Genomic DNA, 72,089 nt, shown 5'->3' with positions numbered 1-72,089 from the left:
TCGTATAGTGTGAGCATTCGATGACAGCTCGAGTGACAATTAACTGCGTAAGCTTACTTAATCGATGAGCCGTGAAAAATATAAAATGAAGTATCTAGTTGATTGAATGGATTTTCAAAAATTTATAGATAAATTCGCTTTATTCCAGCAGCTAAAAAATCTTAATTAAGTAGAATTCTATGGTATATTTAATACTTATAGTATTTATCAATATAAAAAAATTTACCAAAGTGTACCAACAAAACCAAGCGATTCTTGTAGAGAGTTGATAATTTTGCAGGTATACTAGAGCATTTTTGCATATAAAATTTTGTAAGTAATTGATGATTTCTAAAAGCGATCCACTGCGGATGTATCAAGAACTAGGAGATAACATAAAATATTTTTAGTGTTTCCTTACTTGGGTTGAAGAAAAACCTCTAACCACAGCGCTGTGAAGACTTTTTGTTAAGTAGACAAATTTAAAGAAAATTCTCTTTTTTCGGTACTTGTAGGTACATCACTGATTCCATCAAACCTTTCTACAACACAAAAGTTTGAACAGCAGTTAATAAAGGTATTTTTTTTAAATAACGAATTGTGCAGTGGATTAACGTTAGCTGAGCTTTTTGTCTTTAAAAAAAAAGTTTGTATGGATAGTAAAAAGTGAGAAACAATTTTACTACGCGATTTTTTACAATAATGTTCACTCTACAAGGTATCATTAACAAAAGTGCCTGTTATAGTTTTAAGTTGGCAAGATAACAGATATTAATCATACGCGGTAATGCTGTCATGTACGTGATACGTATAGCAGCAACACTGAAAACTATTCGTTGCTTGTTAGTTTCTCCGTAGACTTTTTTTAATTAGCATTACATAGTTATTCTTTAGGAAAGATGTGAAGAAGCAAGATTCAGCTGGTCAGGTTATTTCGTCCCACAACATTACTGAAGAATTGAAACAGTTGTCTATTATACCCAGCACTGATTCCAGCACCTCAACTACTAATAATAAGGTATGCCCATTGGCGGTGGCATTTATGTACTTCACTTTCTCTAAGATATCTTAAATTTTCATAAAATGGCTTTTCTATAGACTGTATATCAAAAGAAAATAGATGGCACTGAGTTTGTCAGGGACACCATAAACTTTACTATCTTTTTCTATGTCCTCTTTCTTTTGTTCTTTTGATGTGTTTCATACGGTTGATGAGTTATGTCTTCCAGATGCCTTGTGATGTACCATGATATTAATGTGCATTAAACTGATTTCATTGCAAAACAACATTTTCACTAAAGCAATATGTTTTATTTTTTAGGTCAGAGGCAGACCTATACTATTTAAGGGTATCAAGAAAAATGAACAAGACGAGGATGATAACTCTTCCTTAGAAACAACCTTGATGTATAACATCCTAGATCAGTGGGATTTCGATAGGACTGAGGCAAGGTTTCTCTCAGACAACGTTTTATGTATTACTAGCAGCCCCCCGTCTCGGCTTCGCCCGAGACTTACTAAATAAAAGCCTGTAGTGTGTTGACACGTAATGTGAAACATTTTTAGTTAGAAAATTTTACACATATTCCTGATACATCTCAGAACAAAAATCTTCTTATTAAAAACATATTTTTTCGGAATCCATATAGTTTATTTGGTCAAATAATAAGGTGTACAAATTCAAAAAAATAATTATGCTGAAAAGTACTGTGCGTTCTTAATGCCATAAAATAATCGATGGCTATAAGAAGTTGTTGATTTGGTTTCTTCTGTGTAATTCACGAAAAGGGCTATTTTTTAAAGCTGTTAAGATTTAAAACCCCCAAAAAATTTACATTAAAAAAAAATTGTTTTTTCTCATATCTGACAATTTTATTACCAGAGCAACAAAGTCCTGGACCTTAAACCCAACATTTTTATTGCCACAAAAACACAAATACATTTTCTACTCATTAAAAAATCTGAATTAGGATCTTTAAAGATTTCAGAGATTGCTGTGAGGGTACAATGAAAAGCTGATCTCTCACGTAATGGACTCTTAAGTTGACGATTTTGACGCTGCTGTTTCAATCTCGATAAATTTTCTGCGTCAGTTTCTTGACGCCTCAAATTGTATTCATTAGATACATTTGAGGTTTTCTTTCCAATATACCCTTTTGCGACTATTGGTATGCTTACGACTTTTATGACCCCTAAAGGCTATTTTCAGTCAACTTTGTTAATTTTAATACATTTGTTGGCAAGGTAGTTCGACGTCCGATGGCCCTAAAAAAGACCGGTGAGCTTCTTAAGTTAACTCTTTTTTGACTGCAGTTAACAGCAATTGTGACTGCCTGGATACCTCAGGGTGATCTTCTCTGGCTTACTGTTGAAGACCCAGACTGATTGGGAGAAAAATTACAAAGTCCGAAGCTTTGGGGCTAGTTGTAGTGCTCTTTCCCAACGTCTCCCGGTATAACGTCAAAGACGTTGGTGTCTAAAGCACCTTTTTTATTTTGCAGATTTAGTTGTTTTGGTGATCTTAGATGGGGAGATTGGTTAGTGATACTTGTCCAGTGGAGGCTGTCCCGTTGGTTCAAGTTTTTTTTTCCTTCACAGCTGTTATAGGTTTGCCCAACGCAGACCTTGAAGAGGATCAGTGATTCCTGGTTGAATGCTTAGAGTCGAGAGGGTAATATAGAGTCGTCGGTCACCGGGTTTCCCAGAGGGAGGTACGCCGCTGACCAAAGAATATCTCGTCTCGGGTCGTTCCCCGGATAACCAACTGCTCAATTGCTCATCTTTAGACGGGAACATGTGGGTAAGCGCGTTGGAGACACGACGTCGCGACTACCAAGAATGTAGCCGTTGTGGCTGCCCGTGCCCATCAGAGCTGTTTTTCCTTGCTTTCATTTGTAACCACAAATTCTTTAACTACACCAGGTGGGATGGTGGGACTACCACACAACTCTGAAGAGTTGGTGCAGATTGTGCTCTGGCTAGATATATTTCCTGGTATTCTGGCAGATACGGCATCGGTTGGAATTAATTTATTTTCCTTTGATCGCACTCGTCGAGATTCTGGGTGAAGGGACACTTGGGTTCCTTCCCCCTTAGAGAAGAGTGTCGTCCGTAACCGGGATACCCAGCTGCAGGACTATCACCAGCATTGTCTGAACAGCTTGATGAGCTGCCGAAGCTCGACTATACAGCTATCGATACGCTCCGGCATATTATAACCACACTTATTTAATTATGTTGCAGGTAGCTTCGATTTTATGTCGACGCCACCTAGCGGATTTTACTGAACTAAAGTGAAAAGCTGGCGTATTTTTGCAAAACTTTGAGCTCATTTATTGCTATTGTTATTAAATTTTTTAAGATAAAAACTATACTAAAACCATCTAGGAAGTATCATGAATCAGTGTGCAAAATTTCAGCAAAATCGGTTCAGTAGTTTTCGCGGTTAGCGATTACAACGGTTTTAGCGACTTTGCTTTATATATTAGTAAGATTATTCCTCCAAAGAACGAGTCAGTATCAAGTATAGACCGTTAAAAACATTTTAAGTTTAAATCAATCCATCACATTCTTAGAAGAAATAAGTATGTAGAGAAATGAAGAATAAAGTGATGTTATTCCATTATTTAATTTTTTTTTCATTGATGATTGTAAACGAAGTATGTTGGAGTTTTCGTAATTTTAATTGTATTAATTAAAACCTGCCCAACCTGTTCCTGTGTCTCAATGGCTTTTCTTTTTTTGACAAAGTTACGAAAGATGATGAACGAAAAAAATGTGGAGAGAAAATTTGTCATCTGTCTAAGAGTTTGTTAAAGTTGATAATATGATTTACAACATTAAAAAATTAAGTTTACAAAATGCTTGTCACCTACAAATATTAACGAAAACTTTTTGACATTGTGCACTTATAATCTTATTGATAAAAAAATTTAATCTTACTTACGTTGCAAGTAGATTTTACGCAAAAGAGACCTGTTTTTCTATAACAAGATGAGCACTGATCGTATATTATGTATACTTGCAATATAGAGAGAATTTAAGTTTTATTCAAAAATCATAGCATAAGCTCCAAGGATTTCAGAGAACCTTAGATGCCTCTGATATTACACAGTTCTACATTAAAATGTATATCTATTTTTAGTGTTTAAAACACTTTTTAGCAAAAACCTCGAATAAATCTGATATTTCAGTGTGCTCTTCGGTTCTTCCTTATTTTCACATTTACTCAGCAATCCAAAATTTATCTCAATCAGAACCTCCAACTCCTTAATTTAACGATGTTTTTTTTTTCAGCGTGAAATTTCGCTTTAGTAAGTTATAAAAAAGATATATAATAATTTTTAAAAACAATACTAGCGAAGCAGGGCCTGAGGGACTTCTTATGCTTGCCGTGGTTGGATGCGTACTAGGCGCAAACTCTAATGTTTCGCCTGAAGGCGCAGTAGATTATGATCCCTGCATAAACACAAAAAACATACCAAAAAATCATCCTAAATAATGATATTTAAATTAATTGTCCCATTTTATTGATCCAATGGTTTTGCCAGTATTGTTTCCAGAAGGAGACTAAGAATGGAGTACAAATTGTTCGTAAAATTAATTAAATAATAATACTAAATTAATAACTTTTTACAGTAATATTCACACAGACTAAGCGAACAAAATTTCAGTCCTTTGTTATATGCCGAAAGATTAACTCAACAATTTTTCATATATGATTACGTAATGACTGAAATTGATTGTTTCATTTGAAAATGAGTGAAAATATTTAGTCAGTTTCTGAAAAATTTTTCTTAATTGTTGTAACAAATAAAAAAAGGAAAATTAGACGATTATAGTTTTTTGAAAGATGTAAAAAATACAGAATCATCTTTGATATTGGTGCAAGCAAACTATTTGTTTAAATTAAATAGAAAATATAAAAAATTTTTCTCAGACGATTTTTCTGATGGTGAAGAGAACCGTGCATTATTATATAAATATTAGTCAAATTCTGAGATTAGAACATTAATGCTGTGATTCATTTAATTTCCCTTCACTGAAAGAAACTAATTTACAGAAAAGTTATAATAACGAGGAAATTGTATTCTGTAAACGCATGATTGAATGTATGTAAATTCAATTGGATGACGACGAGAAAGATATTTTCAAAACTATTTGTGAAAAGAAAAAAAATTTATTTTATAGATAATTCTGGAGGATCAGGTATGACCTTCTTATAAAAAAAAATTATATATAATTTTATTTCTCAGAATGAAAAAATTTTATCAACGGTTTGAACTGGTATTGCCTCTATTTTTAGGTCTAAAAAAATGACTAGTCATACAACTACTCATTCACCATTCAATATTAGTAATGTTGGAAGTATTTTTTTAAAACCAAAATCAAAAAATAGAAAATTAAGAGAAGTTGATTTAACTGTTTGGGATGAGGCTTTTGAAACAAAATAATAATTTGAGGAGGAGATTTTCATTAAATTTTGCGGTCATAAAAAATAGTAATAAAAGTACGGTTTTTCATGTAAACTGTTAAATCATCGATTCTGTAGTCTTATTTTCGTATACTCAAATTAAGTGATTTTCAGAAGATTAAGAATTTTCAAAATTCTTATTGAAAATTAGAGAAGAAAGAATCTAGAAATTTAACGTCCTTTTAAAATGGAAAACAAAAAATGTTTTTAGAAACTTTTTTATTGGAAATAATTATTGTTTAGTAAACAGTGTAACACTGAAGTAATACTGACTTATCATAAGGAATATGCTCATTTTTTAAACAATCAAATTCTACATCAAATAAAGGGATACACAAAAACACATTTCAGCATAGATTACGTAACGTATAAAGATGTTGGAAAATGTGATGGTAACATTTATTTTAACTTTACAATTAAGGAATTGTATAGTATTCGTGAAAGCCTACCACCCTATGAGCTTCATTTAAGAATTGGAGCAATAGTTATGTTGCTCAGAAATTTAAGCATAGCTGACGGCTTATGCAATGGTGCAAGATTAAAAATTATTAAGTTATTAGAGTATAATATTGAAGCAGAAATAATAACTAGAAAAAAAATAGGTAACAGAGTTTTTAAAACTAAAACTAACATTAAATTCTAGAAATATGTCTTTATTAGAATTTATTTTGTACAGAAAGTAATTTTCTTTAACTTTAGCATTTGCTATCACTATTAATAAGTCTCGAAGTCAAAGTTTTTACAGCATAGGTTTATACTTGAAAAACCTTTATTTTTGAATGGACATTATATGTTGCAATGTCAAGATGCAATAATAAAAAGTTTATTTTAACCCAAATTAAATGTGAAAACGACACGGACAAAGAAAATATAGTTTTTTAAAAAAAAAATTTTGATGACAAAAAAATTACAAATAAAAATGCAGGGTTACGAATAAAATTTTCTTATAAGTTTAAAGTAGACATTATTATCTATAAAAAATAAATACATGATTTTTAAAGTACATTTTTATTTAGGATAAATTATGAATGAGGCTTAAATTTTAGTGCACTTACATCTTTTGAATCAAAATGACAATTCACTGCATGTAAGTCTTAAAATAGTTAAATAATGGACATAATTAAATTTTTTTAATTTCTTGGCAATACCAACATCAGAAGTAAATTTCAGCCAAGAGATAATTGAATATTACTGCATAACACGATGTATCAATACTGTGTAATGATGTAGTTTTGTTAAGAAATACTTGTATTATGAATATTGTTCGATTAATATTTTGAAAGAGTTTTTCAGTTGTATTTTCTCAAAAGTACTGATTCCTATTAGATGTTTTTTTTTTCATACTTATTAAAAAACTGTTACACAAATGTGTATGTTTATTACGTATTTTTCCAGTACACCCCAGCTATTATCAAGTTTAATGGAAAGACATTTTTCCAATAACAATCTAACTTGCTGTACCGACCTGTCACATGACATGTCATTACATTTATTGATTCAATAATTAAGCATAAAAATAAATACAATAATAACAAAAGAAGGTCAACGTGTTTAAACTTTATACTCATAAAAATTATAGAAAGAGTCCTTAACTTACTGATTAAAACAGTAATAATAATAATAATAATAATAATAATAATAATAATAATAAAAATAATAATAAAAATGTATCAATTTATTCTAAATTCATGAGAATACAGTAAATATAATTTTCTCCAGGTGAGTGTAAAAGAATACATGAAATTTAAATTGTTATACAACTAAAAGAGATTATTCTAGAAATGAAAAAAACCTAGACCTATATTTACTTAAGTCATTTAAATAAAAAATTTTAAATACTGAGCATGAGGTGTAAGAGGTAAAGAAGTAGAAGAAAATTGCCGATTCGTAATAACAGAGGGTGTGGAGGATAGAGGAGTTGCAGCTGGCTCCTAAAAATTGGCAGGGGGATGGGGGTTTTGAGAACAGGATTAATGAAGTTTATACAAGTAAGGAAGAAAACAAAAGAATTTGGCATTATTTTAACATATATGAATCAACCGCACAGTTTTAGGCAAAAAGTTATTAGTTAATTTATTTGTCAAACAAATTGAAGGATTCCAGATGGAAATATAATTTGATATATCCACCGTACATAACTGTGGAATATAAATTAGAGCAAATTGTAAAAAAAAATTGTAACTAATGAAAACATGATTTTTGTCTTTAGAAGAATTATGAAAGAGCTTCGCAAAAAAGGAGACCTGATATTTTAATTTTTTAAGTTATTGAAAAAAAAGTGATTATGAATTTTACCAACAATATTTAGAAATACATTGTATCTTACAATAGACAGTTTTTGAATTTATAAGTAAACCATCGGCCATCCTGTCTCGGCTTCGCCCGACAGAATAGAATACCGCAGTGTGTTAACATGTAAAGTAAGTTGTTCAACCATAAGAAAAATGTGTCGTCGGTAGCCAGGATACCAAAGTGCACGACTCCTAACTCTATGCTTCATGCACTGCTGAGGTACGACTGCAATTTTTGGCAATCTTCTTGGGCGTATTATAACTAGACTTACTCACTTCAATTGAAGGTGGCTTTCAATTAACTTCCACGCTACCTACCGGATGTTACTAAACTAAAGTAAAAAAACAAGCTTATTTTTGCGAAACTTTGAGCTCATTTATTGCTATTGTTGTTCATTTTTTCAACATAAGAACTATACCTAAACCATCTAGGAAGTGTCACGAATCGGTATGCAAAATTTCAGCAAAATCAGTTCAGTGGTTTTCGTGGTTAGCGATTACAACGGTTTTAGCGACTTTGCTTTATATATTAGTTAGATTAACGAAATACATCAAACTTACCTAACCTTTTTGTTTTGTTAAAAGGTATTTTCGTGGTAATCGAATAAACGCTAAAACTATCGAAAGTTCCATTTTATCCGTTATTCCCGAACAATTACTCGCATGCGGCGAGTGTTCGGCTTGACCGTATCAGATCGTTTGCGCAACTGTTAGTTAAACATAACTCTTTACTTCTAATCTTTGGATAATAATGTGTGCATATATCATGATAGTGTTTCTGACGTTTAACTTATATGTACACATAATGTAGATGGCTTACTTTGTCGTATATGTTTACTTTGTAATCCTGTACATCTGAGAAAGGTACATTTTACCAAAACAGCTGTAACGTTTTTATAGTTTGTATTGCATGTAGTAAAAGCGTAAATATATCAAATAATATAGGTGAAGCTTATGTTTATTGTGATTTTTCCTGTCTATTAAAACAAATTCTTGTTAAGTAGAGGCTTCAACAAACATTAATCGAAAACAATTTTCTTGAAAATGAAATTATTAACCATGCAATTTATTTTTCGCAATGAAATCAAGGATAATTTAACAAAATTATTTGTTATTTTTTTTCCTACCATGTCAGTAATGAGGATCAAATTGATGAAGCTACTTAAAAAAGCATTGTCAGTACAAAGCTAGCCAAGTATGTTTTCTTGTACTCTAACTTCGTACATGATTTGAGATGGTATTTTCAAATACGTAGAATTTTCGATAGGGGAGTCATTTCTATACTAGCTAGTTTGACATACCATGTCGCACACGTGTAAAGAACCCCTCTCAAATTTTCTTTGGATTTCATATTGATTTTACTTGACTTTTTATTTAAATGATTGTTGATCATTTAAATCTCTCTATTTTGATGTAAGTTACTGAGATACGCCATAATGAACTTGAAAAAGTTTTAATGTTTACGAATTGTTTGGCGTGCTTTGTAACTTGACAAACCATTGACAAACCAAAGCCCCATTGAAATCTGAACGGTGAATTTTATTGACAAGAGTTCTTCTTTAAAAATGTAACATTTCCAGTTCCTTCAAATAATTTTCTAACTCAGAGATCGTAGTTAACTTGACATAAAAATTATCTTAAAATCATTAAGTTACTAACATAAATTTTATTTAATTATCAGTTACAGGTGAGCTTTGGGCAAATGTAATTTATAAAATTTTTTTTTTTTTTTTAAATTCAGTCATTGCTAAACTTGTTCAACGAACATAACGAAAAACAAAAACAAGCAATAAGTTTAAGAAGTAAAAACAAGCGGCTAATTTTATGCTAAAACTGCGTTTTTTCATTTAAGGCACGACTCATACGAGGGAAAATGTTATTTACACACTGTGTAAAAAATTGGTACTGTTTGATGTAGGGTTGGTAGATAAATGTACACATTCCCACCGGATGAAAAAAAAGAGCCTTAGAACACAATGATTATCGCCCTTAACTTTGCATTAAGTGTCAATCGTATGTATTCTGAACGAAACTCAATATACCTTACGTAGAATAATACTACACAATGACATTTTTCAACGTAAAAAAATTTTGCACAAAAATACCCTGCGCAAGTATTTTGTACGTAATATTGTATTCACCAAAATCTTCTTTAACAAGATCTGTCTTTCGAAGACTTATGGATGCATGCTAAAATGAGAATATTGAGACGGTAAATTTGAAAAAAATTCCAAGTAAACGCGTGCCCCTAGACACATTCTAATTTCCTATTCAGGTAATTGAATTTGTTTACGTACACGGACTGTAAGATCCGATAATTCTTTTTTCCTTTCAGTGATAACTGAAAAAATCAATATTATTAAGAGTAAAACTTTAGTCATAAATAAACATTCGTATTTTTTAGCTCACCATCTATAAGATGCAACCATTTTTCTGCAGCTCTCTTGTACAGATTAATAAAATCGGGACCAGCAACAATGTCATCTCCTCTTTTGACCAAATACTTTACAGGATCGACTTTTCCATTAGTTATAGCTGCCTGTATCACAGATAAGTCCAGGTGGTGCCTTCAATTGACATCAATTCCATTATCATGAAGTGCCTTTCAAAAATCATACATACTTAGAATTCATAAAAAAAAAAACAGCTTTTTCGGTAGAGTCCTCCGAAGGGACTCTGAGACGTCTACATAATGAGGGTGTCCGTTAGTACAATAACTTTGCATAACAATATCTTACAATAACTTTACAATAAATTTGTTCGTTATGTACAATTCTTAACCAATAAAAAGATGATAGGTAGAGAGAGAGAGAAGTTGATCGGGTAAAAAGCGCCCTTCCTTCTCTCCCTGTCGCATTGCTATGCAAAACAATTTGGTAATTTGTTAGTCTAATGTAGCGCCGCAAAGACGTACGACAGAGAGAAATTTTATTGCAAGAGAGCGTATCTCTGTTTTTGAGTTATATTTCTATTGCAAATAATTTATTTTAAAGTTAGACACGTGCACGTGTCCGGAAGCATGTAAAAAGCTCTGGATCAGCAATAGAATCTTATAAAATTTATCCTTTCTTTCTTGTCGCTAGCCACCTAGCGTATTGGTGCGAGACCATCGTGTTTAAAGAGGTTATCAATAGCCTCTTATTAATTGTTAATAATTATTGTATTTAATTATAATAACTGGGCAAAGGCCTCTTCTTTTAAATTAAATTAAATCTATTCAATTTATTAATATTCGTTGTGTCGGTCTTTATTTTGTTGTTATATTAAAGATTCGATTCTCAAAGAACAATAGTGTTACAAAAGTTTATTGTAAATATACATGTAAAATAAATGTGAAAAGAAATACGAGACGACTTCAAATACGAAGAGATCTTGGCACAAAACAGAGGGTGTCCGTTACTTACTAATTCAGATTTTTTTTTTATTACACTTCGTCTAATAATTTCGTTGTACACCGAAATAAAAATTCATACCTACGAAATTAAAAAATCATCGAGTAAACGCGTTTCCCCAGACACTTAGAGATTTCCCGTATAAAAATTACAGGATTTTCAAACTTTGACATTGTTTACTCATTTATTTATTTGTTGATTTATGCTTTTTTAAATGGTGAGTTTTTTTTATTATAAAATTTTGAATAATATTATTTTATTTATTATTACTTGGACTTTGCTAATCAATATTTTCCAGTTAAAAACAAGTGAATTTGAAAATTTACATAAGCCAAAACTGAATCTTTTGACGTTGCTTATTTTTAACTTGATAAATTTATTTTCGAAATCCAAGTCTTGTAAAACGAAATGTTTTATTCAAAAATTTTTTAAAATACTTGAAAGTTTTTAGAAAAATAAAACAAAGTTGGGAATAAAAATTCTTATGTTCTTTAAACAAGAAATTAAAATGTGTCTAGGGGCACGCGTTAATTTGGAATTTTTTAAACTGTTCACTCGTTAGTTAACGAATGTCATAAACTTGCTAACTCACGATCGTAATTGAAGAAATAATATAGTAGACTTGCAATTCACTTTTGATTTAAAACAAATGCTGATACGCGAAAAGATTTTTTGTATAAACTATGGAGTATGAAAATAAATGTACAATAAAATTGTTATAAAGAGTAAACATAAAAACTGTTGATAAAACACCTGAGTAATTTAATTATTAATCGACGTTCTCAATTTTATTTTTAAGTACATCTGTACCATGGCTGTAGTCATGCTTGCAATTTAAAAGTAACTCAAGTTTGCATCGTACTTAAAAAGGGACGCATAAACCACCTGTGAGTTAACGTTCAAGAGTTTTTAGAAAAAGACAGTTCAAACTTTTTGGTTAATTTTTATTTTACTCTTTGAGACAACCTTTTTTTACGTCTTAACGTTACTGTGATTCGCGAAAAAGTGTCGTAGGCTTGCATCGCTGCTGAAAAGAAAAGCGCAACGTTTTTCTCGTTGCCAAGGAGATCCACGTCATTTGTTTCTAGGCGCAACCATCCGCGAGAATACCTCTCGCCCCGTATTGTGACGTACTGCCATTCCAAGCGGCCCCGGACAATCACCTCCTTCTCTCAGATTGCCGTGCTCGCAATGCCTGCGCAGCAACAATATCCTTGCTACGCTGAAACTTTTATTAATCTATATGCGCCCTTCCCGACAGCAATGCAAACCCATAACGCCTTATATATAATCGATATTTCCCATCGGGAACATCATCTCCCTCTTGCAAAACTTCGGAGATTTGCACTTCTGCAAAACGAATCAACTTTCTAGTTGGTCTTACTAAAACACCATTAGCTGTCCTTACTTCAGCAACGCGAACTTCACCGTCCAAACCCGGCATTGTCCGAACAATCACACCTTTTCTCCACTGATTCCGTTGTAAATTGTTATTTAAAATGAGAACCATATCACCTACTTTTATTGGATTATTACTGATATGCCACTTTTTTTTCGGAATCAGTGATGGAAGGTATTCTTTCAAACACCTTCCCCAAAAACAGTCAGCATAATGCTGTGCTACTTGCCAGTGTTTACTTGAACAAAGAATTTTTTTTTCATACTTTCCAAATCTTATATCTCCTGACGATGTCCCTATCAAAAAATGGTTTGGCGTAAGAGCCTCGTCATCTCGTGGATCAAGTAATACATGCGTAAGTGGACGTGAGTTTACACTGTGCTCAATCTCCGTCAACGCGGTCAACAAACATTCATCCGACATTACTTGGTCTTTTAATACGGTTACTAGAGCGATTTTTACTGATCGAATTAAACGCTTCCATGCACCGCCCATATGCGAAGCGCTAGGAGGATTAAATCTCCATTCTATTTCCTTTTGTGCTGCAAAATCGCTAATTTTTCTGTCGTTATATTTTTGTATAATAAGTTTAAATTCATTGCTCATTCCTTTAAAATTCGTACCATTATCGCAATAAATAATTAATGGTTTGCGTCTTCTTACTATAAATCGCTTTACGGCCATGATAGCTGAGTCTGTATTAAGGGAATGAGCAACTTCTATATGAACCGCTCGAGTAGTCATACACGTGAATAAAGCTCCGTAGCGCTTTAGCCTTTTTCTTCCTTCCCTTACCGTCATTGGGCCAAAATAATCGAGACCGCAATGAGAAATGGCTGGTAAACAATATCCTAATCGTGCAGATGGTAGAGCAGCCATCTTAGGGTCGGCCAGTTTTGCTCGTAAAAGCTTGCACTCGATACATCTCCCTACCATACTGCGTAGAGCTTTCCTAAGGCCTACTATAAAATATTTTTGCCGTAATTCATTGATAACGCTTTCGTGGCTAGCATGAAAAAATCTTTTGTGATATGATTTAGTTATCAAGCGAGTAATGATATTTTTAGAGTCTAAAATTTTTGGACATGATTCGAATTCTTTTTCTGCAAAATTCACGAGTCGTCCCCTTGCTCGCAAAATCTCGTGATCGTCAATATATGGATCTAAATTTAAAATCCTACTTTCTTTTGGGATCGGCTTCTCATTCTTGAGTGCTTGAATTTCACTAAAAAATGTATTACATTGACTTAATCTGATACATAACTCTTTTGCTTTAGAAATCATTTGTACAAAGGTAATTTTTATTTTTTGCATCTTAAATATAGCTTTATAGACTAACGCTACAGTAATAAAAAGTCGTTCTCACGAAGAAAATCTAGATAAATCTAAAAAAGGCTCTGTAATTTGAGCAGTAGCTACAATATTCTTACATTCTAATGCATCAAGTTCTATTTTTTTTAATTTCTACTGTTTAATTCTGGCCATTTTGTTTCATCCTCTTGCAAAAACTTCGGACCCAAGAACCATCTACTACCCTTAAATAACGCATCCGGCGCGTATCGCGTACCATCGTCAGCTGGATTATTTTTGGTAGGTACCCATCGCCATTCGGTCGTATTAGTATTTTCGTTTATTTCACTTAGTCTATTTGCAATGAAAATTTTTAATTCTCGTGGCCCTTTTTTAATCCAATGTAGCACGATTTCGGAATCAGTCCAAAATACTCGTTTTGAAACCCGGATATTATGTTCGTTCTCTATTATCTTTGCCAATCTTGTCGATAGTACCGCAGCTTGTAATTCGAGACGAGGAATTGAAACATTTTTTAACGGTGCGACGCGACTTTTTGCCATTATAATTGACGTGTAAAATTTATCATGTGACAAAGGAAATCTCCAATACGCAACGGTCGCGTAAGCTTTTGAGCTTGCATCGCAAAACACATGTAGTTCTGCTTCATCTTGTTGTAAATACAATAATTGATAACATCGATCAACGTGGCAGTATTTCAATTTTTCGAATTCACGTAACCAAAGCTTCCACTGTGCGTAATCGTTATCGCGAATTCTCTCATCCCAACTAACTCCGCTCGACCATATTTCTTGCATAAGAATCTTTGATTGCACGATAAAGGGAGTTAAAAAACCTAACGGGTCAAAAATTGACATTATTATTGCCAAAAACTCGCGTTTAGTCGGAACCCTATCACCACTCAAAAAACCAGGAGTAACTTTAGCTGTATTAATTTTGAAGCTTAATTCGTCAGTTGAATTTAGCCAATGCAAACCTCAAATCTTTTGCACTTCATTTTGATTTTTTTTCATCCTAATTAATTTATTTGTCTCAGCTGAATTGACCTTTTGAATTATTAAATCATCGTTACTCGCCCACCCATGCATGGTCCAATCCGCGTGTGCATTTATTTCTTCTACCTGTAAAACTCGCGTTGATGCTTCCTCGATGGACTTGCAACTATCAAGATAGTCATCCATGTAACAGTTTTCGATGAAACTATTAGCCGCATCTGGATATTTTGAAATAAAAAGACTCGCGTTCTTGTTTTTAATGTAAAGAGCCGAACAAGGTGATGATTTCGCTCTGAATAACATAGAAGTCATGACGTTTTCTACCGGCTTTAAAGACTTATCCTCCCCCCTCCAGGAAAAACGTTGGAAATCTTGATCGTCCTTCCGAATTTTAATTTTTAAAAACATATCTTTTAAATCCGCTTTAAAGGCGTATCTGTACTGTCTAAAACGCATCAAGACTCCTAGCAGTGACTTTAATAAATCAGGGCCGGCTAACAAAAAGTCATTGAAACTTATTCCAGCTGTTTGAGCGGCTGCATCAAAATCCAAACGCACTCTACCAGGTTTGTTTACGTGCTGTACACCGAAATACGGTAAAAACCAAAGTTTTAAATTTTTTAAGCTTTCTTTAACTGGTTCAGCATAATTATTTATTTTCTATTAATCTATTCATTTCGCAAGTATACATCTCTGTAATCTCACTGTAATCTCTATCTCGTTCAAGTTTTCTCTCGTTTATTTGAAACCTTCGAAAGGCAGTTGCGCGGCCATCCATGAGTACCTTATCGTCATTTTTCCATAATAAACCGACCTCCCAACGTCCATTAATATATGAGCTTGTTTTATCTAAAATTTCAATCGCTCTCCTATTCTTTTCTGACTCTTTTACAAAACAACTTATTCCTAACGCGTCGATATCAAAATAGGATTTTATTATTTTATCAAATTCGTTATCCTTCAATAATTGTTTACTTTTTCTCTTAGTCTCATTACATTTGATCACATTTACCTGCATTGATGTCGGTGAAAAATTCATTCCGTGTATAGACCACCCGAGCAAGCTTCGAGAAACCAACAAATCTCCCGAATTTAAAAAATGAAATTCACGTGTTAAAATTAAATAACAGTGGGTCTGTCCTATCAATAAGTCCGGAGCCTTAAAATAAGGATCGACCTTTATCCCTGTCTTGTTTAAACAAAGCTCTGACAAATCAGCGCTTACACATTGCATGGGCAGAGCAAGATTTTTAACAACCAAAACATTATCCATGCTATAAAGCTCCGAATCGACTTTTATTTGAAAATTTACTTTCTTACTCGCCATAGTAACCGCATTTTCTCCGCCAAAACCCTTTAAAGTCACATTTATCGAATTTCCTTTTGCGCCAATTTCTTTTACAATTTTTGAACTTAATACTGTGACTGCTGATCCTTCGTCTAAAAGCGCATAAATTAATTTTGGAGACTTCAAACCAATCGCAAGTACCGGAACAATTTTTAGTAATATTCCTGATTTTAGTCAGCTACTAGTATTTATAACTTGAACTTTCCCTGCTTGCTCTTTGTTCATTTGAGAGTTGTAAGTCGTATCTTGAGATTGATTCGAAGTTTGAGTTTCGCTATGCAGTACGTATGATGCTTTCTCTTACATAATTTACATGGTTCTCGCTTACATTTTTCTCGAGCGTGACCTTCTCTAAAACAATTATAGCATAATTTTTGCGCTCGCACGACTCTCCAACGTACAAAAGTTTGCGCATTCAAAAAATCTCTGCAATTTTCAATCAAGTGACTTTTGCGTTGACAATAAGCACATTTATTAGAATAGCTTTCTTTTTTAACAAGAGAGCTTTGAGATTCATCTACGTTCGTTGTTAGTACAGAGCTTTTATGTACATAGGAATTTCGCGATGATTTATCACTCTTTTCACGTGTCGAGTCGTTTGAGCGAGCATCGAAAATTCCTGCACTCAATAACATTTCAGCTTCTTGATAAAGGAATTCCGAAAGCTTTTCTAAATCGGACTTATTACTAGCTTGGGTTGAAGCAAACCGAACATAATTATGAAGCATAGAACTTGGGAGTTTTCGTATAACATCATTAGCCAAATCAATGTTGTATAAATATCCCGTATCTTTGAAGGTTTTCATTACATTAATTGCATTTTTAAAATTTGTAGCAAAATCAATAAAACTTATTTTATGAGGTTTAAATCGCGGCAAATCTTTAATTTCTTTAACAGTTCGCGACAAAATTATCCGAGAATTACCGTATCTCATTTCAAGAGTTTTTATTATTTCCCCGGCACTATTTCCTGCGGAAAACAACGTTTTGACAGCATTTCGTGCATCTCCCTTCAAACAATCGTACAAGCGTATCAAATATTCATTATCAGTAAATTGACCTAACTTTGATTATGAATATTCGTATGCTTCTTTAAATCTGATCCAGTCGAGTGGATCTCCTGAAAACGACGATAAATTTTTCGAAAATGTCATAGGATTCACAAATTGAGAGTCATTAGAATTAAAAGAGGTGTCTCTTATTGTTGAAAAGGTTTGTTCTATCGCTTTGGCGATTCGAATTGCGGGATCTTCACCATCTCTAACCTGTACCGTTGATGTCAACAGATTTGATACTCGCATTCTATTGGTGTCTCGCGCTGACTGTTCTTGAAACAATGGTAAAGCTGACGGTGACGAAAGCTCGTCGCCAAAATCGATCTCAAACTCACGATGACGATGTGATGCACATTCACGTTCTGGTGTTGGAAGAAGTGGAGGCTCGTCGTCGAAGTCGACTGCAGCATCAGGAGGAAGACAGCGAAGCGCACGTAAGCGCGCAGAAGCTGGTTGGACAGGACCTGCAGGCGGCGGCGGCAAAAGCTCGTCGTCGAAGTCGACCGCAGCAACAGGAGGAAGACGGCGAGGCGCACGGAAGCGCGCAGAAGCTGGTTGGACAGGACCTGCAGGTGGTGGCGACAAAAGCTCGTCGTCGAAGTCGACCGCAGCAACAGGAGGAAGACGGCGAGGCGCACGGAAGCGCGCAGAAGCTGGTTGGACAGGACCTGCAGGCGGTGGGAGCAAAAGCTCATCGTTGAAGTTGTCCACAAAATGACCCCGCGTTGTTGGTATCATTTTCGGAGCTTTTTTCTTGTGCTGCAGGCTTCGCCGAAGTAATTCGTCTCTTCTTCTGCTTAACCCCATTGTCAACTTGAGTCACAGTCACTTTTCTTTTTCCTTTCATCTCACTCCTAACGTTTATTCGCTCGAGTTACTTTTACGTCTTTTTCCCGGCCGATGCACCAAAAGGTGAGTTAACGTTCTAGAGTTTTTAGAAAAAGACAGTTCAAACTTTTTGGTTAATTTTTATTTTACTCTTTGAGACAACCTTTTTTTACGTCTTAACGTTACTGTGATTCGCGAAAAAGTGTCGTAGGCTTGCATCGCTGCTGAAAAGAAAAGCGCAACGTTTTTCTCGTTGCCAAGGAGATCCACGTCATTTGTTTCTAGGCGCAACCGTCCGCGAGAATACCTCTCGCCCCGTATCGTGACGTACTTTCATTCCAAGCGGCCCCAGACAATCACCTCCTTCTCTCAGATTGCCGTGCTCGCAATGCCTACGCAGCAACAATATCATTGCTATGCTGAAACTTTTATTAATCATGTGACCATCGGTCACTCCTACCAAAAAAATAGTAAATTTTTTTATCAATTTCGACTATTAAAAATATAAAATTATTATTTAGTGTTTAAAGCTTCCGCCGATAAGTAGGATATGCAAATATAGCGATAGTGTGCGTCATGAAGTGCAGGAGTAGAGGGAAAGAGACAACAACATTCTACCAATGATGAGAGTCCGCAAATTTCTCCCTCACAAAGCAATTGCCGAGCCGCCGAAAAACCGAGGTTTGCTGTACGATCAAGACACAGCCACATCAGATTCTAGCTCTAGATTCTCTGCCTAGCAGGTCAAAGTACCTTTCTTTTCGGGCTTCTAGACTGATCTCACAACACTGGCCTATACCGACGTGCTTGGTGAGGCATTGTGTCCGAGCCTTTCGCGTACAAATTACGCCAGCTATTTTTATATTCTTGTTATCCATTAATTATTGAATCATTTTTTTGATAATTCTTTTCTAACGATTTTCAATTAATTTATTTGTTTTAAAAATAGCGTATTGAACTTAATTTATAGGTTTGCGGGTAAGGGATCCTATTACCTTTCCTTTAGATGTTTGATATACTCGTAATATATTGAGTATTGACAAACATCTAAATTTTCCATAGTTCCTCTCTTTTCATCTCTATATGGGGCATTAGAAGGGAGGGAGATAATTCTTAGTTTTATTTCATGCATTAGATAGAATGTTATGGTCTAGGTAAGTACCGTGAACCCACGACTTCTTTATAGTCAACAACGTGATTTTCTCCTCGGTAATTAGCCGTAAATAATAACGAGAACGTCGCATACTAAATTTTCTGGCGCTCGACAGTTGGGCACGAGTCATATACTAGACGATAACATTCTGAAAAACAAAATTGACTTAAAATTAAACACAAATGAATGCGAGAATACGAATACGACGAGAGTTAACTTTTGATTTAATATTTGATACACTCGATACACATAAGGAGTGCATTCAAACGTTAACTGCACAAAACAACGAATGTAAAAGTGAAATTAAAAAAAAACTATGAGAAAATTGACGAACTAAAACTTGAATTACAGCAAGTGAAAAATAAGATTTCTGATATAGATTTCAAATTAAATTATTCTAATCACCATGAATCTTCTACATTTTCTCGAGTTTTCGGAATTCTTAGAAATCATTCAAAAAGTATAATTATGCTTTTTCACAAGAATCGAGAAAGTTCGGAACGTGTAGCATTATTATCGATCAAACAGACCCGTTGACTTCTAAATAATTTGCTTTATATACTGACGGCACATAAACGTAAACATGATTCGTCGTAGACGCACGGGCGCCTTCTTGCAAACGATAAACGAAAATACAGAAGAAGGAGACGAGGAAAACAAAACAAAACTCGACTGGCGAAAAGCAGTTATAGATGATGTAACACAACTGTTCACGGACAATGAGAGTTTGGCGGACGTATACAAACAATTGAACGCCTACAAAATAATAATGAAACGGTTACTATACGCGATGAATATCAAGCCAAGTTCGAACATTTAGAACACGTTATAAATCAATTGACACAAGCACTAGTCAAAAAAAATGATCAGGTATTAAAAATAATGAAGGATCAAAAAAGTTTAGGTCAACGCATTAACACGATTGATGATCGCAATAAAGAAATGATAAATTCAATTGATGAATTAATCGAGCGGGTCAAAGATCATGACGGGAATATGATCGTAGCTGATGATTTGATAATGATACGGGACAATATAAAAAAGCATTTCAATGAGGTCGAAAATGAAGTTGATTGTCTCAAGCGAAATACCGAAAGTAGCATTCATTTGTTAAATCAAAAGATTCAAAGGTCATCGCTAAGTGGTGCTACATCACCAAAAATTGTTGTACAACAACCTAAGTTTCGAGGGTTGGACAAAGAACGACCAATCAAGTTCCTTTCCGAGCTAGAGAATTATTTGAAATACGTTAATCCGAGCGAAATTGAGTTGCATTGTATTATTGGGGGTTGTTTTGAGGAAAATGCCAAGGATTGGTGGTATTTACGGGAAGCGGAGGTTACTAATTATGACCAATTTGTGGATAAATTTAAAGATCGTTATTGGGATTTCAATATTCAAAGATCATTGAAAAGAAAAATTGAATTCGGTCGATATCATGCAAATTTAAAAATAACTCGAGTAGAATATGCAACACAAATTCTGGGATATGCGCGAGATTTAGGCATATTTTCTAGCGAAAAATCCTTTTTGCTATCTATTGCATGCCATTTTGATCGATTTATACGCCAAGCAGTGATGAGCGATAATAACATCAGTGTTGATACCTTATTGAATATGCTAGCAGAGTTAGATAACGATGATAAACGCGCTAACGCAAATCCTCAGCGATCAAACAACAATCGGGATGCCAATGAAAGGACAAATCAACAAGTAAACAAAACTCCCACTTATAATGACAATACGCAAAAAAAATGAAAATCGGCAAAAAATGCACGACTATTCTCAACCGTGGCGAACAGAGCAAATTTCATTAACGATGAAACAAAATGTACATTCCAAGGGCAAAAAAATCAAACCGAAGCGGTAGAACACATGGATAGGAGGTTTTCTTTTCAACCTAACGCTACCAGCTCATTTGACCTTTCGCAAAATCATGATTTGACAGGAACATTAAAAAATTTAATGAACACTGAACAATCAAAAAACGACCTAAGCCCATGTTAGATCCATGGGGTTGCGCTTTATTAAAATTGAGCATGAATAGGTGTCAAACATCCCACAATCAAATCGTGGATATAGCATGGGAATGGGCATTGCATTTATATAAACGAAAAAAAATTATTAGAAATTTAAATACAAAATATAACAACATTAAGAAAATTGTAAAGCATTTTAAGTTTAAAACATTTAAAGGAAATTGTAATTTTAAGTTATATCAATAAGAAGTAATAGCGGATAATTTTGAATTTTTAAATTTTAAAACTTATACATCGGTGATTCCGCGAAAAAACTTTCAATGCTTGAATGTATATAAAAGTTCAAATATTATAGATGAACATCCAAAGGACTTTTTATTACATGACATCGATTCCAATGACGATGTTGAATATAAAACTCGTTGTCCCGAAATTAATATAGAATTATTTGGAAGAGAAGTGATAGCACTTATCGATTCGGGTAGTGAAATAACATGTATATCCGACACATTTTATAACGAGAATTATGATTTGTTGAAAAATGTTCCCACATTGCCATTGACAGGAAAATCGGTGAAAGTTGCCACGGGCCAAAAGACTACACGCGTAAATAAACAAGTATGGATAAATACTAAATTTGAGCACTTACATATTTCATTGCCATTTGTGATTGTTCCAAAATTATCGAGAAACGTGATAATCGGGTTCGATGTATTTAAAAAATTAAATATGATCATAGATTCAAAAAATGAGTTGATATCAATCGATATAAATAATCAAAAAATAATTATAAAAATGCTGAAACGACTTGAATCAAATGTATCGACTCAGTCCTTTCAAATTGTTGTTAAGGTACATTCTCAGAAATCTACCAACGCGTCGCCAATTTTAACGAATGAGCATTTCATTGATGAAACTTTACATACTAATGATTATTCTTACTATGCGTTATCCTCAAACGAAATCTCTTCAAAACTTGGTTCTTATACGAATATAAAAAGTGCGCAAAAATCACAACTTGAAGCATTAATACATAAGTATAAAGATATTTTTGAAAAACGTCCGGGTACGATAAATACATATCAACACCGGTTAATTTTGAAAAATGATCACCCTTTTTTTACTCAACAGTACCCTATTCCGTTGAATTATCGTCAACAGGTGCAAGAGGAAATATGTAAAATGTTAGATTTAAATATCATTCGTAGATCGAGTAGTCCGTATATTAATCCTATACGAATTGTAATCAAAAAAGATAATTCTGTGCGTTTGTGTTTAGACGCGAGAAAACTTAATTAGCAATTAATAGATGATTTCGAATCACCCCCAGGGATAGAAGAATCATTTCCCAGATGTCAAAACGCCAATTTCATTTCTAAATTAGATTTGACGAGTTCATATTGGCAGATACCTTTGGCGGAAGATTCAAAAAAATATACTGCATTCAAGTTGGATCACCATGTATACGAATTTAACGTAGTTGCTTTTGGTATAAAAACGTCTGGTGCAGCGCTGTTACGCGGATTATATGAGATATTATTTGACTTACAGAACTTTACGTTGCAATTCGTAGATGATATCGCAATTTTTTCACCAAATTTTCACACGCACATCGAGCAATTAGAATTATTATTTCAACGGTTTCAAAAGCATAATTTGCGCATAAATTTTCCAAAATCTGATTTTGCCCAACGTAATATTGAATTCTTGGGACACATATTATCAGCTGAGGGTTTAAAACCTCATCCCGAAAAAATTGCATCAATAAAAAATTTTCCAACACCAAAAAACGTACACATGTTACAATCATTTTTAGGATTTGTAAATTTTTATACTAAGTTTGTAAAAAATTATTTAAGTTATACCATTCCATTAAATAAGTTATTAAGAAAAAATCAACCATTTATATGGGATGAAAAACAACAAAAGGCGTTCGAGAACATCAAACTGGCATTCGATGAACATATAATATTAAAGTTTCCCAATTTAAATAAGCCATACATACTTACCACAGATGCTAGTGATTTTTCTATAGCCGCCATATTATCTCAACTAAATGATCAAAATGAGGAAGAAGTAATCACCTTTGTTAGTCGTACTTTGCGTAACAGTGAATGTAATTATTTCACGACAGAGAAGGAATTGTTAGCGTTAGTTTGGTCCCTTGATAAATTGCATACATATTTACGCGGTGCAAAAATAATCCTGATTCGTACAGATCATGAGGCTCTTAAGTTTTTAAAAACATGCAACTTTAACAATGCCAGATTACAGCGTTGGCAATTAGCACTACAAGACTATAATTTAGAAATTTCACACATCCAAGGTAAAAACAATGCGAGTGCGGATTTTTTGAGTCGTGTAAATTTTCCTTCGAACAAAGATCCCAATGAATTTATCATTTCCTTATTATGTGCTCATCAACCAAGTGCGTTATTTCAAGAGTCATTAAAAAATTTTCAGGAATTGCAAAAAAATGACGACTATACGAAGCAAATTATATCTTTGTACGAACAAAATGATGTACGTATTCGTAAACGTTTTATGATGGTCAACAGATATTTATATAAAAAAGAAAATGAAAATTTAAAGCTTGTGTTGCCAAACGATTTTCTTTTGAGGTTTATATCAGAAATTCATACCTTATATCTACATATTGGTTCATATAAAACTTAAATGTTAATTAAAGAGAGATTTTTTGCCCCAAAGTTAAAGAACTTAGTGTGCAAATACATAAAACATTGTCATGTGTGTCAATTAAATAAAGTTTTGACCGTAAAATATCAAGAAAAATTTACGCCTATTTATACTGAAAACCCACTTGAATTACTATCAATAGATTTTTATGGTCCATTACCAAGTACAAAGTATGGTTGCAAATATATTTTGTCAACAATAGACGTTTTTTCTAAATTCGTAAAATTATATCCAATACGAAAAGCTACGTCACAAAATCTCATAAAATGTATCTTTAAAGATTACATACCAAACTACGGCAAGCCGATTAGAATAGTGCAAGATCACGGTACGCAATTCACTTCGAAAATTTGGTTGAATAAAATCAAAAAAGAAAATATTCTTTATACTTTTTCAAGCGTGAGACATCCCCAATCTAACATCGTCGAGCGTATACATCGCGAACTTGCAAAGTTCTTTCGAACCTGTCTCAATGACAAACATAATACTTGGTTCAACTATATAGAACTCATTATGAGTATTATAAATGAGATGATCCATGAAACAACTAAAGTTACACCAGTAGAATTATTTTTAAATGAAAAGCCAAAGCGCATTTGGGAAAAATATTTATCAATTGATGACTCGAATGTTGATTTAGCATACGATAAAAAAGTACGATTTGCGAAAATTAATATGCACAATTTTTTGAAAAGACGTGCCGATAAACGCAACAAAAATAAAAAACATTTTATTTTTAAATTAGATGATTTAGTTTTAGTAAAGGCCTTAAATGTATCAGGCCTTACTTTTCATCTAATGTTGTTACGACCATATTATTTACCCTTCAAATGTAAATAAACAACTGCTTTATCGTGCTATCTTCAAGGACGTATTCCATTTCTCAGTAAACTCCTTAGTGTATCAAGAATTGGTGAAGTATTTCTCAGTACGAATATTTGAATCATATCGAGCACACGCAGTATTACCACACAGTATCCGTGTAGACGAGACGCGTGTGTATGGGTTAACGAGAAAATGATAGAGTGTAATGTAAGTGGTTATTTTTTTGAATCATTGAAGCATCAATTGGAACCACCGACAATCCGATAAATCGAGCCACGGAAATTTCACGCCGATTTGAGCACGAACGTGAAAGAGATTGTGCTTGGCGATTTCAAGGGATATTTTCGAAACACCAACAAATGGAACAAGGCAACGCAGACTCCTAAAAAGGGACCCGCCATTATAAAGCCAGCGGAAAACACTTTATTAAAAAAAAATACGAAAACAAGAATCTCAAAGTGATTTAACGGTTTTTACCACCGAAAAAAAATTACATTACCAGATGCAGAAATACGTTACGCAAATTTACCACCTGGTATGCGCTTAAAAAAATGAAGTGCTGTGCCTTCAACTAGCGTGGGTGATGCAGAAAATGATGAATTACTAAAAGCGAAACGTTCTCGTGTATCGACGGAATGTTTATTCAGTGCCTCTCCATCGGATGGGATCTCTAAGGTCCTTTACTCATCTTCTTTAGATGACGAATCATTTGAGGAGTTTGGTTTGCAATATAGTACTGGAGGTGTGTCTACCAATCAGGACGATGTGTTCATGAGTATAGAGAAGTACCAAACCTTTTTTGATAGCATTGAGATACCAGGTATTTGCATTATTCGTTAGTCCTCAGTTAAAAGGGAGCACGAGATAGCAGTTAAGAAATCACTTTTCTTTTGATCGTAGTATACACATGAACTGTACTGTACCGAAAACTAAAAGGGGCATAAATAAAGCCAGCCTAAAATATAAAATATAAAATTTTTATATTATTTTTCTGCTCATTCGTCCACAAAACGATTGCATTAATTGTAGAAGGCACAAATTCTTAAGCGAATTGTACATTACTTTTTCTTCTATTTATTTTTTTAGATTATTTTGTTTCAAAATTACTTTATTCTTTTGCCACAAAAAAAAAAGGGGCTATGTGACCATCGGTCACTCCTACCAAAAAAATAGTAAATTTTTTTATCAATTTCGACTATTAAAAATATAAAATTATTATTTAGTGTTTAAAGCTTCCGCCGATAAGTAGGATATGCGAATATAGCGATAGTGTGCATCATAGAGTGCAGGAGTAGAGGGAAAGAGACAACAACATTCTACCAATGATAAGAGTCCGCAAATTTCCCCCTCACAAAGCAATTGCCGAGCCGCCGAAGAACCGAGGTTTGCTGTACGATCAAGACACAGCCACATCAGATTCTAGCTCTAGATTCTCTGCCTAGCAGGTCAAAGTACCTTGCTTTTCGGGCTTCTAGACTGATCTCACAACACTGGCCTATAGCGACGTGCTTGATGAGGCATTGTGTCCGAGCCTTTCGCGTACAAATTACGCCAGCTATTTTTATACTCTTGTTATCCATTAATTATTGAATCATTCTTTTGATAATTCTTTTCTAACGATTTTCAATTAATTCATTTGATTTAAGAATAGTGTATTGAACTTTACGATTGTTCAAACACTTTAATAAGTTTTCATGCAAACGAGCGTATTATGCCGTTTATGTAATTCGAGCCACGCGCTCCTGTGTATAGAACTTGATTGAATACATAATATTTTCAATTAACACGTTATTTTGCATATTAATTGCGTTGAAAAACTATTTATATGTACTATGATACCTTTCACGAAGTTGTAACGTTAGCCACCATAAGATAATTTATAGGTTTGCGGGTAAGGGATCCTATTACCTTTCCTTTAGATGTTTGATATACTCGTAATATATTGAGTATTGACGAAAAATTTAGTATGTGACGTTCTCGTTATTATTTACGGCTAATTACCGAGGAGAAAATCACGTTGTTGACTATAAAGGAGTCGTGGGTTCACGGTACTTACCTAGACCATAACATTCTATCTAATGCATGAAATAAAACTAAGAATTATCTCCCTCCCTTCTAATGCCCCATATAGAGATGAAAAGAGAGGAACTATGGAAAATTTAGATGTTTGTCAATACTCAATATATTACGAGTATATCAAACATCTAAAGGAAATGTAATAGGATCCCTTACCCGCAAACCTATAAATTATCTTATGGTGGCTAACGTTACAACTTCGTGAAAGGTGTCATAGTACATATACATAGTTTTTCAACGCAATTAATATGCGAAATAACGTGTAAATCGAAAATATCATGTATTCAATCAAGTTCTATACACAGGTGCGCGTGGCTCGAATTACATAAACGGCATAATACGCTCGTTTGCATGAAAACTTATTAAAGTGTTTGAACAATCATAAAGTTCAATACGCTATTCTTAAAACAAATAAATTAATTGAAAATCGTTAGAAAAGAATTATCAAAAGAATGATTCGATAATTAATGAATAACAAGAATATAAAAATAGCTGGCGTAATTTGTACGCGAAAGGCTCGGACACAATGCCTCACCAAGCACATCGCTATAGGCCAGTGTTGTGAGATCAGTCTAGAAGCCCGAAAAGCAAGGTACTTTGACCTGCTAGGCAGAGAATGTAGAGCTAGAATCAATATGCGCCCTTCCCGACAGCAATGCAAGCCCATAACACCTTACATATAATCGCTATTTCCCATCGGGAACACCACCTATCTGTTGAAATTCAAGATTCTTCAATGACAGTTGAGGTGCGCAGATAGACAGAAAAAAAACATGAAAAATTGTAAATACATGTACATATGAGACGAGATAAATAAAATCGAATTTGGAAAAATAAAAAAAACACGGCAGTTCATTAGTTTTCAATAAAATTGTAAAAAAATTAAAAAAATATGATGCACCAGCAAGCCACTGACGTTTTACTTACCTTACTTACCTGAAGTAGTATTGGTCGGTGAACTACTAAACGTTATCATCATGGCATTATAGTTCATTCGTTGTCGATAACCAAGTCATAACGACAATACTGTAAGTAGTAATACCCTGATTAGAAATGAATCCACGCGGCGTGTACGGCCCACTCACGGTGCCGGAGGCCCCGTGTACGGGTTAACTAGCGGGCTATGCACGGCCTGTTTACCGCGTGTGATCAGGTACATGTACGGACAGTACACGGCCACCGTATGTTACGGCTCCCATGGACTGCCCGTGTACTACCCGTGAGGCTGTGTACTGAAAATGACTAGCAGACAGAGTAAATTGCATGCATTATTGTTTTTTTTAAATTTTTTTTTATTACTTTGTAACAAAATATTTTACATGAAAATAAAATGATGATTCGTATCATATAATTTGTACTATTTTTCAGTCCTCGATCATCTTCGATCACAAGTTATTGATGAATACTACACACTTTAACACGTTAAAAGAATTTTAAATAAAGCGTTTTATTAGTGTTGATATCTTGTTTTTCTGCTCTTCTTTTTAGACTCTTTTTAATTCTCTCTAATCTTTCTCCTTCCCAATCACTGCTATGATTAATTACAACACTTAAGGCTTTTTTTATTAATTTTTTATCAAAGTTACTGTCGTTCACTAGACTGTACATAGCACAGATTGTATCTGTAAAGTAAATAACACTTAGAATTTCTTATTTATATGTGGTTGAACTTATCTTTGATATTTGAAAAAAAACAAACCTTCAACACACTCGTAAAAAGGAGTAGTAGAAAGAACAAGTTTTCCATGAGAAGACTGCTGAGCAGTGTAACTTTTAAGTAGGTCTTTTTTAAACATTCTTTTGAATATTTCTGTCAAGTTAAGTGTTACACTTTCATTGACATTTACACTACACTTGATGAGTTTCACCTAAAGAATTATTCATTTCTTCAAAAACTGTAAAAAAAAGGATGAACTTGTAATAAGAATTATTTACCAAGTCTTCTTTTAACTTTGACTCATTTTTCATTCTAATGCAGAATTGTTGAAATTCATTACATGCTGACATGGGAAATTTATCTCATCAGTCGATGAAAACATTTGCAGGGTGACTAGATCCACTTCTGCCTTAGTGTTTAAACGCTTATCCAATGCATTGTGTAAATTTTGGATTTGCAAATGAGTATCACTTACTTTTGCATTCAAATCGTTAACTTTGTTTATGATTGGGATAGTACAAGCTGTAAACATGATTACAAGTGAAAAAAAATTTGAGAAATGTTCCATATATGTAACTTACATTTAATCTCTTTTTTAAAATGTATCATAAGTTGTTCTTTGAAATCTAAACATTGTAAAACAGTTAAGAAAAAATGAGAAATTGTGTACAAAACCAATTTTAGAAAAAAATATGGAGTACAACGTATGTATCACCTGCCAACACATCTGCTATGATACATGTTATTTCTTCTTTTGGAATTGTAATAATGTCACCTGGTTTACACAGTGAGTTTGTCTTATCTGTAAAAGTAAAAAAGTTTTTTTTCATTTTTACTAAAAATTTATTTGTTTAAATATAAATACCCACTTGGCCTGGGATTCATTTTTATTTTCTCGTTTTTCACTGAAAGAATTGGATCTTGTAACTGTGGAACTTGCACATGCAAGTCTTTACCATCGTTATCGTTAGTAATAGGTACAATTCTATTGGAGTTTATTTTGTTGACATGACATTGAACAAACTTTTCAGCTTGTTCATATGAATCTGCAAAGCATCAAGTTAATTGAACCATACAATGAATCAATGTCACGTAGTAAAATCAGGTGTAACGACTACTAACCGAAATTTCCAATGATGTGACACTTGTGTGAGCCCCAGCTTTCAGGAGGTTTAGTTCGAGAAACAATTAAATTTTTAATTAGCTGCACATCCTCTTTTCCATAGAGAGGATTCAAATATTTTACTATGTACTCCTTTGTTCCCTGCACCGGAGCAAGATAATTCATGGGCACAGTAACAACCACATTATTTAACGTTGTATCAGTGAGATCAGTGATTTGAACAACTATAAAATCGGTTTTTTTCACTGTTACTTCTACCATGTTAAATCCTAAAAATAAATACACAAACCACAGTTTTAATTTTATCACCTACAAAGTTAAATTACGGTAGGCAATCGTGATAACACACATATATCATTACGAAAAATGGCACATACTGAGGGCATTTAAATAACGGAAAGTGATTATTACCTATTTTAGTGTAACTAATTATGCAGACTGTTTTAGTGACAGTTAACTATGAATATCTTGTATCCACTTGACATAATACAAATGACTGCGGACTGATGGAATTTGCCCTAAAACTTGTCTGCTGTTTTCAAACTTTTTTATTTTGTATAGCTTTGCATCATTTTACTTTCAATCCAAAATTTAATGCTCACGCATTAGCGCTATGTATTTAATAATAATAAATTATAGTAGTTACATCAGTACCATAATGTTGAGTATAAAAATATTAACTTTAAAACAAGAAAGGCTATATCTACAAGGAATATTTACACGTAAATTCTGTACTTAAGACTTCAATTCATATGCAGCAGTGGAACAACAAATTTGTCTCCATCGTCCATTGGAGCCTCAATTATAGATAACAATAACATTTTACACTTGACTTTATTCAAATCAGCTTCTACGGTTATTTTTCCACTATCCATAACTTTAAACATATCTATTGCTGCAGAATCAATTGGCTTATCAAAAGCAGAACCAGCAATATCAATTTTTTTCCCTTTTATAAAAATATCTTTTTCATTATTTTTATTGATTATGTAAAATATATGATCAATTTTTATAATTTCTCTTGTTACTAACATAACGACGTTATTAGGAGCTTTGGTTGTCAATACACATCCTTTAAATGCGACCTTTTTAATACTTGTATCATACACTTTGGATTTGACAGTACTTAGTATTTTTGTTTCCAGTTTATTTTCACTGACTAATTTTGAATAATAAGTATTATCTCCTATTTGTCTGCACAACTGCTCAAGAGGTTTATTACCTGATTTCAATGATTTTCTTATTTTTCCTAATTCATTTTCAAATAAATAAGCACTTATGTCTTCCACATAGACATTTGTGGTTTTAACATCATTACTAATGTGTCCCAGGCAGTGTAAATTTAAAACATTGAAATTTTCATCATATATTTGAGATGCAAGATTAGCAAACTTTTTTAAATATATATCTGCATGATCCATATATTTTTGGATTAAAGAGTGACTCGAAAGAATTCTCGATGCCACGTGAAATAATAAAAAATGTTCCAGCACTGTTGTAGGCAAAACATCCATGAGTACAAATGGTCCATAATAGTCAAGGAATAAACGATACTCAGTGGCCTTCCACTTACCAATTTCTCCTAAAGATCTCGTACATCTTTGAAATTCGATTGGTATCTGTCTAGAGAGATTCAATAATCTTGAAGTTATTCGAAGTATGCCTGTCTTACTCAGCTTATTTTTGTTATTTTGAATACACCAATAGTCAATCAGTTTTTTCATAACACCTAAACTCCCAAGATGCATAAAATCTAGAACAAAATCTTTTATCATATCAATATTTAAAATTGTTAAAGGAGAATCTCCAATGTGGTGATCTTGATCTTTTTTTTATTCTGAATGATGTGTCGGTTCTACTTTCTTCTTAGAACGAATTAGAAAATAAAGTTCGTCTATTTTTTCGGTAGCCCCGAATTTCACACCGTTCACAAGAACTGAAACCAGTATGACCTTTAATACACTTAATAAAAGCTCGGGCAGGCCTGTCGCAGATAAAGCACATGACCCTCACTTGCAACAGTCGCCCTTGTATTTCAATTCCGCTATTCATCAATTCATTTAATTCAGAAATAAATCTTGACAAGTACAATTCCAAACATTTTGGTTTTCCAATACCACAATACACAAAAATGATAAAAGGTTTGTAAACTGGTGGATCAGTATAAATCCTATTTAGGATCGGCCAAAATTCAGTAGCACTTGATCTAAATAATGATACACCATCAATGTTAAACTGCAGTTTGATAATATTATCATCATGAAATGACAAGTTAATAGTTCTCTGTAAATTTTCTGCAATTCCAAGGTAAGCTATCTTTGAATTGTCACTAGCAACAACTTGGATAAAATTTTTCAACTTTGTATTTTTTAATCAGATTTTCTTTGAATAATGTTTTGTGTGATAATGGTAAAGTATTGTCAATTAATTTAAATTTTTTTAATGAATAATCAATATGACCGTTTGGAGGCTTACAATCTTTCGCATTATCTTTTAAAATTTGTGCAATCAATTGTTTGCATTCGAAATTAATTTTAATGCCACTTTCAACATCAGATTCACTTTCACTGCTACATGTCTCAAACCTATATTAAATTTATGATCATAATCTTCTTCACTAGCACTTTCATTATCACCATATATTTCTTGTATGCATTCACTTTGTTCATTTTCGATAGTTTGTTTATCTTCTGAATTACTTTTAATGTTATCCTCCATCACATGAATTTTATTAGTTAAAACCGTTTCACTATTTTCATTATCATTACCTGTTTCTTTATTTCTTTTTCTAACACATCTCATGTGTAATGAATGTCTATTCATACGTTTATTTATTCTGTCATCCATTGTAGATTTTCTAAAAATACACTTTTTTTAATGACTAATTTTACCTATAGTATTGTTATGAAGACACTTAATATCAAAAAACGTTTTAAAATGGATAAAAAAGCGTTTGTTAGTTTTAATTCAAAGTTATCATATTGATACAAATACTCACTTACATATGATAACGGAAAGATATGAAAATTAAATTCTATTATTCAAATAACACTTTTTGCTCTGGTATCTTGTAGATAAGTCGTGCCTAATTTGCAAAACATAGTTTTTAGCATAAATTTAACCGCTTATTTTTGCTTACCTTCATAGCTATATATACTGTACGGACCGCTTACGGTCAGGGTACGGGCAGTACATGGGAGCCATAAGTGACGTGTGCCGTGTACTGTCCGTACACGTACCTGATCACACAAGTTACACGGGCCAGAAGTATTATGTCCGGCGTACCGTCTACGGCCCGTATTGTAGTCTCCAGCGGGCCGTAGACTTTTTCTAATCGGGACATTTGATAACGTATAGATGACCAGTAAACGCTAATAGAACGCTGTAGTATACCTATAGTTGACAAGAAAAAACGTATTAACTTATAAAAGGGGCCAAACAATAACGATCAATCTTATAATGTATCAAAATAGTGACGAATCTGTTTTTATGGGCTTGAAAGAATAAAGGAACTTTCTGAAATCTGAGTGACAAGTGGGGGTCCCAAGTGTTGCACATGAGTGCAAAATAGTAACATTTGGTTTCTTTTTCACCTAAATAGATGGAAAGGTAAAAACTTTATTTACTTAAATAAACAAGCTTAAAATGGATAATTTAAGAGTACAAAGTTACATTTTTAACAACATATTATTTTACAAATGTAGAAAATAATCTACGATAATAATTACTAAACGTACTCTAGAACTCATGTTGTATATTATAATAACATTTACTTTTCTAGAATTTACTAAATTTAATTTTACACGTATTACTTGAACCTTATGTGTTACAAATAGAAAAACTAAATAATTAATAACCGTAAATTCGTTTTACAAATAGACGCATGCCGTACTCTTGCAAAGAGGTTAGCCTTCTCCTCAGAGGCCTGAGTTTCGTTCTTTTTATTCGTCATTCAAATCCAATTTGACAAATTTCAAAAATGAAATAAGTACCAAAAAAGAAAAAGAAGATGTAAATAATTAGAACGGAAGTTAAAAAGTTGTCTCTAGTAGCTTGGGACTGAGCCATTCCATTGTGATACAAGTGGTTTATGGTACTGGGTAAATACTTTATATACTTTTAATATTATAAAATAAGTAAATTCAATGTTTAATGAGGTATGTATTAAATTGAAATTGTGTTTTCTTTTTACAGATTATAGATTTTTTCTAGCTGCAGAGTATGGAAACATTTCAGATTTGGAAAAGATACTTACAGAGTATTCATAGTCATCACACTAAATTTCTCCAAACGACGTTTCGAGAATCTGTCGTAGAGACTCGGGGAATTACAGATCTTACTAATATATAAAGCAAAGTCGCTTAAACCGTTCTAATCGCTAACCGCAAAAAATACTAAACCGATTTTGCTGAAATTTTGCATACCGATTCTTGACACTTTCTAGATGGTTTTAGTATGGTTTTTATTTTGAAAATTGTAATAACATTAGCAATAAACGGCCATAAAGTTTTGCAAAAATATGCCTGCTTTTTACTTTAGTTTAGTAGGATCTGCTAGGTGGCGTCGAGGTAAAATTGAAGCCTTACGCAGTCAATGATAGTGAAGCGTGGTTATAAGTTGCCCCGCCGAGATGACGATTTCCGTAGTCGTTTTACGGCAGTCCACTCAGAACGAAGGTATTTGTCGTGAAGCTGGGCACCCTGGCTACCGTTGACACGCTCCGTTTATGGGCAATCGAAGTACATCGGCTTTTACCCCGAATTGCCAAAATAACCGATTATCACGGAAAAACAGGCGTTCGAAACATCAACGTCTCAGGCGAAATACCAGGTGACGCCTGGCCAGAGCTTCTTCACCAACACTACAAGGTTTGGAAGCCCTCCTTTTATCTAACCTGGTCCTAGAAGAGCAAGCCAGGCAGAACAACCATGAGGAGCGTGAGCAGACATATTGGCTGGAAGGTTTACCAGCCTCCTCCTCAGAAGTTGGTCGCGAGAGGAACTCTACGAAGAAGGTATTCTTCAGGCCTACTACCCTGACTAACATTCAGCTGATAGTGATCCGGGGAACGACCCGGAAACGAGATTTTGTTCGGCCAGCTACATACTTTCCTCTAGCGCGTTCTCCTTTTGGAGAGACTCTAAGGGCAAGGACGAAGCAACCTCGGGTCCATATACCCGAGCTCCTTGATCCCCGTCGACTGAGCAGAGTTAAGCGGCAAAAATTTGCCGTTTACCGAACGCCTGATAAAGCATGTCAAATAATCGACCCTCTCTAGCTCTCCATCGTTAGGAAAAAAAAAAATGAAGAGAAAAACCGGCCCTTTCTAGGGCCATTGATAAATTTTACCGTAAAGTAATTGCCTTCAATTTCATCGGTCCTTTTAAGAGCGATTCAACATTGAACTACTTTTCCAAAAAAATATATATATTTATTAAGACTGCTGTTTTAGAGTAATGTCTTATAGCAACATAAAGCTAATGAAGGATCTGCTTTTTGCTGGCAGACATCGAGAGCAGAGCTGTTTGTCGTGAATCTGGGAACTACGGCCACCGACGACTTTCTGCACTCGAATTACATAGGCCAGAAATTTCTTTTCCTCCAAGATAAACGTTCAGCTAACTTGGTCAATCTTATTGGCCCTTTTTAGGGCCATTAAACGTTTAACACCTGCCAAAGTATATATTGTAATAGACAAAGTATACAAAACACAGAACTTTTTAGGCCACGCAAAAATTTTTAACCATGCCTCGAATCGCAAGAGGGTGAATCGGGAGGAGAACTTCTAATGCTTTAAATGTTTACAACTTTAGGAGCCAAGAAACTGATGCAGAACATTCATCGAGAGTAGAGCAGCAACGGCAAAATCGACAATTGAACAACCATTTAAGTGACAGATCCGCTTTCTGTTACAATCCTGACATTGATTACTTAAATCTTCCATCAATTTAAATTGGCGGAATGGTTTCTATTTGCTCTCATTGTGGCGCTAAAAAATGGAGAGATGAAGCTCCAGGGCTCTGTTGTTCTGGTGGTAAAGTTTCCCTTGATCCACTGGAAAATCCTCCTGAATTGGTAAGATGTCTGTTAATGGACGAACACCCCCTATCAAAACATTTCCTTGATAACGTCAGACGTTACAATACGCAATTTCAAATGACGTCATTTGGAGGGAAATAAATTAGAGGAGGAAACTTTATGCCAACTTTCAAAATCCAAGGTCAAGTATACCACTTAATAGTTAGCTTACTTCCTAAACAGAACAAGAGTCCGCAGTGCTTACAAATCTATTTTATGTCTGAAGCTGAACAAATTTCTATTCGGTCAGATAATGCCCTAAAGAAAACTTTGATTGAATCATTACAAAAAGTGATGCATGATTGCAATCCTCTGATTGATTGAATTGATTATTCATGCCGATCGAACTCCTGTTGGGGAGCATCGAGGACGATACAATACGCCTAGAGTGAATGAAGTTGCTGCACTAATAGTTAACGAGGAAAAAGGCCCTAGAGACATTATTTTACATTGTCGACGTGGGCGGTTGGAGCAAGTTTCTGAGCTCCACCGATTCTATGACTCCTTGCAATATCCTCTTATGCTTGTTTTTGGAGAAAATGGATATTCTATTGATATACCACTTCTCGGTGTTCCAAACAAAACTGTTTCTTGCATGCAGTTCTACTCTTATAGGTTTATGTTAAAAAATGATCATATAAATTACCTACTTTATTATAAGAACCTACTCAATCAATTTGTTGTTGATATGATAGCGAAAATTATCACACAGCGTTTACTTTACTTACGAACACATCAAAAACAACTGCGTGCTGAAAGTTACATTCATCTACGAGATGCAATAAATAATGATGGTAACATTGAACCCTCCAGTATCGAACAGCCTGTAATTTTACTATCCTTATTCACTGGCTCACTGCGATATATGCATGAAAAAACTCAAGATGCAATGGCTTACGTACGTAAGTTTGGGCGTCCATGTTTACTTATCACTTTCACGTGTAACCCTGAGTGATCGGAAATAAAAAATGAATTACACAAAAATCAAAAACCTTTAGACAGGCATGACATTGTTTCAAGGGTTTTTCACTTGAAATTAAGGAAACTTAAAGATGTCCTCAGTAAGAAAGCAATATACGGCGAAGTTAATGCTTGGATGTATAGTGCCGAATGGAAAAAACGAGGGCTACCTCATGTACACATACTTTTATGGCTTAAAACAAAAATTCAGCCAGATGAAATAGACAAGATCATTTCAGCTGAATTACCAGATCCTCAACAAGATCCCTTGCTATTCAGTATCATTTCGAAAAGTATGATTCATGGACCTTGCGGTGAATTCAACATGGCTTCACCACGTATGGATAATGGAAAATGTACAATAAAGTTTCCTCGAATTTTTGTTAAAGAAACCCTAACTGCAGATGATGGCTACCCAACCTATCGTAGAAAAGCCCCTGCAAATGGAGGTCATAGTTCTGTACTTACAATTCGTGGCAAAGAAGTACAGATTGATAACCGTTGGGTTGTACCGTACTCACCCGTCTTATCACGATGTTTCAATGCACACATTAACGTCGAATTTTGTCATTCAGAGCAAGCAATTAAATATATTTTCAAATATATCAGCAAAGGATCGGACCATCCCACTTTTTCAGTTGGAAACATTCACGAAATTGCAAACTATGCCAATGGACGCTATATTTGTTCCTCTGATGGATTTTGGCGTTTTTTTGACTTTGAGATTCACGCACGGTATCCTCCAGTCTTACATTTAGATGTTCACCTTGAAAATTATCAAAGAGTTTACATAAATCAGCAAAACATTCAACAGATTCTCAAAAAACCGAGAAAAACAACGTTGATGGCGTTTTTTGAACTTTGCCTAATAGATGATTTTGCTAAAACTCTTTTGTATTCCGAAGTTGCCGCCTATTACCGATGGGACAGTAATAAATTTGTGAAAAGAAAACAGGGTAAAGATGTTCCCGGCTGACCAGGAGTAAAAAAAGTTTCAGCTATAGGTAGAGTTTATACGATTCATCCCACCCAGTCGGAATGCTTCCATCTTCGAATGTTATTTCAATATGTTCGAGGCCCAACTTCATTTGAGTAGTTAAAAACCGTTGATGGTGTTACTTACGCAACTTTCAAAGCTGCCTGTTACGCACTTGGTTTATTGGAAAATGATCAATAGAAAAACACACTCGCAGATGCTGCTTTGTCTGAGAATTCATCTAAATTACGTGACTTATTTGCTATTATTTTAGTTTTTTGTGAGCCATCGCAACCTCAAATTTTGTGGAATATGTTTAAACAACAATTATGCGAAGATATTCTTCACTCTCGACGAATTCAACTCAACGATTTTGAAGTTGAATTTTCTGAAGAAGTGTTCAACAGAGGTTTAATTGAAGTAGAAGACAAGATCATCTCTCTTTCAGAAAAAAATTTGACTGCATTTGGGCTAAACTCATCGGTTCGAGATGAACTCTGTACTAATAATCCTTTGGAACATTCCATCAGACATGGTTATGATCATAACTATTCATGTAACTACGTTGAGCAAAATCTTCCTAAGTTGGTTCCATACCAACGACAAGCTTTTGATCGTATAATTTATAGTGTCTTAAATAGTAGTGGAAAAGTCTTTTTCCTGGATGCTCCTGGAGGCACTGGAAAAACATTCCTAATTAATCTTATGTTGGCCCAAGCAAGATCGGCTGGAAAACTGGCTCTTGCTGTTGCATCTTCTGGCATTGCTGACACTCTCTTGAGTGGAGGTAGAACAGCTCACTCCACTTTTAAACTTCCATTATGTGTTTTTTCTGGAAAAAATTACACGTGCCCGATACGCAAAAATGGTCCACTTGCAAAAATTATTCAAGATACAACATTTATTGTATGGGATGAGTGCACAATGAGTCACAGAGCTCACATTGAAGCAATTAATAGAACATTGCAAGATTTAAGATCAATCAGAATTTAATGGGTGGCATTACATTTGTTTTTGCTGGTGATTTTAGGCAGACGTTACCAGTAATTCCGAGAGGAACTAGAGCTGATATTATTCATGCCTGTTTAAAATCATCATTTCTCTGGCATTATGTAGAGTCTCTTCATTTACGTACTAATATGAGAGCACATCTCTGCGGAAAAAACACGGAATTTCCAACACAGCTATTAAAAATTGGCGATGGCACGATGGAAAATGAAAACGGTTTTATCACCCTAGATCAATCCATTGGAAAACTGGTTACAACTGTCGATAATCTTATTTCTGAGGTTTACCCAGACATTGAAAATTTATCAAACAAATCATACCAATGGTTATGTGAGAGAGCGATAATTTCACCGAGAAATCTACAGCAGAGGAAATGAACAACATTATTCTTCAAAAGTTTGTAGCTGATTCTCGAGAGTACCTCTCTATTGATTCAGTCATCGCATCTGAAGATGTTGTTAATTATCCTCAGGAGTTTTTAAACTCTTTGTTATTTTTTTTTTTTTAATTGTCTTCAATTGATTTTTTTTTACTCTCTTAGTATACCACAAGTTCTTACAACGAAAAATACACTCAAGTTGATAGCTAACGCACAATGTTATTAAATAAAATTATTAGAAAAAATGGTAAGATATCATTTTGAACTAAATAAGCAAATTTTCAGCATTATTAAGGTGTTATTTGGTAGAATACTAATAATATTCAAAACAATTAACAAATCTTGATGAGCATGACAGTATGCTGAGGCAATTCTCTATCTCAACGCTTTTTACGGTGCTTGTACGATCTTTTATTTAATTAACTAGAGGGCTGCGCCCCCTGCGCGCTCCGTGAGCCAACCCCCGAAATTTAATTACTCATTTATTTTCTGTATATAAATGAATTTTCACTGACTTTTCAAAATTTTATTTTTAAATTTTCCCGCGCTTGATCAGTCTTAGCCAATCACACAATGAATAAATAGACTTCATCACGTGACCCATCAGTTTTTAAAGATAGGACTTGTTAAACTATTTGAAAATGACATGTAAATATGATTCCTTTAAAATAAATTGCATGTATGCATGAAAATAAAAGTTGTTATCAAATTTTCTTAAGTACGCACAAATTAGTGTAAATAATAAAATTATGTTAATGGCAATTTTTTGGAACAACTTATTATGGACAACAATTGGTACATCAACTTTATATTAAATAGCAAAAAATATCTATATACAACAGAAATGGTAATAAGTATTTGAGTTTTAATAAAATCTTAAGGTTCAGGTCTTGAATACGGTCTTGGACTAAAATGGTAGTTCAAAGATTTTATATGCCCTAGACAAGTGACTAAAGTAATCGCTAGTCACTTGTCACTAATCAGACCAAGCTTAAGACCGAAAATTGTGTGTGTATATATCTTACTAATATATAAAGCAAAGTCGCTAAAACCGTTGTAATCGCTAACCGCGAAAACTACTGAACCGATTTTGCTGAAATTTTGCACTCTGATTCATGATACTCCCTATATGGTTTTAGTAAAGTTTTTATCATAAAAAATTTAATAACAATAGCAATAAATGAGCTCAAAGTTTTGCAAAAATAAGCCAGCTTTTCACTTTAGTTCAGTGAAGTCCGCTAGGTGGCGTCGACATAAAAACGAGGCTACCTGCAACAGAATTAAAAAAGTGTGGTTATAATAAGCCAGAGCGTCTCGATATCCATGCAGATGTACTCAGGCAGTTCAACGAACTGTACAGGGCATGCTGATGAAAGTCTTGCAGCTGGGTATCCCGGTTACGGACGACACTCTTCTCTAAAGGGAAGGGACCTAGGTATCCCTTCAACCTGAATCTCGACGAGTGCGATCAAAAAAAAAAAAATTAATTCCAACCGATGCCGTCTCTGCCACAATACCAGGAGACATATCTAGCCAGAGCACAATCTGCACCAACTCTTCAGAGTTGTGTGGCAGTCCCACCATCCCACCTAATGTAGTTAGAGAATTTGTGGCTATAAATGTAAGCAAGGGAAAACAGCTCTGAGGGGCACGGGAAGCCACAACGGCTACCTTCTTGGTCGTCGCGTCCCCAACGCGCTTACCCACATGTTCCCGTCTAAAGATGAGCAGTTGGTTATCCGGGGAACGACCCGAGACGAGATATTCTTTGGTCAGTGGCGTACCTCCCTCTATCACAGTCTCCGTACATCGAGACTCCCAGCGTAAGAATCAAGCAACCCGTAGCCAGCTCTTCATAATCAGGAATAATAATAAAGAATAGCCTGGAAGTTTCACCACTAGCGCTTTTTAGGGCCATTATAAGTATTTACGTTCCCTACTTAACCATCAACTTTATCGGTTCTTTTTAGGGGCCACTCATGTGTAAACTACCTTGCCAACAAATACATTTTTATTACCATTTCCGGAAGCGATTCGTCGACTAAAAGACTATATTAACTAAAGACGGGCACTATTAAACCAAGTCAGCTATTCACTGGCAGACGTCACCTGCGGAGTTGTTCTTCGCAAGGCTGGAAAAGCCGGTGACCGACGTCTCTATATTACCCTCTCGACTCTAAGCATTCAACCAGGAATCACTGATCCTCTCCAAGGTCTGCGCTGGGCAAACCTATAACAGCTATAAAGGAAAAAAAACTTGAGCCAACGGGACAGCCTCCACTGGACAAGTATCACTAACCAATCTCCCCATCTAAGATCACCAAAACAACTGAATCTGCAAATAAAAAAGGTGCTTTAGACACCAACGTCTTCAACGTTATACCGGGAGACGTTGGGAAAGAGCACTACAACTAGCCCCAAAGTTTCGGACTTCGTAATTTTTCTCCCAATCAGTCTGGGTCTTCAACAGTAAGCCAGAGAAGATCACCCTGAGGTATCCAGGCAGTCACAATTGCTGTTAACTGCAGTCAAGAAAGAGTTAACTTAAGAAGCTCACCGGTCTTTTTTAGGGCCATCGGACGTCGAACTACCTAGCCAACAAATGTATTAATATTAACAAAGTTGACTGAAAATAGACTTTAGGGGTCATAAAAGTCGTAAGCATGCCAATAGTCGCAAAAGGGTATATTAGAAAGAAAACTTCAAATGTATCTAATGAATACAATTTGAGGCGTCAAGAAACTGACGCAGAAAATTTATCGAGATTGAAACAGCAGCGTCAAAATCGACAACTTAAGAGTCCATTACGTGAGAGATAAGCTTTTCATTGTACCCTCACAGCAATCTCTGAAATCTTTAAAGATCCTACTTCAGATTTTTAAATAAGTAGAAAATGTATTTCTGTTTTTGTGGCAATAAAAATGTTGGGTTTAAGGTCCAGGACTTTGTTGCTCTGGTAATAAAATTGTGAGATATGAGAAAAAAAAAATTTTTTTTAATATAAATTTTTTGGGGGTTTAAAATCTTAACAGCTTTAAAAAATAGCCCTTTTTGTGAATTACACAGAAGAAACTGGAAATCAACAATTTCTTACAGCCATTGATTATTTTATGGCATAAAGAACGCACGGTACTTTTCAGCATAATTATTTTTTTGAATTTCTACATCATAGTATTTGCCCAAATAAACTATATAGATTCCGAGAAAATATGTTTTTAATAAGAAGATTTTTGTTCTGAGATGTATCGGGAATATGTGTAAAATTTTCTAACTAAAAATGTTTCACATTACATGTCAACACACTACAGTGTTTTATTTAGTAAGTCTCGGGCGAAGCCGAGACGGGGGGCTGCTGGTATATATATATATATATATATCATCCAGAAAACTGTATGATGCAACTCATTAACTGACACTGAGGGACAGAAATTAAGTAAAGATCAACTTAATCATTGCTTGATTATAAATATATAACAATAACTGGAGGTGGGTATACTCTGCGGCTAAAAGATTAGAAATAATCCAGTTTGTGGATTAAAAATGGTAATTTTCAGACAACGGCAAGAAGGAGAGTAGTAATATAATTGTATGGAAAAAACCCTAAGAAAGATGAGCAGGATTTTTTCCAGATTATCAATGGATAACAAATTTTTAAAAATTTACAAAAATCAGAAATACGGGTTTTTGCTAATAAATCAAAAACTGGAACGTGAATCAAACCAAGTTAAATTAAACAAGTTGTAGACGTTAAAATGCTATCATGGCATCATTCAGAATAATCAGTTCAGTAATTTTTTAATGAAAATAACCTAATAGATTTACGTATTCAAAATTCGCAACTTTATAGTACTATGTCACGTACAGTATGGGACATTATAATTTTAAATGCACTTATTCGATTTTTTTCAGCAAAGCTTTTTCCACCACAGTTAACTTCAGTGATCAAAATCGAAAGTACACAATTCAGTTTATCATAACTCAGATGTAACCAAGATATGGGTATGAAAAAAAAATTCTAAAGCAAGTAAAAAATCTTTTTGTCTTTGGCATGCTAGATTATAATTACATAGTGGAAGGGTTTAAATTAAAAAATTCCCTTGGTTTTAATCCCGAAAAGTATGTAAACCAAAACCAAAATGTATTCCAACAATAGATAAAAATGCCGAATGTTATAATAAAACCATAACTCACCAGAAAATAAAAGATCTTTAACGCAATATATGATAATTTATAAGCAAAATCGGAAAAATAGAGCAACATCAATGATGCCGAATAAATTTGTGATGTACAAAATTACTTTGACATAAATAATTGTTTGATACAAAAATTTGCAGATCAAACGTTAAGCAGACAAAGAGATACTGAATGATTAAAAACAGAATTTTAGACTGTGACTTATTTTATAAAGAATTAGCTATGGTACTTAAATAATTAACAACACCTAAGTAAATAAAAAAATTATACCACTTCCTTATGCTTGCAGTACTATGTTTTTTTGTCGTCATATATCATACAAAAAAGAGCTATCGAGATGACGCTCAAATTCTAATTTAGCACTACTTTAATTATTTATTAATGAAAAAAAACTCTAACCATTCTGAAATGGATAATATATCTTAACTGTGTGAGATCATAAGAACTTAAAGATTCGTACATAGAAACTAAAACAAACATTTTTAATTATAAACTGTATGCTTTCTTCGATTCGCTTCACTCGCAGTAGTAATTTTTATTATATTTACTTACAAACAGGGCATGCTCTTCGATTAAGATCTAGTAGCCTAGACTCCCTGTCATGTTCGTATCGCTATTTGTATGTGCACGTTTCACAAGCAACTTGGTGTCTGCAGGAATGAAAAATTGCTGTAGGTAGCAATTCACAGCAGAACAAGCACTTTTCTGAAAAATTTAAAGACTGTTAGTGCTTACATTATCAAACTATTTAAGTATAAAAAAGAATAATTGCATACAAGCTCTATCATTACACATCAATGATACAAAGCCTCTTCGGTTTATTGGTTACCGTAAGATTCCTGATAGGCTAAAAGGAGCACACAATCTAGTTTTGGAGACATTTTTCGTTTCTTAGACCATAAAATACACCCGTGAAGGCTCTCTTACATTGTCAACAAAACAACAACGTTTTTTCCAAAAATCGTCATAGTGTTTATAATGCATCGTCAACAATAATAGTTATTTACGTAAGAAGTGCGGAAAAGACGATTTCCCGCACGAGTCGTGATTGACTCGCAAGAGTGGCTGGAGTTGACAGGAACGAGTGCCAGTGATCACAAGGCACGAGTTACCGTCACCAGCCACAAGTGCGAGCCTATCACACAAGTGTGGGAAATCGTACCGCACGAGTTGCGTAGAAGATTTTTCGCAATAAGTGTGAGGAAAATAGTACGTTGATGATTCGCAAGGAAGGTTGTGCGGGGTCCAGGGGTGGCAACCCTTGGTGGCGGAGCCCCCAGTGGGGGTTACGGGAGGCAATGCCCCCCCGACTACAAAAACATTAAATGATCGTTCAAAAAAAAAAAAAAAGTAACTTTATGCCTCAAATATAAAAGTAGAAATTGGATGAAATTGAAATTTTATTTTAAAAAATAAACTTTGAATTACTTAAACAAAAACAATTTCCAAGAATTTTACGAGTATAACAAATTTTGTTCAAGAACCCCTCACCAACACAATGGAATTGTGGTTCCCAATTAAATGTTTTAAAATTACAATATGATATAGTTTAATGTAATTAACAAAAAGTCATTAAGAAGGAATTTCAGTTGAGAGTTGGAAATTACACCACGTAGGGTTATGATAGTTGTACACACACGGTATCTTAATTCGTTCCCCGCGAGATGTCTAGTATGTAGAAAAATTTTTTCCGGTGTGCGGAAAAACCTTTGCCACACACCTTTTCCGCACACTGTGCGGCAATAGTAGTTTTCCTACGAGTTTGAAAAGTCTTTGTTTGCGAACCGAGAGGTTTGCGGCCCGAGCCGAAGGCGAGGTCCGTAACGAGGTTCGTAAAGGAGACTTTTCGAACGAGTATCGGAAAACTGCTTTTTTGCCTGAGGAAGTACCAGCCTCCCAAACCACCCGAGGGCCGAAAAAATCTTTTCCACACACTTTTTCCGCACACTATGCGGGAAAATTGATTTTCCAGACTAACTGAGTAAGGGGGTCATTAACAGTTTTGCGCATATTTAAGATGGTAGTTGATGAATCAAAGAGACCATCAAATTGAACGTTTATCAACAGTAAGATAAACAAATCAATTCGGTTACGCTGTGGGCATTAAATGTCAAAAAAAAATTTGTATGGTTCAAGTAACTTTTTGAAAAAATGAGTATTTAGTCAACTTTTTTACTGTGTAATTATTAAAATAAATTTTTCAGACTCATCAAGGGCCTTTACTGTGTACTTTATAATAAGTATTGTCGCAGTTGAAATTTCGGTAAGAATATTATAACAAAGATAGCCTCGAGGAGTACTCCTTTGTCATCTGTTAAACAAAAACTCATCGCATGATGATTTTGGTTGCACTGGTATTACGTTATTGTAGTTCGACATAAGCATAGTGGACCCTCGCAGGCCCTCCCATGCTCACACGAGAATACCAAGAAGTAATACTAATAGCACGTTCGGAACGTGTGGTTTCTTAGACCATAAAATGGACCCACGAAGGCCCTCTTTTATTATCTACAAAACAACAACGACTTTTACAAAAATCATCATAGTGTTTATAATGCATCGTCAACATTAAAATACATTGAGCTTCCCAGTTCTGTTATTGTTTACTTAAGATTATTTTGTGACATTTATGTACTTGCAAGCTTTTGATTATTTTACGGAGACTACACAGTAAGCTCCATTGTTATGTACAAAACTATAACTGACCACGATGAATTACGGTTTTATTCATTGACTAATGCTAAGAGTATATCAAATTGCTATTCAAGATGATGCTGCTCATGCTGTACTAAGTAAGGAGGCCATTGACAGTTTTGCGCATATTTAAGATGGTAGTTGATTAAATAAAGAGACCATCAAATCGAACGTTGAGGTCTCTCTGCATAAACAAATAGTAAAAATTGTGTATTAAATATTGAAATAAATTCTATACATAAAATATTAACGGAATTTATTCTATCTGCAAAACAAACTTAAAGCGTTAGAAGAAATTATTATTTATACTTTGCACACAACATCCTAATGTACACAGTGAAACATTACTTTTACAAAACCATATAGAAGCTAAAGAGGATTCAAGCCTTAGAAAATGGAAATCATAGTTTTTAAAATCATTTTAAACCATAGCATTATTCTTATCTGTAACTTTAGCTTAAATGTAAAACAATCGCTACCTTTGGATTACCTGGGCTCTAGGTATAAAAACTACTATTTCTTAACAATAAGTTAAACATAAAATAATACCCAGTACTGGCAAAAATTGCAGTACACTTTGTTGGTATTAAGTCTTGCGAGTGTAACTTGATGGTTAAATAATTAAAAAAAACAAGAAGTGGTAGCAGTGATAACTACATATAAATATTGCTCAATACCTACATTTTATACTGGACTTATATTATGATAAATTTCGAACTTTTTTAACCCTATAGATTTCATTGAACTTGAAAGCTCTGACATGAAAAGAATATTTTATTTTATTCACGCAGAAAATATTAGGCGTATTTGTAGCAGTTCATCATTATTGATATTAATGTTTCTTTCCTTAAAACACGTCTCTCTCAGTGGTGTCTAACACCACCTAATAATTATTTTTCTACGAGATATTTATTTGAGTTAGTAATTGATAATGTACTATAACTAGAGGTAAGTAGACTGATCTCGTTACTTACTGTATTAGTATTCACATTATTTGATAATATATTGAGATAAATTAACGAAATATTTTAATTACAAAATTTTAAAAGTTGCATTTAATAGTGCACTTTGCGATGCTAGAAAAAAATAGTATATTACGCAACAAGGGAGAAAAGTACGACATTGTGTAATTGCCTCCCGAGCCGACGGCGAGGGAGGCAAACACCCAGGAGATGATGCCATAATTTTTTCACAAGACCCGCATATGATTTTTCTCTTCCTCCGCTGAAAATACGCCGTTTTTCCCTAATTAGCAGTAATAAGTATATATATTGCTCAATACCTATACATTTTATACTGGACTTGAAGAGAATAACTTACGAAAATATCGATAGTTAAAAAGTATTTTAAATGTGTTAATAAAAAAATGTTATAAATAAATATTCAAAGAGTGCCTAAACTGCCTATTTTTTAAATCATAAATAAATAAGCTTGGTGTTGCATATCGCAGTGTGTTTCCGCAATGTATAAATAAGTAAATAAATAAATTTAAACGTAACGCTGGGAGTGCCATTAAATTTAAAAATAAATAAATTGCTTTAATTAAAAAGTGTGACACTCTTTAGGTTGTAATAACAATCTTTATGTACTCTTTGTATTATTAAACTGTGTATTTATATACTAAAAAGCGATAGATGTCGCCGTCGAGGGGTTGTTGACGTGATTTAACAGTTTTAGTGCGACGTAAATATTAAATCACAGAAAAAAAAATTTTTTTTTCAGTCACAAACGGATTACAAATAAACAAATGTAAACTCCAAATTATTTTATGTTGAAAATATATCTTACTCTTGCTAATGTTTCATTGAGATTTTTAATGCTGCTCAAGTTCGATTTATATGGAGCTTACATTTTGTTATACTAAATATGATCATTTAATTTTTTAATTGGGAAAAGCATGTTTAATTCAACAAATTTCTCATGGCATTAAAAGAATAAAATCTTTTTGTACCCTGGAGGAAATCGATAAGTTACGTTTAATTGCGATTTATCACCGATGGAAATACGATTTAAGTGAAATTTATAAGATTTAACATACGGTCTAAACACATCAAAAATCAATATTATGTTTTTCATGAAATTGTACTTACACTAGTTGAAGAACAAATTTGCATCACATATAAATCAAATTTTTTAATCTTGACACTTGTAATTTAAGACTTCCATTTACTTCAATTTCAACTAATCAACAATGCTTTTAAAGTAACCTAATATAAACAGAAGACTACAAAATTGTAACTGCAATGGTTTCACACAAGTGCAAGCATAAATATGCACTTATAAATGTTGTATTAGCACAGTCTTAATATTTTTTTTTTAATGATGAGGCTCCGAGCATTCTGGTGACCTCAGCGAGGAACAATTTCTCTCACTCGACAGCGCCACCTAACATAGGCGCAAAGTGAATAGCCTCAACACTGTTTCGCATTTACTTATCTAGGCCCAAAGATCTGTGGGGCAAGAAAAAAACTCAGGAATCACTCTAAAGAAAAATTCCACGAAAAAATCTGACCCGAAACAGCCGGAGTTGCATAGGAATTTTTTCCGGTGAAAACGCAATTTAAGGTAGGACCTCCGCCTAAATCTGGGGTACAAGACTTATGTAATTAAATAGATGAAGATCCGCTGAGTCCAATGGTACCTTCAGTTATGCCCGATGACGGACAAAATCTCGAGATATTAAAGCTCAAAGTTCGAATGTTTTATACAGGCGCATACAAAAAAACGAAAAAAAGTGATGTAATCACATATTACGAATAAAAAATAGAAATCTGAGTAAAGTGAGTATATGGAACTTGTAGAGAAAATCCTCTTCTTTCGGATCGTGTTGAGCACAATATGGGTTGACGGCAAATTTCTCGAGATATTTAAGAAAAACGAACGTAAATACTGGTTTTGTGATTACGGGAGAAAGTCGGGGAAGCCGCCATGTTGGTATATGTTAGCGCGCGATTTTTTAAAAGCAAGTAGTAACGAAAATGCTTGTAGTGTAAATTTTTTTTTGTTTTTTGTGCACGAAATATAAAATATCGGATAATGAATAATAAATATGAATGAATATTAGTACAAAATTGATAACAAATAATGAATATCAGTAATAAATTAATACTGTAATTAAATTTTATTTAATAAAATTTTTTTTGTACAATCTCATGAACACAGCTTTTAATCATATTAATGTTTGTTCAAATATAATGAATGAGTAAATGTTACAAACTAGTAATTACATTTTTTATTGTATTATTTATAATATTAACAACATCAAGGGAAGACGTTACTCGTACTTTACGATTAATGCTCGTTGATAGTAAAATTTTGATTCCACATTGTATATCCTTATTATAGGCATCGATGAAAAAATTTTTGAAATAATGTTTACGCACTGATGCGGCTACACACGTTGTCTGCATTATCGACACTGCTGCCGAAGTCAAACTCGAACTCGCGCAGTAATTTGACTAGTAAAGTACTCGGAGGTCCTACCTTAAAAAAATGCTTGCTTGCTTGCCTGTAGTTACATTATATTTATAATTAAATAATACGACAAAACAGTTTGGTTTTTAATCACCAATGCTCACTCACCTAAGAGCACGTTTTAATTATAAATATAGTGAACAAATGTTGGATTTCTAATCGCCGATACTTGCTCGCCTAAATACACATTCTATTTATAAGTAATACTTAACTGTTGGGTTTAGAATCGCTGGTGTTTATTTGCCTTAACGCGTATTTTATTTATAAATAATATTATATTCATCACCTTTTATATTTTTCGAAATGAAAAACCAAGCAATAATAATTTTAATTGATAAGAAAATATATAAGTAATGGTTCCTTTGAGGATATATAGATTTCAAAATTATTAAAATATAAGATTAGTTAACTACACAGTTAATAAAAAAATATTCTTACCTCATACATTAAAAAATAATGAAAATACAGGTTTTTTGATTACACTTTATTAAAAATACAACAAATATTACGTCATTCTTATAACTTCACCATAGGAGTATACACACGTGTGTGTATGTGTGTGGTTGAATCAACTAAATCCGAAATCACATGCACTTGGCAACATCATTAATGATCATTAGGCAAAATTTTGAGGTCAATATTTCAAAAGATAACTTAAACAATTCTTATTTTTACATATAAATAATTTTCAAAACTGGATTCTTACGTTGCCAAACATTTTGTGATAATATGTAATAATGTTATTGAGTATGCAGTTTTAGATTTGTTTATTCACTTAAATTGATCTATTTATCAAACATCAAATAAAATTTTACCTGTAAACTCAGTATCAGTCGTCTGAATTTTTTATTGTTGTTAAGAAAAACAAAGTTATGTTTTATAACGCTGCAAGATTTTTTAAAGTTAGGATTGTTATAAAAAACTAAAAAGCTATCATGTACAGTGCACTCGAATTTAAAGGTTTTGGGAAGATGCAACAAACATTTTTCAGTATGGTCTACAATTTTTATAAAGTAACGGGAATGCTAAGATACAAAAACTAGATAGAGCCGTAACCGTAACAATGTTATTTAACCATACACAAGAAGCTCCACCCCTACGTTCTTCGCACGATAACCCCCTCACTATTATTAACAAATATTTAATTTTTCAATTTTGTCGGAACAATTGAATAATTTGCCACTGTAAAATGAATAGTTGAAATTTTTATGCAATGCAAAAATTAAAAATATTAGTTATTCAATCTCATTTTCAAATTTGCGCTCCCAAGACAGATCTCAACCACTCACAGAACGCATAAATCGATGAAAATAAGAATTTATAGGTAAGATTGCTTACATAATGTATAGATTTGGATTTTTATGCTCAAAGTCGGGTTTTATGCTCAAAGGCCTACCCTCCTTCGCAATCCCCATCCGCGCCGACCACAGGAAGTTTCTTAGATTAGTACACCAAGGAATACTCTAAGTATTTCGATGCCTGCCTTTTGGCCTCTCCTCGGCTCCTTGGGTGTTTACTTAGGTAATGAGACCTATCCAAACCTACTTAAGAAAAAAGGGCATCAGGGTGGTTGCCTATTTAGACAACTTCTTGGTAATGGAGGTAAGGAAGGATTGCAGACGGAACAGTAAATTACCAGTATCCTTGCTGCTTTGTTTGGGCCTCTTGATCAATTGGAAAAAGAGCGATCTCGAGCCTAAATAAGAAATGCGATTTTTAGGCATTCTGTTATGCTTACGACCAAGGCAACAGGCAACTGTCATTCCCTCAAGAAAAAAGATCAAGGATCCATGCTCTCGTTGTCGAGACCCTGTCTCGAGGTTCACTCTCCCTCGAAGATCTTAGCAAGCTCATTGGAACTTTAATAGCGGCCTGCCCAGCCGTCACTTATGGCTGGCTTTTTTATAAGCAACTGGAGCTTCAGAAACAAGAGGCTCTATCGTTAGTTGGGTATCGCAAAAAGTATAAGGTAGTGCTGTCATCCCGATCCAGGAGCAAGTTACACTGGTGGCATTCGTCCGTTATGTCTTCGATAAATAAGATAAGGGGCTCCTCCTTTGATCTGACCATCTTTTCCGATGCTTCCACAAGGGGGTGGAGAGCTACCTTCGGTAGCCTCTTTGCCCATGGTTTTTGGTTAGAAGTTGAGAAGAAAGCGGTCGTCTGACACGTCGTGTCCGGTCAAGGCAAAAAAGACAAATAACGGCAATGCCCGTGCGTTTGTAACATCAACGGCGACTTATCCTCCGCTTCCACCATGCCCTTTCTGCAACAGTAATCATGCGATTTATACATACCAAAAATTCAAGGCGTTAAATGTGAATTATCGGAAGGCTTTTGTTCGGTCTAAAGCTCTTTGTCTTAATTGCTTACGCGCTCACGAAGGCAAATGCCCGATCGGCCATTGTCGGTTATGTAATTAACGCCATAATACACTGCTGCATGTTGAGGTTAGTACGCGAAATTCGTCAAAAAATTGTGAGGGTCGCGCTGGGAATGGTTCTGGCGACTCGTCGGCATGACTAGTGCAAAAAGCATTTAACGCGCTTTCGCATCACGTGCACTCGCAGCTTATGATGAGCGCTATTATTTTCATAAAAAGCAAGCATGGTAAGCTCATTCAGGCTCGGGTTTTGCTTGATACATGTTCAACCGCACATTTTATCACAGCTGGTTCAAGCCGCAGGCTGCAGTTACCGATTAGGAAATGCTCTGTTTCGGTAAGTGCGATGAACGGTATGCAAACCTTGTCTGAAGAGACTATCGATATAGTAGTGAGATCGCGATTCAAAGATTTCAAAAAATCCCTGACTGCGTTAGTGGTGCCACAAATTTGCGACGCGAATCCGAGTGAGGTTTTTCAACGCGAGTCGGTTGAGATTCCGCGAAACTTGCCTTTAGCGGACCCGCGGTTCCACATACCAAGGCCGGTGGACTTGCTTATGAGCTTAGGGGCAACGTTGTCGCTTTTATCAGTCGGGCAGATCAATTTGTCGCGAGGAAATTGTGATTTGTACTTACAGAAAACGCAATTGGGGTGGATTATCGCAGGGGGGCACGACGATGCACGTAGTAATTCAGTTTCATGTAACTTGCTCGAATTGAACGAAAGATTAACGCGATTCTGGGAGATCGAGGATTGCGGAGGAGCGTCGATACGCGAGCAAGAGGATAAAGAATGCGAAGCGCATTATGTTAAAAATAATACGCGCAATAAGGAGGGCAGGTATATCGTTCGATTGCCGTTCCGGACTCCAGTAGTCAATTTGGGGAACTCACGTAGTCAGGCGGCGCGTAGGTTTCAGTCGCTGCAGAGAAGCTTCCAGGCTAATCCTCAGCGGTACCGAGATTATTCGAGCGTAATAGAGGACCATGTCGCGAGGGGTTACGTATCTCGAGCGCAGGACAATTCGTCGGAAGGGTATTTTCTGCATCACCACGCGGTGATTAAGTCGTCTAGCCAAACGACTAAGCTTCGCGTGGTTTTTGACGCTTCGGCAAAAACAGACACCGGTAATTCATTAAATAGCTCATTAATGACCGGGCCAACGAGATAAACAAAGTTATTCGATCATTTGCTTCACTTTCGCAGTTACCGGTACACTCTCATAGCTGATACTGAAAAGATGTACCTGCAGATTCTCATGCATCCTGCTGATCGGAAGTATCAAAAGTTCTTCTGGCTTTTTAATAATAAAACCGAGATTTTTCAGTTGAATACCGTGACTTTTGGGGTATCAGCCGCGGCCTTCTTAGCAATTCGCACCCTCCAACAGCTAGCCAAGGACGAAAAAGAGCGAATTTCCTCTTGCTAGTGCTATCGTAGATCGGGACTTTTATGTGGATGATTTTCTGACGGGCAGCAATTCTCTCGAAGAATTTGCTCAAATTCGGTCCGGAATTACAAAGCTGCTAGCTAGTGGGGGGTTTAATATTCGTCAATGGGCCTCAAACTGTAATTCAATGAATGAAAGTAGCATGAACCGCACTTTCGAGTCAGCAGAGCCAGAAAGCGAGCAGGTCCTTCGAAAAACGTTGGGTATAGCGTGGAATTCAAGGGCGGACAGCTTTAATTTTACGGTTAAGCCCATCGAGTTGGCAAGTAAGGTTACCAAGAGGTTTATCCTATCAGAGATCGCTAAGATTTTTGATCCGCTCGGGTTTTTAGGTCCGGTAATTTTATCGCTTAAAGTTCTAATCCAGGAATGCTGGAAAGCTAAAGTAGGATGGGACGAGACGGTTTCTCAAGCGCTTCACTCCGCATGGAGGTCTTTTGCCGAACAGTCAGGATTAATCAGGAACTTATCAATACCACGGGTTTTGCTTTTGCTGAACGCGGTCACGACTGAGGTGCACGGGTTTTGCGATGCTAGCAAGCGCGGGTACGGGGCCTGCTTGTACATTAGGACGATAGACAAGGATGGAATGATTTTGGTACGGCTAGCTTTCTCGTGTTGCCCCGGTCAAAGAGGTTACTATTCTGCGGCTTGAGTTATGCGGGGCGGTAGTTCTCGTTCGTCTATTTAATGAGGCCAAGCGCTGTTTTAATTTTCCTATCAATCGCGTCGTATTTTGGTCAGACTCCGAGATCGTTTTGCAGTGGATAAAAAAGAATCCTCAAGCTCTGACTGTATTCGAAGGGTATCGCGTCGCAAAAATCCAGAGATTGTCAAAGGATTGCGAGTGGCGGCATGTAAGAGGCAAAGATAACATGGCAGATGTGCTGTCTCGTGGGCAATCGGCTGCCGAGTTTATGCAAAATAAGACATGGTTCGAGGGTCATCCATGGATTCAGCAGCCGAGTGCCACATGGCGTGACAGTATCAACTTAGGCTTAGGTATTGGATATTAGATGGATGGCAAAAACCAGGTCAGGAAAATTGGAAGGAGCTGTACTACATGTATTCGCCATCGTCCAGTAGCGGTGCAGTGTAAGATGGGTGATTTGCCCAAGGCGCGTGTGGCACAGGCCAAGATTTTTAGCCGGGTGGGGGTAGATTTTTTGGGACCGATTTCGATGAAGGAAAAGAAGGATGGAAATCGGGTGGTGCTTAAGGCTTACGGTTGCATTTTCATTTGCATGGTCACAGTGCATGTTGAAATCGCGTCCGATCTCTCTACTGATGCGTTCTTAGCTGCTTTCCAAAGGTTCGTTAGCCGCCGAGGACGGCCGTCACAGGTCTATTCCGATAACGGCACGAATTTCGTAGGCGCGAATAATAAGCTACGCGAATTGTTCAAGGTGCATAGCACAAAGCAGCATCAGAGTCAAGTTTTTGATTACGCGTCAGCTGAGGGTATAAAGTGGCATTTTAATCCGCCTTTGGCTCCTCATTTCGGCGGGCAGTGGGAAGCTTCGGTCAAGTCATTTAAACACCACTTCGAGCGCGTTACAGGGGGGAAATTACTTACTTTCGAGCAGTTAGATAGATACGCTTGCGAAAGAGATAAGTAGAGGCCATTTTAAATTCCCGTCCAATTTGCACGGTTTCTAACGATCCAAACGATCGCATCTCATTAACACCGGCTCATTTTATAATGGGACGACCAATAACAATGGTTCCTGAGCACGATTACACCTCTGTTGCAGAAAATTGGCTCGAGGTATGGAATTTCATCACAAGAGCACGGCAACATTTTTGGAAACGGTGGCATGTCGAATACCTCAATGAACTCCAGAGGCAACAGAAGTGGCTAAAGAGCACCGGTTCAATAAAGGTCGGCTCGATCGTCATTATTATTGACAAAAAGCAACCGTGTTGCGAGTTGCTGCTTGGAAGGGTCGTGGAGGTCAGCCCTGGGAGCGATGGCGTCGTGCGCGTGGCCAAGGTCAAAACTTCACAAGGAGACTACCTCCGAAGCGTTACCAAGCTGTGCCCCTTGCCTAATATGGGGAGAATCACGTCAACTGTCCCAGCGCCGCGGTGGACGGTCCGCGCGGTCGTCAAACACGACGTTTTCAACTCGTCGTTTCGGTGTCAAAACTTTGATAAAAAAATAATCTAAAAACATATTCTTACGTATTTTTTCCTCAGCTTTCCAGTGGTGGCATCAGTTTTTTTTAAATTTGCTCCCATAACCTCGAAAAATGCACTTGTTTAAAAAACACGTTTTATTTCCATGATCTTTAACTTTTGGAATTTTTTTGACAGTCTAGATCAAAAGATGAGACATTTTTACGTAGATATCGACATTAAAAAAAAAAGGGGTTTTTCGTTTTTATAACATATTTAAACGACGAACGAGACGATGCGAGCCGCGGCGGCCGGGCCACGCGCGACAGCAGCGCGTCCGCCGTGTGTCGTCTGCTACGGTGAGTCTGTTTGGCTATATAATATATAATGTAGTAGTGGCGATGTAAACAACAATTAGTTAACCGGGGCTTACAATGGATAAATAATAAATGTTTTGATAAAATTTATTTATATATACAACAATTTTGTAATAAAGAAATAAATAATGATTAATATTCATTAAATATTAGATATTTACATAAATAAAGCAAAAAATAAAAACAAATTTGTTCTAATTCGTTCTTTTTTTCTTTTTGGGCATGGTAATCGAAGTGACACTTGTTTTACGTTCTTTCAGTTTCGGAAAAATTTCATACTGGTTACTCAAAGAAGTTTTCTTCAAAATTAATTTATTATCCTTAATGGGGATAAACGCATGATAATTCAGTGTCCCTGGAATCAGTTTGGCACTGGAAATTTCGTCTTTAAATCTCAAGGAAGTTTCTTCGTAGTCAGATTTGCTACTAAAAAAACCTTCGTTTCTTTGCAGTAAAACCTACGAAAACTTCGACTTACGATAGCACAACCTCAAGTCATAAAAATAATAAATACTAATATTCAGTTAATCAATCGAAACTTGTTGCGAAGTGCAAACCATCACGGTTAGGTGTATTTGTTTACGTCCAGTCAGAGAGACGGTAGCATACGGCGCGCTCCTGCCGCGCATGGCCCGGCCGCCACGGCTCCCATCGTCTCGTTCGTCGTTTAAATATGTTATAAAAACGAAAAACCCCTCTTTTTTTATTGTCGATATCTACGTAAAAATGTCTCATCTTTCGATCTAAACTATCAAAAAAATTCCAAAAGTTGAAGATCATGGAGATAAAACGTGTTTTTCAAACAAGTGCATTTTTTGAGGTTATGGGAGCAAATTTAAAAAAAACTGATGCCACCACTGGAAAGCTGAGGAAAAAATACGTTAGAATATGTTTTTAGATTATTTTTTTATCAAAGCTTTGACACCGAAACGACGAGTTGAAAACGTCGTGTTTGACGACCGCGCGCGCCGTCCACCGCGGCGCTGGGACAGTTGACGTGATTCTCCCCATATTGAGGATCACGATAATTTGTAAAACATGAGTTCAACCAATTACACAACCCATCACTCATGCTACTCTCGTACTTTGCATCTTTGCTCTCACTTTCGCAACGGGGGGAGCATGTTTCGTGTTCAACGAAACAACACGGCTAGGCTGATGTTCGAAATAAAAGCGAGCGGTGGTGGCCGCTCAGATGTCATTGGAACATGCAGTCATCACCTTGGCAACGGAAAAAAAATCGGCAGCTAGCGTTGTAGTTCAGGACAGTAAAAAAAGGGATTTTTTTCTCTCTCCATTCTCTGCAATCTTCGGATGCGCACGCTCGCTAGTTGTTCCTCAAGAATCGGGCAACATTTTTTTTGCTCCTTACCTTGTTTAATACAGTGGAAAGGCTACAGAAGTCGGCGCCGCTATTTGCCACTACTGACACCCGGGTCGGGGTCACAGTTCAGCTGTGCATTCAGGTAGGATCCTCCTAGTTCCAGCGCAGTCTCTTGTCGTCAGGCAAGGGCAAGAGACTGCGCCTACAATGCACGAGTATTTTTTGCACGAGTTCTTTTCACACGAGTTTTATTACCTTTTGCACGAGTTTTGCCTAGCATGCTAGCGCCTTTTTTTTCTTTCTCTCTTTCATTTTCCTGGTCTTTCTTAGTCACCTTTTTTTTACACAAACAACTTCGAGCTGCTTTATTTAGTTGTTTTTTATTTTTCCATTTGTAAATGTGTTGTAAACTATTGTAAAGTCAATGTTTGATTAAATATCTTAACTCCAGAACCATGTGGACTTGCGGTTAATTTGCATGCTTTAGGAGTAAGTCAGACGTAGCCTCATAAGAATTAATTTAAAATCATCCAGGTTCTCTGAGAAAACGGGAAGCTGTTACTTGGCGAAAACATCTTCAAAATACGTTCTAATCTTTCTATCTGGTGGGGTTAGGGAGAGAACGATAATCTAATTTTAATCAGTTGGTCTCTTTCACACTTCGTGCCGCCAGTACTGCTTGCTACCTTTATTCATTTTTTATAGAAACAAAAAAATTTTTTCTACATTTGAGAGAAAATTTTTGTGAGACATTACGGCGCATTTTTGAGAAAATTGATGTTCATCGTAAACAGAATATTGAGTTAGCTGGCTGCAGGAGGAGGTATGCAGTAATGGGAGTAGTGTCCTGCGAGGGGCTGGGCAAGCTCTTGTTTCTTCACCACGTGTTCGCGGAACTCAATCATCTTTTACCAAAAAAATTAAGATACTGGAGCAACCTCATTAATTGCAAAATATAAGGTACACACATAGTTACATTAATAAACTCACTAAAAAGATTTAAGTTATCCTCAGCTGCGTCATCTACAGCTATTTTATTTTGTTCTTCTACTGCTTACATAATTTTTTTTCCTTATTATGAGTCATACCGCTATCGTTCGAGTTATCTTCTACAGTCATTTTATCTTCCTTTTCAGTATCGTTTAACTCTGCATGCCCACGATCATTTTTTTCTTCACTATTATCTACATTTTTTCCTTCATTTTCACTTTGTTCTTTCTTCTCTGCATCAGTCCTACTTACTGCAATACTCTTGTTACTTGATTTTACAATTTTCTTTTGTCTAATACCCTTTTTTTTAGTTTTTTGTTCTTTCCCTTAAGGTTCTTTCATAGTACCTTCAGCAGTTACACCATTTTGTCTTTCTCTTCGGATGCTTTAACAGGCAAGGTTATGATGTAATTGCGAATTCGTTGAAATATGTAGCTTATCTCCAGCACTACCTATTGCGATTTTAAATGGGTACCCGCAAGTGACACTCGTTCTCTTTCCAATAGAGACATAATTACCAGCGTGATTACACCGATAGTTCATGGACTTATAGATTAAAGGATCCGTGTTACCTTTTTGACATTGGTACTTTGAAAGCTTCACATTATTCTCTTGTTCGTACTCGATTATCGCTTCACTCGACGCAGCATTACTGTCAAACTTGCGACCGATCATGAAAAAAAAAATGCACTATACAACTGTTACTTGGAGACACCGAATTCCAGATCTTGTTAGAATGAGCTCGTCAAATGTAAGGGAACAACGTATCGAAACGAAGTGAGAGGTGCGCTTGTATACAGTAATTCTACTTGTGGCGCTATAGCGGCGGCGACAACGGCAGCGCGTGCGCGTGGTCGCAAGTACTTTATCTTACTAATATACACTGAAAATAAAAAATCAGTTGGAACTACTTATTGAATGCCAGTCGGTAAAAATGTTTCTCAAAATGTCTGTTGCCATTACTGTCACAGACTGCAGCTGTAACTGTCTCTTCTGGTAGCTATTACCACACCTACAGGTAGTCATGCTTACTACATTTAGTCTGTTGATACTACCGCTCAACTATATATATTACAAACTAATTTGAAAAATCCATTGAACAAAAGATGAGTTGATTCGAACAGTGCATTAATAAGGGGATTTAAAAAATTCTAACAGTGATTTGAACAATGGATGATTTTGTTCAACAAAAACTTAAAGAGTGGAAATCGGATCAGTTCATCGAACGATTTAAATGTAAGTTTAACCCATAAATTCGATTTAATTAACTATACATAAATAAGTATAAAAAAATTAACAAATAGGTGACAAATAAATTAATATCAGTAGGCTAGCTTTATATGTAAAATATCAGTCAAAAAAGGAATTAAATTTAAATGTGCAACTGCCACAGTTAGTGAATTAACGTTGCCAAATGTTTTCAATTCTATATTCAATAGTTTAGTTGTATTAGGTGTCAATTAAGTCAGTTATGGTGATGAAAATTGTCAACCAATACACATAAGTCATTGAAAACAGATAGGATTATTTCTGGCAGTTAATTGTACTGCTGTAACCCATGCGTACAACTCAAAAGTTAAAATTTTTTTCTTCAAAATTTTGATCATCAATACATATTCATGTCGTAATAAAGGCACAAAAACTGTCTGTTACAACAACATACGTTGTGCTGTACTAGCTACTATTGGCTGATCTGTTGCTACAACCGTCTACGATCTGTACTCCTAACGGCCACAGTAGTTACTACTTCTAGTTCGCCAAATCTACCGTCTTTGGCAGTCGTTCCAACTGATTTTTTTTTTCAGTGATATAAAGCAAAGTCGCTAAAACCATTGTAATCGCTAACCACGAAAACTACTGAACCGATTTTGCTAAAATTTTGCTAACCGACTCTTGACACTTCCTAGATGTTTTTAGTATGGTTTTTATCTTAAAAAAATTTAATGACAATAACAATAAACAAGCTCAAAGTTTTGCAAATACACCAGCTTTTCACTTTAGTTCAGTAGGATCCTTCAGGTGGCGTCGACATAAAATAGAAGCTACCTGCAACAGAATTAAATAAGTGTGATTATAATAGGCTGAAGCGTCTCGTGAATTTCTGTAGTTGGCTACCGACAGTTGGTCGAGCTGCATTGAAAATGTCGATAATAGTTGTGCAGCTGGGTATCCCGGTTACCGACGACACTCTTCTCCAATGGGCAAGTGACCTAGGTCTACTTCCATCCTGAACCTCCAGGATTAGTGAGTGCCATCAATGAAAAAACATTCTGACCGATACCGTCTCTGGTGGAATGCCAGGAGACGTATCTAGCCAGAGCACAATCTGCTCCAACACTTTAGAATTATGTAGCCGTTCCACCATCCGGCCTGGTGCCGTCATAGAATTTTATACTACAAATGCAAGCCAGGGAAGACAGCCCTGAGGAGCATGGGCAGCCATGCACAATGGCTTCCTTCTCAGTAGTTGTCCCAACGGCATACCCACAGAGAAGGTATTCTCTAGGCCCATATTCCCGACTAACGATGAGCGGTTGGTTATCCGGAGAAAACGATCTGAAGATAAAATATTTTTTAATCAGCGGCGTACCTCCCTTCATCGCGGTCTCCGTACACAGAGACTTCGAGGGTAAGAGTCAAGCTACCTTCAGCCAGCTCTTTATCATCAAAAATAGTAATAAGGAGTAGCTGGAAGTTTCACCACTGGCCCTTTTCAGGGCCATTATAAGTATTTTCATTCCCTACATAACCATCAATCTCATTGGTTTTTTAAGGGCTACCTAAGTTTAAACTACCTTGCCAACAAATCCATTTTTACTACCATTTCCGAAAACGATTCGTCGACTAGAAGACTATATTAACTAAAGACGGCCACTATAAGTCAGTCATTCACTGGTTGTCGTCACAAGCGCAAAGCTGGGAACTCCGGTCACCGACAACCCTATATTACCCTCTCGACTCTAAGCATTCAACCAGGAATCACCGATCCTCTCCAAGATCTGCGCTGGGCGAACCTAACAACTATGAAAGAAAAAAAAACTTGAGCCAATGGGACAGTCTCCAACGAGCGAAATTCACGAACCAATCTCTACTGATCTCTCCACCTTAAATCACCAAAACAATTAAGTCTGCAAAAAAAGGTGCTTTAGACACCAATGTCTTCGACGTTATACTAGGAGCCGTTGGAAAAGATCTCTACAACTAGCTCCAAAGCTTTGGACTTAGTACTTTTTCTTCCGATTAGTCTGGGGCTTCGACAGCAGGCCAGAGAAGATCACCCTGAGGTATCCAGACAGTCACAATTACTGTTAGTTTTAGTCAAAAAAGAGTATACTTAAGAAACTTACCGGTCCTATCCATCTTAATGATCCGTCCTATCATATTAATAAAGTTGGGAAATTTAAAAGCGCTAATTCAGATTTAATTTTTTTTTATATCATGTAACATTGGCAAGTAAAGTAAGAGTCCTATTTTTTACCTTTTAACAATGTCCTACATAATATAAATATTAGAATTCAGGTTTCTTCTTCGATTTTTTATGAACTCATCCTATCTTGATAAAAATGGTGGATCCTCCTATCTTAAAAGGGATCCTCCTATGGAACCCTTACAAGGCTAGTAAATTCAAAAATTACATGCAAAAAAGACGACGCCACAGGTCAACATCGACAGTGTTGGTAATCACATTGATCTCATCAAGGTTAAAAAGTGTAATGCAAAAGCAAAAATTCTTTACCTTGAGATCAACTTCCTCGACTCATGTAATTACCTACATTGTCGACCGTCAATGTAATCTTTTTCTTAGGCTGCGTGTACAGTGTGTACACGATACGGAAATTTACGCAATGGAATTTCGGTTGGCCAATCAGAGTAAAGCTCCCCGTGTATATAGTTATAGTAAGACTGTCCTGCCAAAGTTCTGCGGCGCAATTTTCCGCCCATGTAACCGCAGCCTTAAACAGGGGAAAAATCGAGGGAAAAATTACCGTAGCTTAACGGCAAAAAGTGTAGCAGACTATAGAGATTATTTTTTCTGCTACTTAAAAATTATCGTGAAACTACGATGAAAATTTTAGTACAAATTAGCTGGTCACAGCTTTACCGTTACTTTTATCATAAAAATTTCTGTAACTTTTTTTTCTGTGTACGCAATGGAGAGTCGGTTGATTATTAAAATCAATAAAAATAAACGCCTAGCAACGATTGCCCAAGAACTTTGCTTCTTTTGAATTTAATAGAATTATCATTGCATCAAACGACTATTTCAAAAACTTATTCAAAAAACTTAATTCTTTTCATTTCGAATTTTTCTTTCTCATTCCACCATTTTTAACTAAAGCTCTGGCGGTTCAGAGTATATATACAGTGGCAATATCATCTGCTGCGAAAAACCAGTGCAAACTCTCTATCTATGCGAAAGCTAGCTGAAACAAGTGTTGTGTTTTAAGTTACCTACACGGTTCAAAGTTTTTATTATAAAATTTTGGGAAAAAATAAAATTTTACAATGAAACGCATGCATCCAAGTGGTGCAGAAAAGCGAGCTAAAGCCGAAAAGAAGAAGGAGAATCTTGAAGAAATTCAAGCAAGTTTGCTTAAAATTTCAAAGTTTTTTTATCCAAAAGAAACAGTTACTAATCACAGTGATGGTAGTGAAAGTATCCCTGAGCTGACTGAAATTGGAAAAGTAACGATTTTTCAAAATGATAGCCGCAGGCAAAACGATATTGACACGTCAAGTAAGTGCATTTTTCAAATGTTTTCGTACCACTGTTGATTAAGTTTTGATTCACTATTATTCTAATTGGTGATAATTCATTAGGATTGCAGCAATGATGAAGATTTACAATTGAATTGCAGTAACAACACTTTTGATAGATAACAAGTTGGAAGATCAACACCTGGGTCATTTTTAGGTATTTCAATATCTTTAGTAGATTACGAACGAGTTTGCGAAAGGCTGTATTTGCGAACCAAGAAGTTTGCGGCACGAGCCGAAGGCGAGGGCCGTAACGAGGTTCGTAAAAAAGCCTTTCGGACAAGTTATGTATACTATTTTACTGCTTGATAGCCGAAAACAAAGCGGTGAAGGTGCGACTTTGAGGTTAGAGGACAGTAAAGCTATTAAGTCTCTCGTTAGCTGTGTCGGCAGATTATTTTCTCGACCTCATAAGTCATTAGGAACTTGTCTGATTCAGAACGATCTAAATCACAAATTGAGCAGGCAACTCGACTCATTAACTTGTATTTGAGCCTGATTTATTAGATTTCTTCAGAATCATTACAGTCCGGTCTAATTGTCTGAGCAAAGTATACCAAAACTTGTCAAAGCTGTTGTTATATGTATAATTTTTATGCATAATATTTTATTTTATTTTATACATACATATTAAAAATCTTTTGAATAACCAGAATTATTTAATTGAGTATTGTTCTATAATTTTTCTTTAGATTAATTTAACGAATGACTTATAAATATTTTTCACCAATTTAAATACATATACTTAAAATCAAATTTAAATAAAAAAAGTAATAAAAGTATTAAATACAATAAGTTAATAAATTATTAGTATGCACAGTTAAATAATGAATTTACTTATTTGAATTTTTACAGAGAATAGTGAAGAAATCATTTATTCAACAGATCCAGCTAAATGGAAGAATAGTGATACTTTTGTTGCACATAGTATCCAAAAAGGCCCAGCAATATTTCAAAATATTGATGATGTTTTTAAAAAATCTATTCGTACATACAATGAGCCAAATTGTAAGAAAAAGAATATAATGCTGACGGTATCGTTATGTATTCGTAAACTAAAAAATGGTGAGACAATCAATCGCGAACGGTTATTATATTCGCCATTCTCTGGATCAGTATATTGCTTTGTATGCAAATTATTGTCAACCCAAAATAATCAGTTCAGTTCATCCGGATTCGATGATTGGAGGAATGGTATAAAACGAATTCATGAGCACGAAGAAAATGCAGAGAATAAAAATTGTTTATTAGCTTACAGCAAGCAAAAAAATTTTATTGATTGTATCAATAAACAATTAATGCTACACTTTGAAAATAAAAAGAAATATTGAACGGAGGTGATTCATCGACTTGTTAGCACAATTAAATTTTTGGCATCTCGAGGTTTAGCTTTTCGAGGAGCTGATCAAGAACTAGGATCTAAAAAAAATGGTAACTACGTAGGATTGCTTGAACTAATAAGTGAATACGACTCTTTTTTAGAAACTCATTTTGAAAATCATTCGAATAAAGGATCTGGTCATAGAAGAACTTTTAGAACTGATGGCAAAACAAATTTTTAATTATATAATAAATGAAGTCAAGGCAGCAAAGTATTATTCTATAACTGAAGATTCAACTCCTGATATTTCACATCAGGACCAATTGACTTTTACTATTCGCTATGTCACCAATGATGGTCCACGTGAAAGATTTTTGGCATTTGATGCATGGCCATGGAGCTGAGTATTTGTCTAAAGTCGTTTTAACATTTTTAAATGATAATGGTATCAGTATCAATAACTGTCGTGGCCAGTCATATGACAATGCGTCAAATATGTCAGGACAATATTCAGGCCTCTAGGCTATTGACTAAAGGAGTTAAATAAATACGCTGAGTATGTACCTTGCGCTGGCCATTCTTTGAATTCGATTAGCGTTAAAAGCTTAGACTGTAGTGCTGTGGTCACGAAATTTTTCTATTTAGTGCAGAAATTGTACACTTTTATTCCGGCATCCACATACAGGTGGCAAAAGTTAGTATCAGTCCTACGTGACAAAGAAAAGCTGCTAAAACCGTTATCCGATACCAGATGGTTAGCCATAAGTGATGCTCTCACTGCTCTCCGTGGAAGTTATGGCAATATTTTCAAATCTCTGTTGCTACTTACCAGTGATACAACACAATCAAGTGAGACTAGACTCGAGTCTTCAAGTTTATTCGAATAACTAACTCAATTTGATAATATTTTTCTTACCATTTTTTGGGATGAAGTTTTGTGTAAAATCAATTCAACTAACAAAACTTTGCAAAAAGAGACATTGGACTTAGCTGTGGTTGTTAACTTACTTGATTCGCTCGAGAAATACCTTTATAATTTAAGAGATACATTTGATGATTATATAAGCAAAACCAAAGAATTTATTGAGAGTAATAAAATAACAATTAATGAAAAAAAAACTAGATTAAAAAGTAGAAGTGTTAAATTAACAAGATTCGAGGGACAAAGTGATGAAACCCTTTTCAACAGAGAAGGTTCATTAAAAATCGAAACCTTTTATCCCATTATAGATTCTCTTTCCGTTAACCTGAAAAAACAAAAATTAGCGTATAGCAAAATCAATGAGAATTTTAGTTTTTTTTTCCATTTGCAAGAGATAACTGACGAAGCAATAAAAGAAAAGTGTGAAACACTAGCTGAAAAATATGATATTGACATAGATACAGAATCGTTGATTTCTGAATGTGTTCATTTCAAATTTTATTTGGAAACATTAGGAAAAATAAGTAATTCATCGATAATTGATTTGTAAGCCAGAATAAAAAAAAAATTCTCAGTTTCTACTTTCCCAAATATTAAAATATGTTTCCGAATATTTTTATGTATGATGGTAACAAACTGCACTGGAGAGAGATTTTTTTCAGCTCTAAAATTTCTTAAAGATGAGCACAGAAATATAATGCTAGATACAAGACTAAATAGTTTGGCACTAATGTTTATTGAATCAGATCTTTGCAACAACATCGACTTTGAAACCATTATCTCTGATTTTGCATTTAAGAAATCAAGAAAAAAATTATAAATTATTGTAAATTTTTTACTTCAATACAAAATTTTATTTTAAGCATGATTGGATAAAAATATTTTTGTATATTTTATAAAACGCACAACCCATACTAAATTAAAACTTATTATTTATGCTAATAGTAGATTTTTTAATTTTATCATTGCATAACTAATCAGAAAATTAAAATTTTTTATTTAAATTAGTTGAAAAAAAAAAAAAATCGAATATGAAGAGGCTCCCCTCAAGGCGGGGGCCCCAAGCCTGGGCTTCGTTGGCTTATGCCTAAAGACGGCACTGTAAAGAATGGATAGTAGAAAGTGAGAAACAATTTTACTACACGATTTTCTACGATAATGTTCACTCTACAAGGTATCATTAACAAAAGTGCCTGTTATAGTTTTAAGTTGGCAAGATAACAGATAATAATCATACGCGGTAATGCTGTCATGCACGTGATACGTATAGCAGTAACACTGAAAACTATTCGTTGCTTGTTAGTTTCTCTTCAGACTTTTTTTAATTAGCATTACACAGTTATTCTTTAAGAACGAGATGAAGAAGCAAGATTTAGCTGGTCAGGTTATTTCGTCCCACAACATTACTGAAGAATTGAAAAAGTTGTCTATTATATCCAACACTGATTTCAGCACCTCAACTACTAATAATAAGGTATGCCCATTGGCGGTGGCATTTATGTACTTCACTTTCTCTAAGATATCTTAAATTTTCATAAAATGGCTTTTCTATAGACTGTCTATCAAAAGAAAATAGTTGGCACTGAGTTTGTCAGGGACACCTTAAACTTTACTATCTTTTTCTATGTCCTCTTTCTTTTGTTCTTTTGATGTGTTTCATACGTTTAATGTGTTCTATCTTCCAGATGTCTTGTGATATACCATGATATTAATGTGCATTAAACTGATTCCATTGCAAAACAACATTTTTAGTAAAGCAATATGTTTTATTTTTTAGGCCAGAGGCAGACCTATACTATTTAAGGGTATCAAGAAAAATGAACAAGACGAGGATGATAACTCTTCCTCAGAAACAACCTTGACGTACAACCTAGATCAGTGGGATTTCAATAGGGCTGAGGCAAGGTTTCTCTCAGACAACGTTTTATGTATTATTATTCCTCCAAAGAACGAGTCAGTATCAAGTATAGACCGTTAAAAACATTTTAAGTTTAAATCAATCCATCACATTCTTAGAAGAAATAAGTATGTAGAGAAATGAAGAATAAAGTGATATTATTCCATTATTCAATTTTTTTTTTTTTTCATTGACGAATGTAAACGAAGTATGTTGGAGTTTTCGTAGTTTCAATTGCATTAATAAAAACCTGCTCCACCTGTTCCTGTATCTCAATGGATTTTATTTTGTTGACAAAATTACGAAAGAAGATCAACGAAAAAAATGTGGAGAGAAAATTTGTCATCTGTCTAAGAGTTTGTGAAAGTTGATAATATGATTTACAACATTAAAAAATTAAGTTTACAAAATGCTTGTCACCTAAAAATATTAACGAAAACTTTTTGATACTGTGCACTTATAATCTTATTGATAAAAAAATTTAATCTTAATTACGTTGCAAGTAGATTTTACGCAAAAGAGACCTGTTTTTCTATAACATGATGAGCACTGATCATATATTATAGAACTCTCTCCATATTGCTAATATATATTATATACTACACTGAAAAAAAAATTTCGTTCTAACAAAAAAACTTTTTTTGAATCGAATAAATTATTTTGAAGAATACAAACAAAAAATTATTTTTTTTGGAATTAATAAACAGATTTATCTGAATCATATAAATTTATATTTTGCCCTAATAAATATTTAATTGCAGAGACTATCTCTCATTTTTGAAAGTACTAAATATTTAATTGATACCATAATGTATTATTTGCTTTAACTAAATCTGATACTGATTTGAGTAAGAATGTATTAAAATTTAAAAAATATTTATTTTTTTTGAAAACACATCAAATATTGTTACATAAATATTTATTTATTATAAAAAAAAGAGTTATTCAATACTAATACATATTTATCAATTCTGCATTAATATTTTTTAAATTAATATGTCAATTTACTTGGAATTAAAAAAAGATTTATTTTAATCAATAAACACATATTTAAGTTGAAAACGCTTGTACTTAAAATTAACAAATATTTGGTATCACAGAATAAATATTTCTTCAACTACAGTGAATATTTATTTGTTTCAAATAAACATACCATATAAGTAAATACACATTTATAAAGTGTGAAGAAATAGTTATTAAGCATTAATAACTATTTATCAACTTCGCGTGAGTACTTATTACATTGACAAGTGCATTTATTTGAATTGAAAAAAAAATTGCTTGTGACAAATGAATAAATACTCAAATCTAAAAAATGTTTATTTGGTTATAACGATATTTTATTTGTATCAAATATATAAGTAATTAAATTAAAAACTTTTATTTACAAAAGCTTACAGCATACTAAATATTTTTTTCTTTGTACTAAATATTAATCAGTGTGTAATAGATATTTCTTAATGTTAACAAAATATTTATTTGATCCAAAAACCATTATTATAGAAAAAATAGAAAATTATACCTGGAAACATACGTTATTTATTTGATATTATTTAATCATCTTATATGTATATAGACATTCATTTATTAGGGATTTACTTATATATTCGATTAGCGTATTCATATTTAATATAGACAGATATATGTATTATATTTTATATATATTGTAAGTTAATGTATTATTATCATCATTATTATTATCATTATCATTCTTATTATTATGATTATTATTATTTATAAGTGGATGAAGAAATTATATTATTAAAGAGCTGAAATATTTGTAAAAAAATCCTAAGTTGACTGGAATCGAACCCGGATATTCCGCGTGGAACGCTGACACGTAGACCGCTGACCTAAAACCTGTTGTACCTCTAGAAAAAAAAAAACTTATACAATAGCCTTAAGGTATTCGAGTTTGACACCAGAAAATATTTATGAAGAATAAAGCATTAGTTTATTCGAATGTAATAAATATCTATTTATACACAGCATCGCATATTTTTTTGGTACTAAATAAACATTTTTTTACTTTAACTAAGTGTGTATTTAAACTGATAAAATGTTTATTTGTGTGAATCCAAAAAAAATTGTTTTGAGGAATACAAACAAAGAAGTTATTTAGTTCGATCGTATGAGTATCGATATTAAGAAGATCCGCATATTTAGTTTACTACTTTAGTTTAGTTTTACTACTTTACTCCTTGAAATCAGGGAGCAAAGTAGTACTTTTCCTGGAGGTATGAGAGTCAGTTAATTGAGTCCCCAAAGTCGAATAGCGAAGAAAACGTAGGGGTACCCACCAAAAAAATAATTAATCAAATCAAGTAATAAGTTTTTTAGTGTTTAGTCAAAATAAATGAATATTTATTTTGACCAACTAAATATGCGGATCTTTTCAATACCAGTACTTATTTGATCGAACTAAAAAATTTCTTTGTTTGTATTCTTTAAAACGATGTGTTTGAATCAAATAATTATATATTTGGATCTATAGAAATAAATATTTCATCAGTTCGAATACACCCTTATTTGACTTAAAAAATTGTATATTAAGGATAACAACAAACGGGGGGAATACTTACAAAAAAAATACTTAATCAAATCGAATAATAAGTTTTTTAGAGTTTAGTCGAAATAAACAAATATTTATTTTGACCAACTAAATATGCGGATCTTTTCAAAACCAGTACTTATTTGATCGAACTAAAAAATTTCTTTGTTTGTATTCTTTAAAACGATGTGTTTGAATCAAATAATTATTTATTTGGATCTATACAAATAAATATTTCATCAGTTTGAATACACCCTTAGTTGACTAAAAAAATTGTATATTAAGGATAACAACAAACGGGGGAAATACTTACAAAAAAAATACTTAATCAAATCAAGTAATAAGTTTTTTAGAGTTTAGTCGAAATAAACAAATATTTATTTTGATCAACTAAATATGCGAATCTTTTCAATACCAGTACTTACAAAAAAAATATTCAATCAAATCAAGTAATAAGTTTTTTATTGTTTAGTCAAAGTAAATAAATATTTATTTTGACCAACTAAATATGCGGATCTTTTCAAAACCAGTACTTATTTGATCGAACTAAAAAATTTCTTTGTTTGTATTCTTTAAAACGATGTGTTTGAATTAAATAATTATTTATTTGGATCCATACAAATAAATATTTCATCAGTTCGCATACACCCTTAGTTGACTAAATAAATTGTTTATTAAGGATGCAAACAATCAAGATGAATACTTACAAAAAAAATATTCAATCAAATCAAGTGATAAGTTTTTTAGTGTTTAGTCAAAGTAAATAAATATTTATTTTGACCAACTAAATATGCGGATCTTTTCAATACCAGTACTTATTTGATCGAACTAAAAAATTTCTTTGTTTGTATTCTTCAAAATGATGTGTTTTAATTAAATAATTATTTATTTGGATCCATACAAATAAATATTTCATCAGTTCGAATACACCCTTAGTTGACTAAATAAATTGTTTATTAAGGATGCAAACAATCAAGATGAATACTTACAAAAAAAATATTCAATCAAATCAAGTAATAAGTTTTTTAGTGTTTAGTCAAAGTAAATAAATATTTATTTTGACCAACTAAATATGCGGATCTTTTCAATACCAGTACTTATTTGATCGAACTAAAAAATTTCTTTGTTTGTATTCTTTAAAACGATGTGTTTGAATCAAATAATTATTTATTTGGATCTATACAAATAAATATTTCATCAGTTTGAATACACCCTTAGTTGACTAAAAAAATTGTATATTAAGGATAACAACAAACGGGGGAAATACTTACAAAAAAAATACTTAATCAAATCAAGTAATAAGTTTTTTAGAGTTTAGTCGAAATAAACAAATATTTATTTTGATCAACTAAATATGCGGATCTTTTCAATACCAGTACTTATTTGATCGAACTAAAAAATTTCTTTGTTTGTATTCTTCAAAATGATGTGTTTGAATCAAATAATTATTTATTTGGATCCATACAAATAAATATTTCATCAGTTCGAATACACCCTTAGTTGACTAAATAAATTGTTTATTAAGGATGCAAACAATCAAGATGAATACTTACAAAAAAAATATTCAATCAAATCAAGTAATAAGTTTTTTAGTGTTTAGTCAAAGTAAATAAATATTTATTTTGACCAACTAAATATGCAGATCTTTTCAATACCAGTACTTATTTGATCGAACTAAAAAATTTCTTTGTTTGTATTCTTCAAAATGATGTGCTTAAATCAAATAATTATTTATTTGGATCTATAGAAATAAATATTTCATCAGTTCGAATACACCCTTATTTGACTTAAAAAATTGTATATTAAGGATAACAACAAACGGGGGGAATACTTACAAAAAAAATACTTAATCAAATCAAGTAATAAGTTTTTTAGAGTTTAGTCGAAATAAACAAATATTTATTTTGACCAACTAAATATGCGGATCTTTTCAAAACCAGTACTTATTTGATCGAACTAAAAAATTTCTTTGTTTGTATTCTTTAAAACGATGTGTTTGAATCAAATAATTATTTATTTGGATCTATACAAATAAATATTTCATCAGTTTGAATACACCCTTAGTTGACTAAAAAAATTGTATATTAAGGATAACAACAAACGGGGGAAATACTTACAAAAAAAATACTTAATCAAATCAAGTAATAAGTTTTTTAGAGTTTAGTCGAAATAAACAAATATTTATTTTGATCAACTAAATATGCGGATCTTTTCAATACCAGTACTTTTTTGATCGAACTAAAAAATTTCTTTGTTTGTATTCTTCAAAATGATGTGTTTGAATCAAATAATTATTTATTTGGATCCATACAAATAAATATTTCATCAGTTCGAATACACCCTTAGTTGACTAAATAAATTGTTTATTAAGGATGCAAACAATCAAGATGAATACTTACAAAAAAAATATTCAATCAAATCAAGTAATAAGTTTTTTAGTGTTTAGTCAAAGTAAATAAATATTTATTTTGACCAACTAAATATGCAGATCTTTTCAATACCAGTACTTATCTGATCGAACTAAAAAATTTCTTTGTTTGTATTCTTCAAAATGATGTGTTTGAATCAAATAATTATTTATTTGGATCTATACAAATAAATATTACATCAGTTCGAATACACCCTTAGTTGACTAAATAAATTGTTTATGA

At 34.1% G+C, this 72,089-nt stretch overlaps 4 protein-coding genes across 4 annotated transcripts; all 4 read left to right on the top strand.

The window, feature by feature from the left end:
• The first annotated feature begins 50,940 nt into the window (after window positions 1–50,940).
• Window positions 50,941–53,159, top strand: LOC149373527 (uncharacterized). The gene is made up of 4 exons (XM_089596867.1): window positions 50,941–50,946; window positions 51,065–51,338; window positions 52,015–52,765; window positions 52,937–53,159. The coding sequence occupies exons 1-4, from the start codon at window positions 50,941–50,943 to the stop codon at window positions 53,157–53,159; spliced, it is 1,254 nt and encodes a 417-aa protein (XP_089452993.1).
• A 163-nt stretch (window positions 53,160–53,322) lies between these two features.
• On the top strand, window positions 53,323–54,196 carry LOC149373526 (uncharacterized). The gene is made up of 3 exons (XM_089596866.1): window positions 53,323–53,446; window positions 53,513–53,778; window positions 53,945–54,196. Exons 1-3 carry the CDS (start codon window positions 53,323–53,325, stop codon window positions 54,194–54,196), a joined length of 642 nt encoding a protein of 213 aa, XP_089452992.1.
• An 84-nt stretch (window positions 54,197–54,280) lies between these two features.
• On the top strand, window positions 54,281–54,799 carry LOC149373525 (uncharacterized). Its single transcript, XM_089596865.1, has one exon. The coding sequence runs from the start codon at window positions 54,281–54,283 to the stop codon at window positions 54,797–54,799; it is 519 nt and encodes a 172-aa protein (XP_089452991.1).
• Window positions 54,800–66,279: 11,480 nt separating this feature from the next.
• On the top strand, window positions 66,280–67,014 carry LOC149373524 (uncharacterized). Its single transcript, XM_089597084.1, has 2 exons — window positions 66,280–66,464; window positions 66,768–67,014. The coding sequence occupies exons 1-2, from the start codon at window positions 66,348–66,350 to the stop codon at window positions 66,966–66,968; spliced, it is 318 nt and encodes a 105-aa protein (XP_089453210.1). The 5' UTR covers window positions 66,280–66,347; the 3' UTR covers window positions 66,969–67,014.
• Window positions 67,015–72,089: the final 5,075 nt, after the last annotated feature.

Source organism: Copidosoma floridanum, unplaced genomic scaffold, assembly GCF_036245765.1.
Source record: "Copidosoma floridanum isolate Cflo_tuat_1 unplaced genomic scaffold, Cflo_Japanese_pri ptg000030l, whole genome shotgun sequence".
NCBI lineage: Eukaryota > Metazoa > Arthropoda > Insecta > Hymenoptera > Encyrtidae > Copidosoma > Copidosoma floridanum.
The sequence above is the reverse complement of the archived record's forward strand: the minus strand, read 5'-3'. Positions and strand labels throughout refer to the sequence as shown.

Coding starts and splice junctions, on each gene's coding strand:
- LOC149373527 (XM_089596867.1), top strand. Junction 51,339..52,014: donor GCTGTCATCCCGATCCAGGA/GCAAGTTACACT, acceptor ATTTTATCACAG/CTGGTTCAAGCCGCAGGCTG. Junction 52,766..52,936: donor CAGGACAATTCGTCGGAAGG/GTATTTTCTGCA, acceptor TCACTTTCGCAG/TTACCGGTACACTCTCATAG.
- LOC149373526 (XM_089596866.1), top strand. CDS start 53,323: ATGAACCGCACTTTCGAGTCAGCAGAGCCAGAAAGCGAGCAGGTCCTT. Junction 53,447..53,512: donor TAAGCCCATCGAGTTGGCAA/GTAAGGTTACCA, acceptor TCGGGTTTTTAG/GTCCGGTAATTTTATCGCTT. Junction 53,779..53,944: donor ACAAGGATGGAATGATTTTG/GTACGGCTAGCT, acceptor ATCGTTTTGCAG/TGGATAAAAAAGAATCCTCA.
- LOC149373525 (XM_089596865.1), top strand. CDS start 54,281: ATGGGTGATTTGCCCAAGGCGCGTGTGGCACAGGCCAAGATTTTTAGC.
- LOC149373524 (XM_089597084.1), top strand. CDS start 66,348: ATGAAGAAGCAAGATTTAGCTGGTCAGGTTATTTCGTCCCACAACATT. Junction 66,465..66,767: donor CCTCAACTACTAATAATAAG/GTATGCCCATTG, acceptor TTTATTTTTTAG/GCCAGAGGCAGACCTATACT.